General features: G+C 39.2%; 1 protein-coding gene across 2 annotated transcripts; it reads left to right on the top strand.

Annotated features, from left to right (window-relative positions):
• The first annotated feature begins 1676 nt into the window (after nt 1-1676).
• On the top strand, nt 1677-36450 carry GABRA4 (gamma-aminobutyric acid type A receptor alpha4 subunit). Of its 2 annotated transcripts, none has more exons than XM_030449825.1 (9): nt 1677-1705; nt 1859-1977; nt 11036-11103; nt 13398-13618; nt 13721-13803; nt 15547-15690; nt 17091-17243; nt 19275-19534; nt 35917-36450. In XM_030449825.1, exons 1-9 carry the CDS (start codon nt 1677-1679, stop codon nt 36448-36450), a joined length of 1611 nt encoding a protein of 536 aa, XP_030305685.1. The 2 variants fall into 2 exon arrangements, with proteins under 2 accessions (XP_030305685.1, XP_030305684.1); XM_030449824.1 differs by having other exon boundaries at nt 1685-1767.
• The last annotated feature ends 20777 nt before the right edge of the window (nt 36451-57227 follow it).

The raw sequence follows: 57227 nt of genomic DNA, 5'->3' as shown, positions 1-57227 counted from the left end.
AGGCTCTTGCTGCCATGCTGGTTTTCACCTGTGTGTGGAGTTAAACAGGCTGCTCCCAGAGCCTCATCGCAGGACATGATGTGACCTTGGTGTGACATCCTGCTGTCCAGGTTGTAAATACTGCATGGAATGCTGTGCCCTCCATAGGCAGGCTGCCTGCTCTGAGACGTTTTGGCATAGCATTCATTGTTCAAATAAGGCTGTCAGATCAGGATCCTGTAAGGCAGTCAGGAGATGAGGATCCTGTCAAAAATCTCAGGAAGCAGACTGGTAATCTGTAGAGGCCTAAATAGGGCTTTTAAAATTGGAAGCAGAACTGACTGCCTAGACAGAGTTTTTTGAAGATAAACAGCATCAGCAAGCTAAATGGATTTCAAGCACAGCTTTAATTGTTTTTCAAAGGCATCAGCAAAGGGCACCCTAGCTGGAACAAGCTCTGAAGTACAATCCGGAAGATTTCAAGTGTACAGTAGTTTTGAAGATAATCAAGCATTTCACTGCTGGGAGATACGGTAGCAAATAATGAATAAAGCCTTTTTTATGTCAGCTGTGACAGTACTGTAGTCTTGGAGTCAACTACAATACCTGCTGTAAGCATTTCTTCACGATGAACATCACCATCCTCATTAAAATTGACATACACACTGGTTTCCAAACCTAACCGATTGTCCCCACAGCACACTTGATCAGAAGAACAAGTTGTTTATTGGCTGTATCTATTGTGTTTGGCACCACCTCCCTTCTCTTCCTTTCCCCTTGTCTTCCCCCCTTCACCCAATGATCCCAACAGTCTGTGACAGACCAGCAACAGAGTGGATTTTACTGGAACTGCTGCAGAATCCCTTAGTCCTTGTATAATGGAAATTATTTGGGTCATCAAATCTTGCTTCCTAATTATAGGAATGAAAGGAGAGAAAAAAAAAAATCCAAAGTGAGACCATTCCCTTATTCTGGCATTTTTTCTTTTAGAAACTCTGGATAACCCACTCGCTCCCATCCGTCTTGAGTGCGCTGTTTTAACCTTGAAGTCTCTACGAGTTCCCTTTCTTCTCCTCTTCCCCCAGCTCCTCTTGCAACGGAGCAGAGGGAGTCAATCTCCTGCTCCCAAACCCTCCTAGCTGGGAATTCAATCGCTTCCCCCACAAAGCCCCCGCTTTTGTCACCCCACCCCTCCCACCACCCACCCCCACCGCCTGGGAGCCGAGATGACTGGGACGAATGAAGACTTCGCCGCCGCGGTCACCACCACCACCACGACGTCCTCAGCCACCCTTCCCTCACAGCCACCCCACTTCGCTGCACCCTCACCGGCAGTCACCGGGCGGGCAAGCGGCAGCCCCCGCCGCCCCTCCGGCTGCCCTCAGTGTGTTGGTGCCTCCGTCCTCTGCCACGGGGCGGCCGGGAGGGGAGAGCGGGGCGGAGCGCGGGGCCGCGGGCGGGGCGGGGCGGAGGTGGGAGCAAGGGGGGCGGCAGGGACCGGCGCCTGTTGCCCCGAGAGAGTTAACGGTGCGGGGGAACTCGGCTCTCCTCCGCCCGTGCCGGGCTCCTGGCAACCGGGGCGCCGCGCATGTAGGGCCGCCGGGGGCTGCCGCTGCCGCCGCCCCCCCCCGCCGGGCCCCGCGTCCCCCTCCCCGCCCCGGACAAGGCGTTTAACGTGCCCAGGCGTGAAGTATGGCATGCAAAGATGGTTTCTGCCAAGGAGCCAGCCATCGCCATGTCCTCGGGTTTCTCCATCGCCCTCCTGCACTGCCTGTGCCTGGCGACGTGGTGAGTACCGGCGGCGGGGGGCCCGGGGTGGAGAGTCCCGGCGCCGCTGTTCCCGGCGCCTTCGTTCACCCCTTCCCTCTTTGCCTTGTAGTCTCACCGGGCCGCCAGGGCAGAGCAAAAAAGAGGAGAAATTGTGGCCGGAGAATTTCACCAGCATCCTGAACAGCCTCCTGGATGGCTATGACAACCGGCTACGACCGGGATTTGGGGGTAGGGTGGCGGTGCGGTGTCGGCGTCGGGGGTGAAGGGTTGGGGATGATGGGGGGCGGTGGGCGCTGTGCTCGCCGTTACCGACCGGGCATATGTGTGTGTGTGTTTGTGTCCGTGTCCACTCCCGCCCCGCGGTCCGAGCCCTCCGGGAAGGGAAGGGCCGGCTCGGAGGCAGCGCTTGGCCCCGAAAGCTTCGGCGGCGCTGAGCAGCCCTGGCTGGGGGGGAGCTCGCTGGGGCGGTCCTGGGCTCAGCCCCCGCTTCGCTGCTCTGCCCACACCTTGGGCCCGGGATGCGGCTGTTGATGAGGATGGAGGGACCTGTCTGACGTCCAGATTCTTCTGGTTCTTGGCAGTTTTTGATCTCTGAACCCCACGGATCGAGTACTAATAGAAACAAGTGTACTTTTACCAGCGTAAGAGGTCAGATCTTTGGTGAGTTCTGTTCCACTAGTTAGGGAAAACCGAGTTCCTGGGCACACAAGTTTGTTCTTTCCCACAGTTACTCGAATTCCAGCTTTGATGTAGAAGTAGTTGACTTAAGTGCTGTATAGAAATTAGAAGTGGAGGAGTGTCAAATATGCCTTCACCTGTGCTCTGAATGTGGGGGTTTTGTTCCCCTTTTATGCCCTACGCTGTTAAGATCCAGTTCTGTGTTGCTGAACAAGCAGACAGACTTGCATTTGGTTCTGTGTAGGGACTTGGAACCAAAAATCACTAGGATCCAGATGAAATAAAAGTTTATTTTATAATCTAGAATGAAATACTAAAAGCATACATTTGAAAGTAAAAAAAAAAATAATTTAAAAATTGGAAAGTTACAGTCCTCACGATGCACTGAGCTACGAGTGCTTTCTAGGCTGCCTTCTATACAGAATTGAATGAGATCCGTGTGTAGGTTTATGTTGTGAAATTCTTTATCCTCTGAAAATACCTTTTTCATACACAGTATCTATCTGCACTGACATGTATGCCACAAATTCCCCACATGCTATACACAGTGCTCACATGCATGATTGTGATTGTTAAAGACAGCACCTGGGATCAGTGATCACTCCTTTATTATTTTGAGTGCACGGAATAAATGAGGCCTTCTTTAAGTTAACTTACACATTGAGTAGGAAGCTAAATATATTAGCACCCAGAGGAATCATTGGGAACTGGTAGCCTTTTGCAATTTAGCCTCTGTGGAGAGGTTACAGACATTTCTGCACGTGTACAAGAGATGTGCTAAGTTTGGCATCGTTTTAGGTTGAATGCCAACTAATTAGTCATCTAGCAAAGATGCTTTATGAGCATTATCAGATTTCCAAAATTAAACAACTACTAAATATGTAATATGACATACAGTTTATGTTGATTTTTATTTTAACACTGTTACCCTTTGCAGGATATTTTGCAAGAGTAGGTCTTTTTCCCCAATCACTGTAGACTTTCAGCAAAATGCTATCAAGGAGAAAAAGTTCATTGTATCTACTTGAACTTTCATAACAGCAATATTGAAGTAAGTGACAGAGGGAGGAAAAAAAGCCAACCTCAGATTTCAGCCCAGGGAAAACACCTCTGAGTGACTGTTTCATAAAATGGGTATTATATTGCTTTGTGCTTTCTTACAACATCTAAAGCACTCATTTTTGAGTTTTGAACTTCTAAGTAAAATGTGGGGAAGAAAATACTTTATATTTTAAAATGACGCCTACCTCTCTAGGTACTTACAGCAAAAGTTATCTTTACCTGATTTGACAGGAACATAAAAAGAAAAAAAAAACAACAAAAAACCAACAACAAAACCAAGCAAAGAAAGATATTTCTTCAGCTGACTTTTTACATAACTCAGACTAACAGCTATGGATTAAGTATTTAAATATTCACTACCCAAATCAAGTTTTCTCTATATTTTGGCTTCTTTTTGCTGAACAATCTTTATGAGAAACAGGACTTGCACATTAAAAGTGGATCTCTCGCCAGTTTATAGCATTGAAAGCAAGATGTCAGAACATAAAGAGATGGAAAATTATAATGTGTTTTGGTAATGTTAAAGCTACATCACTTTCCGATGAACAGCAGAATATTTATTTTTGTTTTATTCTTGAAGCTGATTCACCATCAAGTTTTCACGTGCCTCCAAATGAAGATTTTATTTTAAGAACAAGAAGCTGCACAGAGGTCTCGCTGATACTGGTTTTAAACTTCAAATCAGTGAAAGCATTTCTAATTCTGGCACAAATTATGTTTAAAATCAGACTCGAGCAGGTAGCCAAATGCTGAATTTTGATGGCATCTTCCAGAGTAACCACAAATAAAAATTCATGAAGATATTTTTGCATTAAGAATGAAGTAGAAAATATTAGATTCTGGAGATTTCCTTAAACTAGATCAAAAGTCTCCATGCCATCACTAACGAGTACAATTTTTCATAGATACAGAGAGAAAGTGAATGTGTCTGAGCATGCTTACAAATGTGGAAATGGTCTCTGGGAGTGTTTTAAACCTAAACAGGATATGTAGAAGCTTGTGTTGGTATTTCTTACGCAGAAGCATGGCATATATTGAGGGTTGATAGAAAAATGAAGTTCTCTGTATCATTTGATTGACATGTTGCATTACAAACTCACTTTATTAAATGAGTTTAAAAATCCTAAGAAGTTTCTGTTTCTTACTAAGCACTGTGAAGTTTGATAGCATAAGAAAACAAAACCAGAAGGGTTTAGGAGAAAGCTTATTAAGGACCTTTAAAGTGGTAGTTCCCATTAAGTTTCGGAGAAGAGGCAATCTAGAGAAGCAAAGAGATTTCACCAAGAAATGTAGTGAAACAAAGCAGAATGGGCAGTTTTGTGTAGGTAAGAATAAAGTCCCCAAGTGCTGTCAGGAACACTTGAAGTACATAAGAGTTTTGAATTTCAGCAGAGGGAAAATAATGAACTAATGAATGAAGTAATAGTGTACAATGTTTGAAGGTAGTGTGGTGGAAATGGAGTCAATTCCATTCCCTGCACTATATGCTCCATTTTTATCATAGGCCTGAAATTCAGAATGCAATTTTCAATGCATGTGGCTTTCCCAGCCAAAAACCGTCCTGTAAGAACAGAGTGTTTACAGTAGCCAGTTGTAGTGTGATTAATTAAAAGTATTGCCTTTTGGAAAACTTCAGAAGTGTTACCGCAATGGTATTTTGATTCAGCTGCAAAATTTTGAAGAAAAAGCATTTTTTAGTTAGACCCTGACTCCAGCTTTTATCTGCTTTTAAAAATTTGCTGTTAGACACAAAGGCTAAACTGCAGAAGGCTGCAAAAACTAGATTTTATCAGAAAATCCTCTTGTTACTTTTCTACTGGCGATTAGTTTCAACCTGACGATAAAGGTCCAAATGGCTTTTTGTAAACAGTGTTATTTGCTTGACGTCAAAGGCCTGAGTTGTATTTACAGTTTTAAACACTTGCATAGTTGCAGACTTTACCTGAATGACTCCTCACCTAATTAAGGATGTGATTCAAACCCAGTATTGGATTATAACTTCAGAAAGTGTAACACTCTTTGGGAAACTTTCATGATAGGGTAGCTCAGCACACTTTGGAAAGTTAAGAAGGAATGGGGTAAGCTGCTGAGGACAGTATCACTGTGTGCTGCCATGTATCTGCTAATTTTCATTATCTTTCCTGTTAAGTGTCCCTTTTGGAGAACATTTCATCTCTAGTGTCTTACTTTTAATGGCCAATTTTATGGCCAAACCAATGCAGGAAGGTGATGTGTGACTTGTCACCTACCCAGGGCTCTTAGGTTGACTGTGAAACCCACTGGCCTGGACTCTGAACAGGCTGACAGTATTACCCACAGCCTGTTACTGGTCTGTTCTAGTGTGGTTGCCCATCAGTTGGTGAACACTGGAGCCATCTCTCCTCTAGGGTTCTCTTATTTGTTTGTGGTAGAGTTTGGCATGAGCTGCAAGTCTCAGTCAGCTGGGGAAGTGGTGATAGCTCTGTGGCTTTCTGTTCAGAAGTTACCACGTACACTGGCTTACAGGTAGAAGGAACAGGACCGTGTTAATTAATTTGCCTTTTTCTTTCCTTCCTCCTCATGTTTTTTCTCATAATCTTGTATCTGTAAAAGTGTAACTGAGTACTTGCTGGAATTAAATATGTTGGGTCATTGTCTCCTCTAAGAAGTGTTGGAGAGGGCTTCTCTGCCCTTTCTAGGCTGTATGGTGTTCAGCTAATAAACAGCATTTCTGGATAGTTTCATGTCCTGTCAATGCAGGAGGAATTACTTCAGTTACAAAATAAACACTGAATAAACTTGAAGAACAAAGACAATTTTCTCTTTTTAGAGAACGGAGAAATACTTACATCATTATCTGCTCTTATTAGGAACACACTTGTCTACAAAGTTCCATTGCTCAGCAAAATAGTTGTAGTAATTTACTTATTTATTTTTTAGTTTGCCAGTGGACTTAAGTGAGCACTGTGAAGTGAAGCTGATCATTTTTTTCAGGCAGTTGTCCAGTCTTCCTCAGCTGGTGAGAATAGATGACTCAAAGGCTTAACAGGATATGGTGTTAGATACCTGTAGTTGACTGATTTGAATTTGGCCAAGTAATGCTTGAAGTCATTGCCATCTGTTCATTGTTCAGTGACCTGTATAAGATTAGTGATATTCTTAGTCCAGTTCCTAGTAGACAGGTGTCCCCATCCTTAAAACTGGCACCAGTATCAAGCTTGTTGGCTGTCTCAGCAGAGTTTATTTTGATGAACAGGCAAAGAAACAGAGTAACTCCTTGGTTTTGGAGGTATGTTTTTCCATTTACAGGATAGGACCTACTGATGGATGAACAAACGTAGAGACAAATGTTACTGTGTGCTGCTGCACTTGTGTTTGTCTTTTGGTAGATAATGTAGCCCACGTTTAAATTCTACATTCATTTTTGAATATTCTGGCTTCCTAATGAAAATATTATATACAGCAGGCATCCTCAGCTGTTCTTTCTGATAGAATGAAACAAGAGAACATGCTTCATAGTTGGATATTTTTTTTCTTCCTTTTATTCACTTAGGAGATACCAGCCTTCTTCAGACAGCTAGAATTTGGAAAGAGAAAGCACCAGATCTTTCACATGTAGCTATATTTTTTTAAAAAAACACTTCTGTAGCAACTACTTTAGTTTTGTTTTGGTTTTTTGGTTTTTTTTTGATGTAGCTGTAGGAACCAATGTAATGTAATTTCATGTACTTTATGTATCCTGGGACTGATCTCATAATGACAGCAATAGCTGCACTTAGCATTTAAATTTTATGTTGAAACCTTTGTGCAGACTTGTTTGCTAATGTTCCTGATTGGCTGCGTGGCTCTTGATGGCAAATTGCAATATACAGAAAGCCTCTGGAGGATTTGACTGTTTACATACAGTGGAGATCTCTGCAGTGACAGTTGCCTATGGAGACGCGGGGATAATGGAGCCCAAAGTCTTTCGCTCGGAGCTGTGCTGCAGTTCAGTCCATATGTTGGCATAAAATGCATGGGAGAGCTGTCTTATGTTCCTCTTCACAGGGTGAGGGTCTGGCATCGCTTCTTCAGCCCACGTGTAACATCTCTACCTAACACTGAACTATTCTGGCTTTTTGCAGGGGTTGCTTTTAATCCTGCCTGAGCTTCTGTATATTATCTTGCAAGCAGTGATTCAGACTGAACTGTTCCCACTGCAGTGTGTAGGACTCTCCCTCCTATTTCATTGACATAAAAATACACACCAGGATGTTATAAATAGTTCTTCAGCATTCCTGCAGATTTATGGTGGATAGATGCTTTCTGGATGTCCATTGATGGATAAGCCCAAATGGTCATATTTAAAGTTAATTGGCCTTCTCACAACTCGCTGTGTTTTATTGCCAGTAATAGAGTGTTAAGGATTTTAATGGGATCTTCTGCTCGCGCAGCCTGAGTTAAGTGGTGCAACATGTTCGTTTTGGAGGGCTGTTAAATCACCAGTAAAAGTAGGTTAGGTGACTACAGATCACCGCCTCGTTGACAGGAATTCCCATGATTAATAATGGTTTAAAAAAAAAGAAGCATGACTCACTATTTGTACCCCCACTATTGTTACCAACTGGAGCTGTGCTTCTAGAACAAGAAGAATAAGGGATAGGTTTTGGTGTCACCAAACATACTCCTGGCTTGGCAATAAGTACTGGGATATGCTAGAAAATATAAGGTCTGGCCGTAGCAGTTGTGAGCTGAGAACGTAGGTGGAAGATGTGGAGCATAAGAGGGCTGAAACTGGAGAGAAGGCATTAGGGAGACAGTAGCTTCACCATCCTTTCCTGCTGTCTTCACTCCTACCAAACATTTTACTGTTTTACCAAAGCTTTGGATGCAAAGCAAGGATGTGCATGCCAGTATTAGCTAGATAACTGTTATGATGCCTAAAATATTTCTAGATCCTCACTCATCTGCCATTTTCTGGTGGCCTTAAAACATTTGTTCTGTCATTGTACCAGCCAAAAGTAAACTTTAATTTCAACCGTATTTTGTGGCTTCATCATGGTCTGAGAGTTCCTGCTTCCTTCTTTCTCCTGGGTCTTACTAATAAATAAAGGTTTGAGAGCAGAATAGCAGTTAACTGAATAGTGAACTCAAGCATAATTTTAATCTTGTGCTCCGGGATTTCTAATAGTATTAAATCATAGGCTTGCTGATTTTGGATACTAGTCTCTTAGAGGTCTTACCTCTTTCTTAGAAACTCCAAAAAGTAAACTTCCAGAAAAACTCTGAATGCTTACTACCCATGAAGCTGTAAGCATTTAATAAAACAAAAGAAATCAATGCCTGAGGAGAAGCAGCTCATGCCTGTGGGAAAAAATCTGTCCCTTTGCTTCATTGGACATGTTTATAAAATTACAGTGTTCTGAGAGCTGAAGAAAAGAAGGTATCTCCAGATGAAAACAGTTTGATGTTTGGTTTGGTTTGGTTTGGGTCAATATTACCATATAGTTTCTTAGAACTAACAAATAAAGCAGTTCCTGAAAGGGATTCAGAAACTGAGTACAATATTCAGTGTTCTCTTATTATCAACTAATAGAGACTGGTTCCTACAATTTCTTTTTAGAGCCATGTGGGAAAATGACATTTTGATTTCATTAGAACTTTTGATTACAGAAACATTTCAAGTTCAGGTGAAATAAATATTTATATATTTGAAACAAGTCTAGGTAAATTAAAGTCTTGTGATTAAGGGAGGCCATCTAAAATAGGATATCTTCTATTTCTATGTGCAAGTATGATTGGGGTTTTCTCCTTATTTCTAAATGCTGCAGATGAATGTCTTTATTTCCAGTATCTTGACAGCTCTAGTGAGAGTTTTTCCATACTCTTGGAGCTCTTCTGCTCTCCAGAAATAATTACATTCAGGAAATATCATTCAACTACAATGTCAGTAAAATGAGCAATATAACCACTCATGGATTTCCCTGACTTAATGAACACTTTGTTATTTGTAGAAAAGAGAACAGCTTCTATCTGACATGTTTAGAGAGCAACCCATTGCAATACAAACAGCATGGTATGAAAGTTTGTTATCTGGAACTTTGGAGTATATTTTTAAAATTTCTTAAAGACAGACATGCCAAAGTATCTCACTTTCCAGCTGAGCTATCAACTGTTGCAAGGTAAATTTTCTGTAGATTTTATCTTGAAAAAATATCCTCTGTGAAACTACTAACTTCCAGCAAAGTTGTTTTTTGATATTTAGCTGAAAAATTCTTAGTTGTTCTTCTCTGTGTAACTTGAAAACTGTGAAATAATTTTGCCTGGTTTTACTTTTAGTTCACTGTTTGACACTTGTTCTAGGTGCAAGAAGTATAGGTTTCATGTTTTCCAGTTGCTTATTCATTTATTTCCTTTTAACATTTGATTCAAAGTGACATGTGTGATGAACAGTGACTTTAAATTTTTTTTCCAAGAGGAACATATTCGTGTACTGCTAACAGCCTGCAGTCTTTCCTCATTTCCTTCTAGACTGCAAATACTATTAGAAAGCCTAAATTAACAGACTCAAGCCATTTACCCTCTTTAGAAGTTTGAGTTGTGGGGATTTAAAAACTGGCTGGGTATTTGTAAGTCATACATTTTTTTTACAAACACATACTGTTTGAAATCAGTAGATTTATTTAGTACTTTTTTAATATGCAATGTGCAGTAATTATCTGAATTAAACCATTTACTCTTGCTTTGATCTCAGAATCATCATAATAATTGATACAGATTAGCAGGTTTCTAGCCTTTTTTTTCCTTGCGAACAGAATCTAAATCCCAGTCAAAGGAGTTAGCATCTGTGTGTTTTGCTTTAAGAGGAACTGTAAAATGTACTGCTGAGTGAATGCCCATCTGAAATTTCAAGCCATTTTGTCCTGTATTTAAAAGGAACTATATGTTAAAATGAATCTGCCTTCTCTGATGGTTTCTCTGCTGCACCCAGCTGAGAGCACTGGTTTGGAGTAGCCTCACTACAGCTTTCAAGACAGACTTTGTAGTAGCGTCTGGACCTCGGTTGAGACCCTCAAAAATCCTTAGATTTCCAATTTTTATTTTGATTTTTCAGCATTAAATCACTGAAGTGCATCTCAGGGGTATGGATGCTGTTCTTGATCCTGTAGTACTAAATTGGCCAGTGCTTGGCATGCTAATATCTGTAGTACAGTCATTACCAGTAGGGCTGAAAGTTAGTACTAAATGCCTTGGGGAGTATGAGTTTCCTGAATGTAGTGCTTCTTGTTAATTAACATGGTGTTTTCAGCATGCCTTTTAATTTTTCGGTCTCTGTTTTTGTATCCATTTGAACAACATTGGTTTCCTGAATGGGGCTTTGCATGGAAATGCTGGTTTTTTATTTATTTATGTGCTAAAGGTAACTGAGCAGTGTGTGTGATTAGGGACTTATCTGAAATGACCTGTATTTGTTTTTGCTTGTCCACAGAACCCTCAAAGTGATAACTGTTCAGGTACCAGGATCATTTATGCAAACTGTTGAGATGCAAAATTCAAATTTTCTTGTCACTTCCTTTTCATACACTAGGTCCTGTTACTGAAGTCAAAACAGATATATATGTGACCAGTTTTGGACCTGTTTCTGATGTAGAAATGGTATGTATTTCTGGGATTAAAATGTCATTTACTGGTACTGGGAAGCCATTAACTGCAGTAAGGAGTGGATGCTTCATCTGTACTGTTCTGTCAGTCATGCAAAGTAGATAAGATTAGTAACAGCTTAATTTACAGGTTATAATTAGATACATCAGGCCTGATTCTGGTCACACTTTAGCTGTTTTTTGACTGGCTTAAGGAATTAACTTCATAGGATTTAAAACAGAGTATCATGGTGTAGAAGCAGAATCAGGTCTTGCAGGGAGCATCTAAGCCTGTCTGCTCAAGACAAAATGTGTAATATCTTTGAAATTGCCTTTCTTTCTGAAACTTGTGTTATTCTCAGGTGAATAATAATGACATCGTTTCACAAATACTTGTTGACGTTTTCATTTCAGATGAATGCTCTTTGCTCATATTTGTGCCCCTTTTAGAATAACTTTCAGCAAATGTTTGATAAGAGTTTTCTTAAGTGTCTGCAGAAATTGAACATCGAAGTGACATGCATGCAATACTCAGAGAAGAGAAACCTTACATTTGCACGTACTGTTATTTGTGCCCGAATGGCATCTGCATTCATTTAAGGTCAAATCCTGCGTAACTCTCATAAACTTATATAGTCCAATGGAATACCCTTAAGTAGTCCAGTAGTTTTTTTTTAATAAAATATCCAAGAAATCATATGGAAGTAAAACAGATGTATGTAGTGAAACTAAACTTCCTGAAGGGAAAGGCAGTTCCAGGGCAGTAAGTCTCCCCATACAGTGCTCTTGTGCACTTTGTGGTGCACCTGGTTTGGTTCTGTCACGTGGAAAGGTATGTGATTGCAAGATACTTTTTCAAGGACTAGATGACTGATAGCAGTTTCATGTTGAAATCCATCTTACTCCCTTCAGTGGTTGTCATGTGCAGTGTGGTGCTGCTCAGTGTGGCAAGTGGTATACAAACCTGGCCCCAAAGAAATTTAGTAATGTCTGCCTAAAATCTAAAATGGGGGCTGGCTGGGATCTCAGGTTTTCACTGAAGCATTTGCAATGGTGCCACATGGGAAATTGTCACATTGGAGAAGACAGGAGTGACAACATGGGCTAAAGGTAGGTAAAGAACTGGGAAAAGGAGACTTTTCAGCAGATGTTTCCCTTCTTCCCATTAGGGATTAGTTGAGAGGCTGTTCAGGGATCACAGAATTGGTTAGAATCATTTTTTGTTAATGTATCCATTAGTGAGTGACCCAGTGTAATCTGATTGTGGCTGCACTCACAAAGCTCACTGAAAGAGGGGAGTGTGATACAGGAATGTTCAGAATGTCTCTTTAGAGCTGGGTTACTTTGGTCCCCAGTGTAATGAAAAGGGTTTCTTTCAATCTTGTATTATAAAATCTGTCATTAGAAGCTAATAATAAAAACTACCATTTACAAGCTATGATGTCAACAGCAAGAAATGGCACTAGAAAAGAGACTTTTCATGTGAATAGATAAGATCATACAATTCAATGATAAAATTATGCAGAAGAGTTTGAAACAAAGTCAGATAACATTGTTTGGATTAACAACAAAATTATAACTGTATGTTAGAAAGGACTCTGTTACCTTTTTCAGTACCTCATGATGCTTTTTTTTGTCAAGTGCTTTAGCTTTCCAAGGTGAGACATGCATTCCTTTGTCCATTCATTCATGATTTCTCATTATGTGCCTGTGTTTGCATTTCTGAAGTTGTTGTTTGCATGTTTTCTTTGGAGTATCTGAATGGCTTTTCTGAGGAAGTTAATGGGATAGTTAAATGTCTGTGTATGCAAGTCTATATATAATTATTATCCACGGTTTTTGGCATGGCAAAGGAAATATTTCCCTGTCCTCAGTTAAAATCTTACTTTCCATGAGTTGAAATTAAATTTTCTTTTCTTACTTTGAAGTGGAAGTAATTGTTTGCCCTGATATTTTTAATTTAGCCAGCGGCAGGAAATCCATGTGTATCCTGTCTTTAAAAATCTGTTGACACTTATTGTAAGAGATAATTTTATTTCCACTTACATGCTTGAATACAAACTCAATTGCCTGTTTCCTGCAAGCTAATTGGATTAATTATTCCTTAACGATTAAACATGTGTAGCAATTTATTGATATGAGTAATGTGGGAAATCAAACTATTAAGAAGTACACAACACACTTTTAATTGGTGGAAATATGTTCGTAGCATTTCTTACCTACTGATTTCTTTCTTTCTGAGTATTTCTTTCTTTGCAGGAAACACTCATGCAAGTGTGATCTTTGGGTTGTTTTTGCAATTTAATACAGGAATACACAATGGATGTCTTCTTCCGGCAGACGTGGGTAGACAAAAGATTAAAGTATGATGGCCCTATTGAAATTTTAAGACTGAACAACTTGATGGTTTCAAAGGTGTGGACTCCTGACACTTTCTTCAGGAATGGGAAAAAGTCTGTTGCACATAATATGACAGCCCCAAATAAACTCTTTAGAATAATGAGAAATGGCACCATCTTGTACACAATGAGGTATTTAGCATGTTTGTTCAGCTTCATAAAATTACTGTATGCAAAAGTTGTACTGCCTAGACAAAATGGCAACCAGAGACTATTTAATTTGTTCCATTATAGGCTTACAATAAGTGCAGAGTGTCCCATGAGATTAGTGGATTTTCCCATGGATGGTCATGCTTGTCCTCTCAAATTTGGGAGTTGTAAGTTGCAATTATGAAATTTCTTGTCACTACAGAATTTAAATAGTAGAAGTAGATTTTGAGCAATTACTAAACTTTCTGCATACTAGTCTTGATATACAATCCTTACGCAGACAAAACTCCTGTTAAGTTCCTTGAGAATTTTATTTAGGGCCCCAAAAATTAAACCCAGGCAGAGAACTGAAAATCAGGCAGTGGTTCAGCCATTATGTTAAGCCCCACTATTCCGGCTCCACAGTTGCTTAAAATATGTAGTTTTATTTTGTTCTTAGGAACTGGGTACTCAGTGATGTGAGAGATTCTCTGGAAAAGGCAGACAGGGTGGGATCCATCTCAGCTTACATCAGCCAGGTGAAAGGTACTTAGGGAAGCAGGTTACTTGGCTTTCTGTACAGTTCGTGGAGGCACGTTGACATCCGAAGATAAATGTTCAGATATTTGATCTCTAGTTGTATTTGGATATTTCCTGATCTATAATGGGAGTCTACGGGGCAAGCTGAGGCTAGGTAAATAATTTTTAGGTTGGTGAGAGGAATCTTAATGTAGGTGACTTGTCTGTTTTACTTTGAAGTCATACATAGCTTTTAGAATAATCTCTAAACTTTGACTAGAGGGAAAGTTTTGGGACAAGTGAGGTAGTTCTGATTCCTTGATTTGAATCCACATCAGAGGCCTCTGGGACAGCTTGGGGTTGGTTAAGTGCACTCTGTTAATGGCTTTGTCACTCTCCTGAGCCTCCTTGGCCACTGACTCCAGAGCTTTACAATCCTGTGTAAGGAGTGGGCATTACTCTGTTTGCCTTGCTCTGGTATTAGAAATGTCTGGAAGCTGCTCATAGCCTTTCCTTAGCATAAATTTAGCTTACAGCTGGGTAGTCAACCAAAAGGGGGATATTAAAGACACTGCTCTGATAAGGTTTTTCGTTCCTCGTGCTGAGAGCCTGGAGATGATGCTGCCAGAATTGGTTTTGGTATCGGCTGTGTGATAGGGGAGCTTCAATAGTGGGGACATCTCCACAAGCATATCTCTGCAGGCACAATCACCAACCAGCAGAAATTACCTTTGACACTAATCTGATATTTTCCTCAGTGAAATTTGAAATAAGATGTAGCCATTTCACATGCAAGACTGATTTAATTTACTTTTAACAGGAGTTTGGGCTGTGTAGGGATTGAATGCTAGTCCTAAGTTATGTCTTTTCTATTAACTGTAAAATGGTTTTTTGGGCATGATTATTTTTTGGCTATTGTGAATTTTCTACTGACCTCTAGTTTCTGGCAAATATTTTAAACACAAGTTTAAAATATTATACTTTTTAGCATTATTTATGTCTTAGTGTAATAATTCTTTTCTGTAAAAAAATGTGCACCCACCCTCCAAAATGTATATTCCTGATACATGTTTTTTATATATTAGTGCAGTCTAATGATAAAATTTTAGATAGAAATTTCTAAAATAATTTAAAGAAACTTTACAAGCCCAATAAGAGCTGATGCAGAAAGAACTTGTGTTCAGACTTCACAATCAAATGTGAAGTGAATTTGTGTGTGACCTTTGACAGATGACATTAGCTGCTATTTATTGTCCTGCAAGGGCAGATTTTGGGGTAACTTAACATGAAGGATATCTTCTAAAGTTGTTAGTGTGAGAGTCTTCCCATTTGATTTTGATAGGTTTGAACTAGGCTCTGTGTAAGGTGTGAGAAGAAGTTTCCTATTTATGCAAATTGATGCTGTGTTGTAGATGCTTATCCAAAGAGTGAAATGATTTATACCTGGACAAAAGGACCTGAGAAATCAGTGGAAGTTCCTGAGGAGTCTTCCAGTTTAGTTCAGTATGACCTGCTTGGGCATACGGTGTCCACTGAAACCATTAAATCTATTACAGGTAGGAATCTCATCAGTAAAAATCAACCTGAGTTAAAGCTAACCCTGTAACATGGCCTGGACTTTTTTCTTTCCTTCCTGTAAGGTATTCTTCTGAATGTCATAAGGTGTATATTCAGGGCTGAGAGCACAAATGTGAATTAGGTTTCTGTCCTTCAGATTTACATTTGCGGATTCATTACGGTAGATTGTGACCGTCTTTCAGCAAGCCAGAATGAGATCATTACTCTGTGGGACAAAATGAGCATTTAATCACTGCTTAAAATGCAGTTTGAAGAGTCGAGAGGATGCCTGGGTGAGGAAGTAATTTCTCAACACTGTATCCACATTATGTGCAAAAGACTTCCTTTGTTTGGCTGTGCAAACAGCTTAGGATAGAAGTACAGCATATAAAATGGGTTATTAAAGCCATAAAAACCCTCTAGTCAGATAAGGAGAGGCACAAATGCATTAGTCACAATAGATACTTCTGCTGATTTGTGCTGTAAGAAATAAGGCAAATGGCAACTACAGGCATCCGAAATGAGTGAAGTATCACTGATGAGCAGTGTGGTGATAAACAAGCATATTCCTAAAATATTTTTAAAATGTGGAGTCATTTTCTACGCATCAGCAAATTTGGGTGTTGTGAGATTGTCCAAATGAAACAGATAAAGTAAACATATTTGATGTATTGCTCTGTGAATATTTTTTCTCAAAGATAAAACAGAATTTTGCAGTATACTAGAAATTTACTTTTCAGCATATTGATTATTATGAGTTAACAGCAGAATTTCCTTATAGCCCCAAAATGCTCATTCTGTAGGGCTGTAGTTAGACAGTCTATTCAGTTCATTTAAAGACTGCAAATTTGTTTAATATGAATGATAATATTAGAGATTAAATTAGAGTATTTAAAATCTTGTCAATGTTTCATTATCACAGAAGTGCTGATGTATAAATATAGTAAAAAGCTGATATGCTTCCATGTAATTTAATGTGCATCGTTGTTATTGTTCTATTTGGCAGGTAGGTACCACAATATTCTGGATATTATGGTAGGTAAATAGCTTTTGTCTTTAGAGTCTTTTCTTCAACAGATGCCATGAGAATTTTTAAAATCATGCTTATGCTGTAAAAGGTGATCCAGTAGTAGCTGTACATTTATAGTATTTATAGTATTTTTCATAGCATCTTCTGAATGGCACTGCCAGGATCTACTACCAGAATTTTTTGTTTAAATCTTTGTTTCATTCTTGTCTCTAAGAAACATACTCTTCTGTATATGTTAAGTGGTATGAATATCACAATCTTAAAACCCCCCAGTTGGTAGCCTGAAACAGTTATTTTGCAACACAGTTTTATGCACATCCAGAAAACTTGTGAGGGTTTTTTTGTTTTTCTGTTGTTTTTTTTTTTCAGGTGAATATATTGTTATGACAGTTTACTTCCACCTCAGACGGAAAATGGGTTATTTTATGATTCAGACCTATATCCCATGCATTATGACCGTGATCCTCTCTCAAGTTTCGTTTTGGATAAATAAGGAGTCGGTTCCAGCTAGAACTGTGTTTGGTAATTATTTCTTTTTTTAATTTTTCTCATAGGTCCTCTTTTAATAAATGTCATGAGAACAGACCTCTTTAGTGCATGAGGTATACTGACTCTGTGCTAGTGCAGAAACAAGGGGATGATGTAAATTCAGAGGAATTTTTTGCTATCAGTGTATGAAAAATATGTTATGTGGATCCTTGCAATCTGAAGAGAGACCTGGAATTTTTAACCAGAAGGGTGATACAGTTGTCTGTGGCACAGTGTTGTACATTTGTGGGTATTCTGTCTACTTGAGGGAGCAAGTTGGGAAGATCTGGCCTTGTATCAAGTCCTTATCCTACATCCAAGGCTGCCTTTGCTGTGGTGTTTCATAAAGGTACTTTAAAACTGAAAGGAAAAGGTAGAATCTGTATTTGCAGACAAAATGTGATAGCTAAAAATATCTGAAGATTTTTTCCTACAGTTATACATTTCTAATCAGAAGCTTGCAAGTACTTAGTGCTGGGTAATTAGAGTTCATGTGTATACATAATATTTTTTTACCTATAATCCCCTACCCTGTAAATCACTTTGACACATATCCAAGGGCAGTTGCCGTGGCAGCTGTGAGTCTCAGAGAAGAATGATAAAAGATTATGATAGTCAACTGTAATACTGTCACAGCCTTCGTTCTCCTCCTTTTTACTGAGGGATAGTTGGTCATTCAAGTCACTTTTCCCTATTCTTACATCTATTAAACAAATATTTTTAAAAGGACAGTTTAGAAACTGTTCGTTTGAAGTGGAGAAAGGTACAATCAGGAAGAATAGGACTAAGCAGGGGTGGGTCTCTACCAGGAAAAAAAAAACAACTTTCCATAATTTTTTTTCTCAGACTTACACATTTTCAGTGGTGTGTTTTTTCAACACCTTCCCACTGAAGATTTGTGAGCTTGCATATGTGTTTTATGCTGCTGAGTTTGCTCTGAGATACACTTTGTGCTTTCATGAGCTGCTTTTAGTCTTTTTTCTTTAAAAAGAAATGTTTGCATTGTGTCCCCTCCTTTATATGGCACTGTCTCAGTGAAGCATTTTCATATCACATTGCCCTGTTGAGAGAGAGCACCATTTATAGAGTAAGGGATGTGAGGATCCTGTTGGAAAACATGCTTTTACTTATCTTGAATTCTTCTCAATGTATGCATTCCATCTTGAATTAAAATGGGTGCTAGGTTATATTCATAAGAGTAAAGACGTCTTCATTTTTAGGAAGACTTCCTTGAGGTTATCATGGTAGGACTTAAGCAGTGCTCACTATATCTTCAGTATTTTGTATTTGCAAGATATAGGGTATTTTGGATCAAAAACCCCAGGCCTAGGTTTTATTCAGCATGCATTTTTATTTGAAGTATTACGGAGTGGTCATAACTTGAGCTCAGTGTTAATGCTTGTACATTGTACAAATGCTAATTAAAAAGTTGTTCTTTCAGAAGAAGAAATTCATTTGTTGACAAGTAGCAGAAGGTTTACAAGATAAGGTGTTGATTTGCTAATTAACAGAGTTGTTAACATAATATTCTAGTTTTCCTTAGCACCAAAATAATTTGCTGTGACTCAGTGGCACCTGGATTACAAGTGGGATCAGAAGAACAGATGCAGAGTAATAGTTGGCATTTTGAACCCATTACAGGAAAAAAATGTTTTTGTTAGGGTCTGAGGGGTGCTCCCCCATTTAACAAATTATGTTGAAATGTTTAGAAAACAACTAGTAAGAAATTCTGTTGAATTGGACATGAAAAAAGTATGAAGCGACAGCTTCCATGTTTTCTTCATGTGAACTGTAGTTGATCTGCTGAAGTCATGGCTTCCCACACCTCCCTTAAAGCTGGTTAACAGGTTCGTGGTCATAGCTGCTCATAGATACCTGCTGGTTGCCATGACTTAAATCTGTTGTGCTATGAACAAGCAGCAGAAAGTCTCCTTTGTGATTTAAAATTATTAATTTAATCCTGCCTGGCTATTCTCATTCTGATTTTCTTGAATTCAGCAGTGTTTCTGCTTTGTTTCTTTGAAGGAATAACCACAGTGTTGACAATGACTACACTGAGCATCAGTGCAAGACATTCACTGCCAAAAGTATCCTATGCTACTGCCATGGACTGGTTCATAGCAGTCTGCTTTGCCTTTGTGTTCTCTGCTCTCATTGAGTTCGCTGCTGTCAACTATTTTACTAATATACAAATGGAAAAAGCCAAAAGGAAGACAGTAAAATCCCTCCTTGAATTTCCAGTTGCTCCAGTACAAAGAGAAAGAAGTACAGAAGAGGCAGTCACGGTACGTTTTCAGCTTAAATACTTTCCACCTTTCTGGTAGTGTTTCTCAGTAAAAGCAGCCCTCTAACTTGCTCCCAGGTTCCCCCTGAGCTAATGATGCAGTGTAACTCAGCATAATGGAAGACTAATGTCACACCATCCATATTCAATGATAAAATCCTGTAAAATTTTATTTTTCTCCTGCATTACTGGGTTAACTCAGGGGATAGGAGGAGGTGGTGTGTCTTTATACCTGCAGTCTTTTCTACATTTATCTGCATTTTGGTGAAGGTTGGCTAGGATGGGTATCTTTAGGAAACGATCACTCTGCCAATTAATTCTGACTGGACTGATTATATAGACCATAATGTTACAGGTATGGAGGCTATGTTATCATATGTAGCTAATGTCTTCAATGAATCTAAATACACCATTAGAAAATTTTCATAGACATAACAATTCTCTTTTCATTGTATGTATTGAGATCTAGAGTTTTATCTCATCTTCAGTTACTACTTCAGGAATTTGTGAAGAAATCTAGATGAACCATTGTGTCCACCATAGATTTAAGTTTTATGAAACTTGTTTATCTTTGCACAGGAAATATCTTCAACTCCTAAGCAGTTTTGAGAGCTCTGTTTAACAATACACTTTCCAGCTTTCAGAGTGCTTCTGATGAAGCATCACTTGTGTGGCAGCTATCATACTTCATGGACTGGTGACTAAAGGCTCAGTGTCTTTTCCAGTTGAGCACCCTGGTGATTCTCCTTTCTTCCCTTCTCACATTCCCATTCACTGACTGCTCCTGAATTGCTGCTCCTATTCATGAGACACCTGGCTAACAAAGCTATTAGAGCATTTACACCAGCCATGGGGTAGGTCAGGACTTCCCAGCTGCAGCTGACTCTTGGGAGCACCACTCCAGCAGTCAGATGCCTACAGCAGCATTGTAATTTACTGTTCCTGTCACACTGACTTTCTAACTTCCTTTGGCTAAGGCGAGATTTAAGAACCACTGTTTTAGGCTAACTCCTGGTAGTTTTGTCTTCTGTGTCTTTTCACATCTCATTTGTATCCTTCTCTTTTTGCCTCTCCACCCTTTCCATCTGATACTTCTGCTCAGCTGCTGTCCACCCACTTCCACTTTTCTTCCTCCTCTTTGCTCTCCTACCATAGATCATTACTGTTTTCAGCCTCCTGGCTGTGTGGTTCTGTTAGCTCCTCTTTGTGCTTAGAAGGATGGATGTGCTCCTGAGGAGTTTGTTACAGTAGAAGCTCCATTGGCTTATACTAAGGAAGAGATAGAAGCAAGGAAAAGTATGTTTACAGTAGCGTTAAGGTTGCCATGTGCATAGAGGTATTGGTGCCATTAGTTTATTCTGAGCTTCTTGATTGTGCAATGTGTAGTTTAGTATCTTGGGCACTCCCTGAGGACTGTTAATAAATACTACTTTTGGTGGTCAGTTTTACTTGGGCCCATAGGAAAACAAATTGCACAAGAATTGTTACATCCTAGGTTTGATTCTAAGTTTTTACTAAAACAAAAGGAAAAAATAGTATTTGTGTTGAGTAACAATGATGTAGACTTAACAGAACTGTTCTGATCCATGGTAAGAATTGCTGTAAGTCAGTCTTATATCATGTTTAACCATTTACACATGTTTTAGAGAAATATCTTCCTCTCTCTCTCTTTTTTTTTTTTTTTTTAATTTTTTAATTTTTTTTTAATTTAATCAACAGAAGACACACAGCATCACACAACTAGAAAGCTAGGTAAATGAGTTGTGAACAGTTTTATTCCACTGCTTCTTTGATAAAAGCGATAGAGTGCTTACAGGTTTGGGCATCTTGGTACTTTTTTGAAGGGTTAAACAGTGTTAATGTTACAAGTATGTAAGTAAGTGAGAATGCTGATTATACCTTGAACTGTTTGGGCTGGATTTTGTTTTTCTTTTGTTTCACTTTGTTGTGAATTTTGTTTGCTTGCTTGAGTTTTTGTTTTGGTTTGTTTGTTTTTGTGGGGTTTTTTTTACCCTTTTTACCTATGCTATGACTTTAGTCTTTGATCTTGCAGCACAGGTGTAGAGATGTTGTTATAAGGGCTTAGCTATTGTGCAGTTTTTTTCCATGATTAGAGAATGACTTGGTCCTGGTTTCCTGCTGTGAAGAACAGAAGCTGATATGGCTGGTTTAATTTGTCAAAGGCTGTTAGGCTCTGCTTCCTAATCTGGCATGTAATATAGTTCTTCTCCTTAAAATTTTTAGTTTTGCTTATAAAATGCTAATCTACAATCTTATGCCTTATTATGAATCCAACTTGTTTTCTGCACATCTAATCAGTGCTGATTTACTAGAGGTAACAGAATTTCAGCATTCCTGTGAGTTTGTAGTGATATTATAATTTTAAATAAGGAATATGTTTTATGGGCTGTTGATTCTGCATTATTCACTTGGTGGTTATGTACTTCTGTTTGGCTTTTTTCTTATTTTTTTCTTCTCCAGTAATGTGGTGGCATTGTCCTAGAGGGACTCTAGGAGGAAGGAAGTTGGGCTATGATACTAGATTCCCCATAAAGGATGGGGATTTTACCACATGATAGTATTAAAAATTAGGCATATTATTAGTAAAGTTTGGTAAAATAAAGCTAAATTGAACATAGTTGGAAGTCTCTTTTTGACATGCATCTGTCCAATTTCTGACCATAGAATTTACGTGGGTTTTCTATATTTAATCAGTTCATTTAATCATGATCATTACTCATACTAATTAGAGTCCTTGGTGCTGTCTTGTTTTTATCTTTTCCATCAAAAAAACTTTGCTAGTTGTCTTGGATAAAAGGCAACTCCTGTAATTATGATCAAATGATTTGCAATGTGTTCATTCCTATCATGTATTTCCTTGCCACAACCAGTACATCTTTACTGTATATTCTATATGCTTTTCTAGATTATCCTCTTTTATGCTTTTTTGATGCTACATGATGGGTGTGACAGATCAATATGTTGATTACACTAAGTGTTGAATGAATTTTGGAGTCTAACTAAGTAATCTGAACTGTGTTAATTAAAAAAAAAAACAAATCAATCCTGGTATCAGGCTAATTTCCTGGGCTAGCGGTGGCAGGAGCAAGCATACAACATGTGCCCCTCAGCCACTTGAATTGGTTTTAGCCATGGTATATATTCAGCCTCCTCTCCCTCCTTGCCCCATTTCAACTCTTTCTTCTTGTCTCCTGTAACTTCCTGGTACAAACTTAATGTATTTCCATAAGGAGAAGTGCTGCAGCAGGCACCACATGAGTAGGACCCCAGCTTGTCTAAAATCTGCCTTGGACAGCCTCACATATCTCTCTGTCAAGCACACTGAAATAATACTAGAATCTTTCCAAGACAACAGATATGACTTACAGTTTGGTCTTCTGTGATGTACTTGACTTAGGAGCAAGTTAAAATCCTGTCAGGTTAAAAGGAATGAACCTGTCCCTAAACGGCCTGAACTTCTTTGCTTAGTGAAAGGAAAAGTGTTATTGCAAGACAGTCTGTGATGGAAATGAATGATTTATAGTTTGTTATTGGGCTCCTGAGTTTATTTTTATACTTCTGAACTATTTCCTTTTCACTGTATTCCTATGAAGTTTATTTTTAAAGATCTACCCAGTTTTGGAGATGATACTGAAAAAAAAGTCTTGAGCATGAGCTTCAACCTCAGCTGTTTGTTAAAGAGTGTGAAACTTGAAGAAACAGGTCAAACTCAACACAAAGCTTTTGAATGGAATTTCTTCAAACACAGTCACAAGTAGATGGTACCTCTTGAACTTTCTTCCTCTTTTCTGAAGCCCATTATATGTCTTGAGTAAGCCCTGTAGCATCTAGATGCACCTGTAAATGCACACTCCTTACCAGGAGGATGCATACTGGGGTGATAGGTGACTGTCACATTTACAAGAAATATTGTAAAGTGGGCAACCTGCATACATGCTTTCACATGGTGAAGATGTATTTTCTATGATGCCTTTTAGCCATAGGATAGACACAGCACGTTACATACTGGAAGTGGGAGGAAAACAGAGATCCTTTGATGGCATTTGGTGAACATCTGTAGCAATTAATGTGTTGGGCTTGTGCCCAACATTGTGCCCTCTGTCATGAATTTGACAGCAAGGACTGGGCCAGCAAATTGTTCTGATGGGCTGGATACAACCCAGAGGCCATAGGCTGGATACTTCTCTTTAGTTGTTTTGTTGTTGTGTTTTTGTTAGTTGGTTGGATTATGGTTGGTTTGGTTTTTTTTTTCATGTATGTCTGTATCTTGTGTCTAAAGCCTAGACTGTAAGTGAAAGCAGAAATTTAATCTTTGCACTTAAACTTTTGAATATGTAGACATTCTCTAATGACGATCGTTGCATAAAATCTGCTGCCTTTAGAGAGTACTCAAAGGTACTGGGAAATGCATTTACCACTTAATTTCTTTGCTTCTTCCTTGAACTAATAGAAAAATAGCTTCTGCTGTCACAGTAAATATAGAAGTGGAGTTCAGCCCATTTTTCACAGATGTGAAGGGAGTTACCTGATGATCAGACGTATCTTGATGGCACTTGACCACATCTGTTTACTAAACTCCGTATGTGGATGCACAGCCTGTCTCCTCTGTGACTTGAATACTCCTGCAAATGGAACTGCATTTCAGTTTTTAAACATAACTTTTTGCTGCTTCACTGCTTCTATACTGCCTAGGGTGTTATGATTCAGGTTGTTTTTAGGGCAATGGCATTTAACTCAGATCTTAAAGAAGTACTTCAAGCTCAGGAAATGCATAGAGGTTATGCAGATATAAGGCCAGGACCATACAAAAGGAGGTTGCTGTGTCATGTGAGTAATTTCTGTGACACATCAAAAATTTTCTGTCACTCTAGTTAAATTTGTCAACATTTTTACTGTCAAGGATTTACAGTCTTAATAGTCTAGCATCGTGTTTAAGTAGGATTAGAGTAGATGCAGTTCACAAAACAACTGGCACATTCATAGTGAATGCACTTTGAAAGATAGGAGAGAATGAGCACCTGGGGTAAGGCTGCAGGGACTTACTGGGAACTGTGAATGTTTGGATACCTGAGACAGAATAGTTCCAAAGTGGTTGTTGATATTTTTTATTAGCTGTGATAGTTAGGTACAATATTTTGTGGGTTTTCCCCTTTTTAAAAATTATTTTTTATTTTAATTGCTTGTTTGTTTTTGTGCTTGGTTTGTTTTTGTTTGTGAGGTTTTTAAAAATTGATTTGTTAGACTTAGGTGGTCCTACCCAGCACCTGGCTCTGATTGAAATATATAAAGCTAAATATGTGCTTAAATATATGGTTGGGTCATAAATGTGGTTTGAACCACTAAATGTGGGATGAACAATTTAAAATGGCTTTCTTAATATTTCACACAGTACATCTTTATAAATAGCGTAAATTATAGTGCTACATTAAAAAATAAGGCTTCTTTCCAAAAACCTAATGTTGCTCTGCCTTTAACATGGTTGAGTTGTGAGGTAAATTTACACTGGAAGTAGAAACATTTATCTACTTCAAAGAGAGCAGAGAAATTATTGAAGCATACTGCCTAGTATTAGGTTTGAGTCTAGATTCCGACTGAATTTCTACTTTAATGTGAACACTGTATTCCAGAATTCAGTTACAATGAAGCTGAAAATTGGCTGATATTTGCTAAAATGAATGGAAGTGCTTAAGTTCAAAATGAGTTTTTTCTTATTGATGGTGGGAAGGGTTTTTTTAATTATTTGTTTGGTTTTGTTTTTTGTTTGTGATGTCTTTTTTATATATGAACAAAAGAAGCAGGAGTTCTTATTTCAACATTTGATTCACAACTAAAAAATAAATCCTGCTGGAGTGCCATCTCCTCCAGCCCTTAGAAGCAAATGTGGTAATAGCTCACTCTTCAGTTTTCTCTAAGTATTATAATGAACTACCTCAATAATAGGCAAGGGAATATAACAGAGATGCTTGGCTGTTATTCATCTAATGCTCAATACCTGACAGTGTTCATTGTAGTTACCAGAAGACTTAATTTAAATGACATGAGGATAAGGCTTTTATTTTAGAAACCAAAGCATAGCTCAGTAATGTCAATCTTTCAGTGGTTAATTTAGAAAATACTACACCCCTTAATTTTTAATTTTTAAATATGCTTAAATGGTTTTCTCTGTCATGCTGATCTACTGAAAAGAGACACGCCTTATGGTTTCCTTGTTTGAATAAGCAACACAATCCTGTTCAGCCCCAAAATAACATTTGTTACTAATGTCAATTGCAGGCATTAAGTGAAGTCTTGATCTAATTGCGATTTCCTTTTTTTGTTTGTTTCTTTTTTTTTTCTTTGTAGTATAAATACTCAAAAAATCTATGGTAGCAATTCAGAATAAACTGATCTGGTGTCAGGGGTAAGATTTTCAAAATGCTCAGCATCCCTTAAAATGCAAATTGTCAGTGAGTTTATAGTTTTCCCTGTCATAATTAGTATGGAATGGTGCCTTTGAACAGAAGGCTCTTCATATTTTTGCTTAAACCTTTTTCTGTATTTACAATCAAATTTCAGTTTTGTTTCCCCTCTGCAAAGAGTTTTCAATACTGGTGAGCCCAATGACACCAAATTGCAGTTGCATTTTGCAGCTGTGTGAGATTTCTAGCTGACTTCATTTTTTGCACTGGCAAAATTGGAGTCAGAAAAAATAAGTGTTGAGAGGCTTGGGAAAATCAATGAGGCAAGGAGTGTGTCAGGCATTTTCAGCAAACTACTGAAGCAAATTTAACTACAGGTTTAAGGTGACCAAAAATGGAAAGATAAACAATGAAGGTATTTGGTCCCTAGTCAGGTGTTCTTCTTTTCATAGGTGTCTCACAGTTGTTTGGGGCACAACCTAGGCTAGTAGATTTATATCCTTCTCTCTAGTAGTGTTTTGTGTTGGTTCTTTATGCCATCATATAAATACAGTCTCCAAGAACTGTCAAACACCAGTGCTTAAGAAACTTAGGCATGCATACTTATGTACACATACATCTGTACATGCATGCATGTAATTAGTTTTTAAGCACCATTTAGGTTGATAAGTTTATTTGGCATAAATTTGACATCCATTTTTTGAAAAAAGACTCTGCTAACTTATGTCTCTTTAATAACCTGGAATTGACTTTTCTTCTACAACTTGCAGTTCGAGACGTGTAATGGTGGATTATAAAATGGAGTGCTCTTTTTATCTCTCATCTCCTCCCTTCATCCAATTCAGATCAGAAAATGAGTAGCATTGTAGCTTAGACTGGCTCTTGTAGCTTATCTCCCCCTCACTTTTTCCTCCCGAAGTAATCCCTTTGCTCTTTGTACCTCTAAAGCTGTGGACTAGAATACATCATATTCTGTGGCAGGTGGAGCTTTTACTTGGTCATATTCCAGGACTCTTTAAGGCAAAACAAAATCTCTAGTTCTATTCCAGCAAAATTTTGATTGACTGGCTCTAAAACATAATAGTAAAATATGGGAGATTTCTCCTCCAAGTTGTGCATTTGCTAACAGCGAGGCAATATGGTGACTCAGTGGGATTTGGTACAAGCAGCATTATTTACACTGATGACAAGATGCTACTTCCCTGGGAAATGTCAAATGGTGTGTATCTGGCAGGCTATATAATGTCCTCCCAGAGGAACAGACTGTTTTGTTAGGAAGGGATGGTAAGGATAAAAAACTCCATGATAGATTTTAATAGGAAAATATTACTTAATTATTTCACAAACAGTTTTCATGTTGCAGCTAAACAGTAAGTAATGCCAGACTTCTGGTTGCTTCAGGCCTTCCAGGTTTTGCATGAGGTTTTTGTTGGAATTAATCAAGATCTCCCAATTTAGGAAAGCTGTGCTTTCATGCAGTACATAACTGACCTTCGTATAGATTAATTTAGCTGCATCTTGTTGAAGGTTTAGTAGTGCTGTCATGGAAAGCTCTAATCTTAGTCTTGCAAAATTTACAGCAAGGCATAAAGATGCTTATTTACTATTCACTTGAAATTTTTTTAGTCACAACTCTTTGTTATATGCTTGGTTATTCTAATAAACAGCTTGTCTCGAGTTTCAAAGATGCTTTGATTGTGATATCCTTTTCAGGGTGCATTTTTTGGGTTGGTTTTTTGTGGCTGTTTTGGTTTTTTTTTTTCCTTGTTTTTTTTTAGCTTAGATTAAGTATCAGAAATGGTGATTAAGCAACTGAAAGGCTTGATTGTTAAATTTCCCTGGGGTAGGAATTTATGGAACTGATTTGCTGCTTCTGAAGTGTTTGTCGTTCATTTTAGGTGGAAAAACACCTACTCTGTTTCATCAGAATGGCCAGCATGCCTGTTACATACAGCCTCCCAAAAACACCACATGGGAGTCTGAGCAGGCTTGAGTCCTGCCCTTTCTGTCTTGGAGAAATGTGCTAATAACCAGACTGCCAGCCAGGTTGTCTGCAGGATGTTAAGTTCCTGTTGAAGCTGCCCTCGTTAAATAATTTGTATGGGGCCAGGGATAAAAGAGAGGAATTAATTCTGGAGCCAGCTTGTCTGGGCTACACTGCAAGCTGAGCCTGAGGTCGAAGTGTACAGAATGCAACATCTGTAAGAAGGAATGACAACTATTTGTCCCAGAATATCTGTAGCAGCCTGGTGGGAAGCACTTGAGATGTGGGAAGCCTGTGACATTATCTCCCAGACAGGACAGATTTGAGGTCTCCTGTCACCTCACCTTCGTTCCCCTCCTGGTGGCTGGGTCCCTTCAGAGGAGGGCAGTCTTTCTGTGCCTTTACAATGCGATTTACCTATCTAGCTTCAGGAAGGAGCTCAGAGCTGGAAGTGCTGGGTACGGTTGGATGGCTGCTGCTGCAAAGGCATGTGTGTAATTGAGGCTGTGATCCTACCCAGGGCATTTCTCTCCAGCTTTGACAGCTGCTTGCTGGATGGTGAAGCATTAGCTCTTTCCCGCTAGGACTGGTACCAGATGGTGGTGTTGTGACTTGTACGTTCTGCTGTGAATTTATCCCTGAGAAAGTAGAAGCTACTGCTTTGAATGTTAACTGCCTCTGTCCCAGAGGGACACACCACCTCAGTGAAATCTGGTGAAAGATCTGCTAGGGATCTGGAAAACATGTTGGCCTGCTGCTGTTTCAGTGAACAGTCGGTGCAAAAGCAGCCCTGAGAACTTGTACAAGCATTGCTGTGAAGGTTTGTTGGAGGATGAGACTGACATAGGTCTTCTCAAGTGTCTATATATTGAACTCCAGGACAGCTGAGTAATTTTCCAAAAAGTGCTGAGGCAGATGAGAAGAGGAGCTCTGAGTTATACTGCAAATCTATGGCCTTATTTTTTATGTGTAGGATGGTTCCCACTTAGCTCAAACAATACAAACTGCTTACTTTGGATTTAAATCCCAACAGAATGTATCCATCATACAAACCGTGACGGAATTCAAAACTGCAGAGACAGAGCACTAACAGGCTATAGGCAGATGCTTTGGGGATGTATGAAAGCTTTGCACCAGCACCAGAATTTCGCGCAGGTTGTGTATTATATTTGTAAGTAGAGTCCTATGGATGAAGTTGCCTAATGCCCTGGAAATCACTTTCAGCATTGCTGCATTCTCCCCAGGACTCTGCTTGTGACTTTTAAATAATGTTCTTGTTTGTTTTACAGATTCTAGGTTGGTTTTGTCATAGGGATTATGCACTGTGGATGTTACCATCTCTGTTCTGTAACAAGATGACTGAGTTTGTCAGGTCAGTTACTGAATACTGTTGTGCTGATGATCCCCTGCCCATAGATCTCAGCTCAGCTGGTGCACGCTTCTTCAGTTCATGCCAGATTTGCAGTCTTGACTTCACTGAAGTGCAAATTTGGCTCGCTTGTCAAAAACTGGTTTTACAAAATATTCTAGTTCTTTTTTTTTTTTTTTTTTTTTGCTCGAGTGAGGCATTATGTAAGCTTAGGGAAAGTTTCAGAATTTTCACATTTATATGAGCAGCTGTTTATAGTGTGCAAAAATTGTTATATTGAAGACTTTAGATTGACTCATAATTGTGCATCATTTTAGTGCAGTAGTGAACAACACTTTTAAATTGGGCTCAAATAGAAAAGCAAACAATGGGCAAATCAATTTTTTGTTGTAGTGTGGGTTATTTTCTATACATTCTGCCACAGAAGCTGACCACCAAACTTTCTTCACAAATCTGCCATAGTATTTAACAATAAGTAGTATAGATTTAATGGTGAAGGGTGCTACAGTGTTGTTCATTGTATTATTCATGGTCAATGGCATATGAATCCACTTGTCAAGGGAAGAATATAGCATTCATTACTGTATTTTACAGATGCCTGCAAGGAGGTTAGTTCAGTAATCCTATCTTCATGTCAAATAAAATGATCTTTCTGCTCTGGAATTAGTAAAAGGCATCTTACGTCAGGACTTTTTACATAGGAAACATTTGTATTGAGTGTATCTCCCCTACTTAAGTTCTTTTAAAGACAAAAACCACACAAAATAGCATCTCTTGGTTGTAAACTGCAGTGAGGTTTTTGCTTTTTTCTTTAGTTTTAGTACACAAAAGAGTTGCCTGAGGACCTTGGATGTTGTAGCACATGACCCACAGACCTGGTAGGATTTCAGTCTTGTGTGTGTGTCTGGGCCTGAGGAGATGTAGGTTCCTAATGAAGTGGTGCAGAAACCTCAAATCCATCATGCTGAATCCCAGAGAGATGGAACATTATGGGAGAAGGCTTGGGATGTGTAAGCTTGGCCATCAGGAGCTACTGTTTACAACCAGCATGCTCCAGCTGCTTTCAGTATATGGGCTGGCAGAGGAGTGTCCCGTGCTTAAGCACTGAACAGTGCTGCAGGAGATATGAGCAGATTCAATTATTTCCCTCTCTGACAGAATTTGAACCTCTTGTCCATCCTGTGCCCCTCACTTTTTCATAAAGTATGCTAATGCACAGGATTGAACTCTCTAAATCTCTTGTATAGAGCCTTCCCCCACCATTTTTTTTTAATTTTTGTGGACTAATGAAATACTTATTTGGGCACAAAGAAGGAGTGATTACCAGTTTGCATTTCCTTGTCTTTGGTCAATGCCTTGGCTTTGTTAGTGTGATCACCTGTCTGCCTCTGGTATGCTCTACCTTTTTGTGTCCTTAAAGCAAGGTTTCAGTGATAAATGTTTTAAGTCCCATGCGGGGTGAAATTTAGGTTTCTGTTAAAAATGAAATCAGTGCTGTTGATTCTTAGCATTAGCATATCTCAGGCAACCACAGAGCTTTGTCCAATGAAGATATGTTTAATTATAGCAAAATATATATTCTTAGATGATTATTGGAGATGTTGAGTACTGTGTCTATGCATGGACAGGAATTGTGTTCTGATATTGCCTGGGATTTTGAGGCTCTCATCCATACTATTTCTGCTAGTTAAGATTAAGATGCTTAATTCTTCTGGTAGGATCAACAGCACAAATGTTTCCTCTTGAAGGAGGATACGGCAGAGCACTTTCAACTACTGGTTTGGTGGTGGTTCTGAAGGGTGAAGTGGTTTTGGACCAAGTCAGTATGATTGGCTATTTCAAAGAAAGAGTGAGGCATCATTTATATAAGCAGCAAGATACTGTAGCTAGAGAAAGGTAATATTTATTAAATGTATTAATGCTGGCATTGCATGCTGTAATGCAATGCATTTTATGGTAGCTTCCAGACTCCCATTTTGCATTCCTGAGCTACACCATTTTAAAAGTCTCCCAAAAATCTCACTGAAACATCTCCAGAAAATAAAATCCTTTCTGAATCTAGAGGGAGAATGTGAAAAATGTGGACTCAGTATTTCCTGTGGAGGCCCATCTGGACTACACAGCAGCTCTCTGTTGGCTTGGGTTAATTGAACAGTTTCCTAACTTGCCCTCAGACAGGAATCTTCACTTGGATAATGCCTTCATTTCTTGGATTACATTTTAATTTGGCTTCCATTTGATTTTCATGTTTTATTTCTTGCCACTGGTATTCATGCCACTACCAATAGGCAGTAGGTTTGTGCTTCTTGCTGTTGTTTTTAAAAAGACAAAGAAAAATAAATTTTAGAGGTAGGAAGTGCGTTATCCCTGCGTATCACTTTGTTGCTCATGTTGTCATTATCACAATATCAATTTACTAGGGGTGTGCATCGTAACTGAAATGTCTGTGGAAGGTTTTGCTTAGTACATAACAAACCTTGATTTTTACCATATTTTTTAATGTAGTGGTTAATTTGACTTCTGCTGATGTCAGCAGAATTTGGTTCATTAAGGCTTGGCTATGGGATCAGCCTTGTGTTCTTAGTGACCTTGGCACAAGGTAATAGCAGGCTGATGAAATCTTCAGATGACAGAGTTGTGAGGTAGCATCAGAGCAGAGGAGGGAGAAATTAATTCTGTTTGTAACATTAAATGGAGTAAACAGGGTTTTATGCGTACAGCCAATAGCAAGAATTTTTGCTTGATTTTTTGGGTATTTTTTCAGCTGAAGAAACTAAAAAGGAGAGACATCTGAGTGCTCTGAAGGAGGAGAAAGAGATACTGTCGTGATATAGTCTTCAGTGGGGCAAGTGCAAGAAGAAGCTGTATGAAGGGGTGGTGTGAGCAGTGTGCTGGGAATGTGTGTGCATTCTGCTCATCCTTCCCAGGGCATGGAGCTGGGTGCTTGCCTAGGGGTACATCTGTTAAAGATGTTAAAAAAAGAGGCAGGCTGCCCACCTCTAGTTTTGCTGGTGCACACTGATTTTGCAAAACTTACTGGGGACAGATGTTGAACCATGTTCACCCGAGGGCTTCTGAGGTGCATAGTGACCTGGAGCACTGACCTAGGAGGTTTTCTGTCTCTGTTTAAGTTACTCCCAGCACTGTTGGAGTATTAATGTCTGAGAGGCTGCCCTAGCAGTGGCTGCAGCCACTGCCTTTCTGTGTGTCCTACAACAGCTCTCTCGATGAAACAGGCTTGTTTCAGTAGGGTTCAAGGACAATGTTCAATTTAGGAACACAAATCCAAAGTATCACAATTACATTATTCAAGAACAACCAGTTTTCAGTGATATGTTCTCTGTGGGGCAAGTTAGAAATCCCATTTTTAATTTGTATGAGTGCTTTTAAGGTGGTTTCCAGAGAATTAACAGTAACTATATCCAAGTATTTGGGGCTTGTTATGCACTTCTGCTTTGTGCTATCTTAAGATGTTACCTCTTTTGGTTTTATGTGTACGTTGTGATACTTAAAAGGAAACTGTGTTTCTCTCTGATCTAAAGGCTGCTGAAATACAGGAATTTTTCTGTATCAGTGACGAGAATGCCCAGTTGACTTTTAAAGTTACAGAAATAGTATAGATAATCTTATTCCATAACAAACACTGTAATGGGACATGAGCAGTGGATTAAATAAAAATAGTTTTTACTTGGTCACTTAGATGACAGCCAAAGTGGGTGGAAGAGGAGATATTATGCACATGTATTGATGGAAGAAAGTTCCCACAGAAGAAGTGGAGATGACTGGAATGTGAGAAGGAACCTGTCTGCTTGTTTTATGATTGTAGTTGGAGTGGTTGAAGATGTGGTACTTCTGTTCTCCAGCAGCATCACCTCTGATCTACTGCTCTGATGAAGGCAGAGAGCAGGAGGGAAGCAAGACATGTTAGATCCAGTGCAGATCTACTTTGCAACCCCTGTCCCAGCCTGTGGGTTTTTGTTCCCTGGCCACTACTTGAAAGTTTTATGATGGAAGAATCTCCCTTGAGCAACGCCAGGTTGTCCAGGCATGTGCATGTAAAATGTAAACTCCCCTTCTCTGAATGACTCTAGTGCCAGTTTCTTCATAGCACAGAGTTGTTGTTTTGGACAGTGATGAACATCTTGCATCTGCTTACCTTTGCAAGCCTTCCAAGTGGCATGCAGTACTCTGTCAGGTATTGCCAAGTCTCTAGTAAATGTGCTCCTGACCTGAGTATATTTTCTAATATCAATTTAGCAGTCTTGAAAGCGGCTTTACTATTCCAGGGTCATGGACAACCCCTGTGTGAAAGTGTCCCAGTTGTATCTCTGTGTGTACTTCGGCCCTCTGCAAAGTGTGATTCAGGCTTCTCTTTCAAAAAGTGCAATCAGTGTTTCTTTCAGGAAATACCAGTTTGTTCCAGTACTCTTTTTCTTGGATTGCAGATGCAGAAAAATAAATAAAATAGACTGACATGCTTCTATGCAAGAAGGAAAACTGTGAAACCTAAGAAACTTAAGAGGGATTCTTTGATATATCAACCATGAGCTGGCAAATATTTTGGCCATGAACTGGCATTATCTGTGGCAGCTACAGATGAATTTAAGCCAGCAGTATTGCCATTGATTGATTGATACTGCACTTAACAGCATTTGGGACCAGCATTCTGACCGTGCTGGGGGTACTGACGATGCCAAGTGATTTGATTTTTTTGTTTTGTAACTGCTTTTTCAGATTTTTTTTTCCAGCTCTATTTCTCTGTTTCCTTGGGCAAAACATCTAAGCACAACTGATGCAGCAGGCAGATCTGGTTGTCACTCTTCTCACTCCCCAGGGTACCTTGAATAACACCCGAACTGGTATTCCGTTACTGCTGTGGCATGTAGGTGGAGAGCACTGCTGTTGGAGGAAGTCAGTCAGACAGATTACTGCCCACTTTCTCTCCTTTTTCCTTGTCCTGTGAGCTTTGGCAGGATTTTCTGGTAGGGGGAAGGAGAGGGGAGACAGCAGGTGTTCTGCAGGTCAGTGCTTGGGAATGGTATCAGAGAAGTTCAAGTCGTGGGATTCTTTGATGAATAAGTGATTGGTCCTGCTTGCATTTTAGGCCTGTATTGCTGCTGTTGAGTATGTGGACCTTCTTTGCTGTTGCATTTTTGTCTTTTGGAATGCAGTCAGTCTACATGGAGTGAGAATACAACAGAGGGCTGTGAGGATGATTAAGGGACTGGAACACCTTCTTTATGAAGAAAAGTGAGAGACCTGGGACTTTTTAGTCTGGAGAGGAGAAGACTGAGAGGGGGTCTAATTAATACATTTAAATATATGAGGGATGGGCATCAAAAAGCTCATATGTGCCCTGCGATAGGATGAGGAGCAGTGGATTCAAGATAGAGCACAGGAAGTTCCGCCTCAATATGAGGAAGAATTTCTTTACTGTAAGGGTTACAGAGTCTTGGAACAGGCTCCCCAGAGAGGTTGTGGAGTCTCCTTCTCTGGGGACTTTCAAGACCCATCTGGATGTATTTCTGAGTGACCTGCCCTAGTTTTGGTCCTGCTTTGGCAGGGGCGTTGGACTTGATGATCTTCATGGGTCCCTTCCAACCCCTGACATTCTGTGATTCTGTGATTCATGCAAAAGACACTCACATATTATATCTAAAATGTAGTAGGTTTCATATTATATTTTAGGTGCAGAGCTAAAGGATCATAAGTCTGTTCTACAGGTACCTTTCCAGAAGGTTCAAGACCTGTTAGGCTTCCTCTTAAGAAGAAAGGTAGAGCCTGAATCTTACTCCTGGAAGTCAGCAAAATAATGAACTGTGCTGGATTTCCTTCTTTGTATTTCAGTTTCTCATCCAGCCTAAAAAGCACAATTTGACTTAAGTGTATCTTTTGGAGTGACATCCAGACTTGCCTGAAAACATCAGGTGATGGAGAATTCATCACTTTTCTTAGTTAATTAATGGAAAGGAGTAGTTGATGAAAGACTGATTTATTCACTGGTTCAGTTGCAGCTGGAGAATTTACTGCCTGTGGTTGATGTGAAAAAGCATTGGCTTTATTTCTGAAGGAGGAACAATGTAATATCTTGGTTTGATCAATATTTGCATATTAATAGCATCTACCATAGAAGACAAACTAGAGTTCCCATATATGGTAGTTACTTTTCTGGAGATATAAAGCAGAATTAAACCATCATGGCTGGTAAGTTGTGTCTAAAATGTTTTTATATCATCAGAGAAATAGTTAAACAATGAAGAATTTTGTTCTGAGTATGAGCCTGGGAAAAAAACCCATCTCTAACTCAAGAATCCTTAGCCTTTTGATATTAAGTTTTACATAGGTGCCATATCACATGGAGTTCGATCCGTCAGATGTTTTCACCTGGCATTCCAGCCACAGGTAAAAGGAATTCTTGCTTATAACTTTATATGATGTTAAATCTATTTTCATGACTATGCAGAATCTTTGAGTTTCTGGATTCAAGCTGGTTATATTTGTGAGTATTATTCTGATTGTGCTTCAATATAAAGTTCCATTACTTCCGCTTAAGTGAATATTTTAAGAATGACTAGATGACTTTGTTTGGTTTTTTTTTTTAAATTTTGCAGAGTACAGATGCCAATTCAAATGTGAGAAAAAGAACGAATGCCACGGTACAATCTGACGCTGATGGTGGGAGCCGAATTGACACGAGACACAGCTCCATCCAGCCTCCCTCTGTAGCTCAGGGGTCTTCTGACATTACATCCCGCTCCCTTTCTGCATCAAGTCCCAACCCTTTCACACGCATCAATGCATCAGAGACATTATCTTCTGCAAGAGCTACCCCTCCAGCTCCTCCTTCTACCCCAATTCTAACTGGATTTGTATCCCAGCATGCCACAGCTGGATCCTCTTCCATTCAGCACTTGCTTGGATCTAGACTGGAGCAGATTCAGACCACCACACCTAATACATTAGGAGCATCTGTAAAGCCATCTGCTGTTACACCACCTGCTCCCCCTGCCTCCCATTCTGGCACGAGTAAGATAGACAAATATGCACGCATTTTATTTCCTGTTACCTTTGGAGCTTTTAACATGGTCTACTGGGTGGTGTATCTATCCAAGGATACCATGGAAAAATCAGAAAGTCTAATGTAGTTTTGCTGCTATGTAGTAGTTCCTAAATTATATTCACATTTGATGCAGAGTTTCTTCTTTTGAAACTATTTAAAAAGATCAATAATTCTTATTTATAAAAGCTGTGTGCTACTTTCCCGTTGTAAAGGCTGGAGTTATTTGGGATAGTTGACTCGTACCAGAGTAATGGGTAACAGATTTGTCTTCCTCCCTTCAGCTAGCAGAAAACAGTCACGCTTTTCAGACAGACTGCTCTGGTCACACAAAACTTGCCTTTGTGAGGAGCATGCACCCCAAACAAATCAAAGGCAGAGGTGCACAGGTGGGCAGTGGAACACATCTTGACTGCTAGGAGTATGCGTGTCGATTATTACAGGTCCCTGAGGCACCCAGCACTGCTGTCTGGACACAGCATTGCATTCCCTGAGTGCAAGGTCCATGTCCTGAATATTTTGACAGTGCTTGCTAAAAAAGGACTTTCCCTGCTAGATTAAAATTGTCAGAATTGGGGGAAGAAAATGAACAGTAGAAAAAGAAAAGAGAGTCCAGCCTGGGAGAGTGCAACTCCAGAAAAGTTATGCAAAGGAGTTGTAGGGCTCCGTATATTTTTACTAAGCATTATTTTGTGTTGCAACCTGGGAAATTCTCACTCCAAAATAAGAACCATGTAAAATCTGAAATCCGATGTAATTCTCAAAATTGGAGTTTTTTGTTTGGTAAGGTGATCTTTAGTGTGCGGTTCTTCTTTGATCTTGCTGACCAGCTTGAGTGGATTTATTTCTAATTTACATGTGTTGCAGTAGAGGAGGACCAGGTCCACAATGTTCAATTTAATATTTTTTTGTTGTTGTTCTTTCATTTGTATGCTTTTGATTTGTTTGTGTTTTGTTTTCCCCCTTTGCTGCCCAACCCATATTTTTCAGTCACAATCCCCTGATTTCCTTTGAGCAATTATTCCCTCCTCCCCTTTTTACAGAATGTTTGAGTCAAGTGAAATTTTCAACACAATTTTAGAAGTGTCTTCAAAATTAAGCAAAACAGATTTTCTTGTGATTTGATGAGTGTGGCTATGGCACATCTTTGAGTAAATGAGACACACCCTGTGGTTAAGGAATGCTGTGACAAAAATAAGAAAGTTCCTTGCTGTATCCTGGGGAGAACACAGGTTTATTTGTGGTCTACTTGTTTCTTTTACACTTTGACACAGGTGCTTTTCTTAGTGGTTAAAATTGCAATATGCAAGCAGGCAACTTCACTAAAGACTTAAACAGTTTAAACATGATAGAAGTCTGCATCAAAAGTGTTTTCACCAGAATGGGTGGAAGATATGCTGGCAATAAGTCAAAAAATGTTTGCACAGATCCATCTGGCTAGGCAAATGGGCATTTCTGTGCGGGTGACACACAGTAAAAATCTGAGGCCAGATTCTCAGCTGTGATCTGGCTGCATCTTTAATGGGTTTTGTAGTAGTCGAATCTCCTTTCAATGGACTCATTTTTAGATTCAATTGATTGGAATAGCAGCTTGGTAGCCCATGGTCAATTTTTTGTGCTGAGGGGCAGGTCAGGTTGGTGTTGAGTGGTCTGTGTCTGAGTAATAATGAAGTGACTGATGGAAACCATAAGCAGGAAGGGGTAATTGAGGGCATACATGAGACTGCCCTGGACTGTATTGGGACAAGAATCAGAATAAAAAGACCCTAGAATAGTGAAAATATTACTGTATCTCTGTATCTCCTTCTGTCTCTCTCCAAAACTTCTAGACAGTTTATGGCTGAGAATCTAACCTTTTAACTTGGAGGACCTGGGAGACTGCAGGGGGTGTGTGCTGCATTGTGTAGTCTGACCTCAAGCTGCTATTTCCTGGGTAGCTTTGCTGTGCTGGTGATAGAATGCACAGCACATGGGGATGTCTGGCAGAACTTTAGTGTGATGTAGATATGATACCAACCATAACCTTAGTCTTTTCTTATTTGAGTGATACTCTCTCAAGACGCCAAGTATGGTCGTTTTGTTTTTGCCTTTGCATCTAGAAGAAGCCTGGTATTACAACAGGCCTTTGGAAAACCATTACATGTGCCCTAGCACAGAACTGGGAATGAAGCATCCATGCAAGATGGCTGAGTGCAGTAGTCTGCAGCTTTGGATGTATCTCAAGTTGCTGTAGCTGTTCCTTCCCTAATTTGGTCACATTATTGCACAATGTCAGAATAGGAGCTAGTCTGCAAGAGATTTATTTTGTAAAGCCAGAAGAAACAAAGCTAATACCTTAGAAATTATTGATCATAATTGCACAATTGATAAAATATTTCTAGTATGAAGAACTGTGTGTTTGCACCAGAGGTTACTGAAATTATTCTTTGCTTTCCTCTATGATGAGAACCATGGATGTTATCTCCCAGGCAGAGCTTTAAGTGAATCACTAGGAACAGCTGTTTCTTCCTTCCATCCATCCCTGTATACTGATTGTATAATCAGCTTTTTCAGTGCATTGTTCAGCAGGATCAACACTGGTTCAGGATATTTGACCAAGATCAGTGTAAATGTGCTACTTAGAATAATTTGTAGTTCCGTTTTATTTTGAAAACTTACAAGAAGGAAAAGGATCACAAAAATTAATAGATTCCAGTTGTTTATTTATATATGTCCATTTTGGAGGAAATTTTTAATGATACCACAGAACAAAAATCTATTTGTAGTCTGTCAGTGTATTTCTGAAGTAACTTCCAACACTTGCATGCCTATGTTCAAAATGAGATGCATTAAAAAAAATCTCACTATGCATCTAGGACTAACTTATTGTACTGTGCTACATTTTCAGTATTACAGCATATGAAGAAGTTACCATAACTAGCTTTCTAAAGTACCTGTGGACAATGTAAATAGGAATTTATTGTAAACAGTGGTTCTTCATGATATATAATCTCCTTGTAGAGTGATCAGAAACAGTAAAGAGTCTGCATTATACTCAGAAATACTGGCATGGTCTGACTACTGTGAAATTCAGAACCACAAACAAAAGCAAGAATGTGCTAAATATAGTGATCTACATGTTCTACACTGCAAACTAAAGTTCTAAGGGAAAATGTGGCAGGTGTCATTCCAGTCAGCAAATGTCTTTTTAGGGATGAGTTTTAGTCAGATGAACTCTGCACGAACTATATTTTTTTTTTCTATTGGCTTTCTGAACGGTCTTTTTTTAACAGTACCATAGTGATTTAAAACTAACCAAACACTTCAGAGAGTCATCTCCATGAACAGGAAAGGGAACTGGATGGAAAAACAAAAAATTGAGCAATTTAAACATGTTCTGAGTAAATTACACTCTTACATTAAGTTTTTGCCACATCCCAAACAGCAGAGTAGTGTGAAGTACAGAGCACTCCAAAAAGATCTCTCTTTGCTAATGTTGTGTACTGGAGGCAATGGAAAATTCAATTATAGTAAAATTGGTAGAATTTTTTAAACATACTTTGTTTCCATATGAATTAGGCAACATGGTAGGTGTTCTTTTCAGAACTGATCAGCTTTACCCTATTGTCTCTTAATTTAGTACATCTACAGATATATCTTAGATTTTTTTATTCTTTTCCACCTGAAAGGACTTCACAGCAAACCAGTTACCATCCACTGAGGTTCATTACATTTTTGGGTCATAATTCTATTTTCATTTTCTCGTGCAAGAGAAACTAAGAGCATGATGGCTTCTTTAAAATAAAAATAACAGCAGCAAAAATAAAAAGCCTTGGAGATTCCCTTTTTAGAAAATCATCCAAACTCCCATCCATTACTGAATGCTCTCTTTAAATAATAGCAGAGTTTCAGCATTTAAAAATACTAATGTGTTTGCAGCCTGGATGCATACACACACACACATATATATACGTACATTTATATATATAGCTATTGAAATGTGAATTCCCTGATTCACTTACAAGCAGTCTGCACTTTTCTGGATGGAAAGCACTGTTTGAGGTAGATATTATTTATTATTAAAAATTTTATTCATATTTATTAATAATTTTATTATAAATTACTATCATTATGAATAATTTTTTTCAGGAAAAATGTTCCAAGGCGAAATACTGTACTGGATTAACCCTCAAATTTCACAGATAGAGGAGATAAAGGTTATTTACTGCTAGTGGAATTACTGTTGTTGATCTACTTCAGCATTTGCTGTGTTTTTATGAATGTTGTATCCATGTTGCTGTTTGCCAACCTAGCACTCTGTAGACAGTCTCATGTTGTAAAGAAGAATTTAAAGAAATAATAATTATTTCTGATTATGTTCTTATCCTTGGAAAAGGGGGATTTGTAGAAGCAGCAAGTGATGGTATAAAGCACTCAGCTGGACATTGCAAAATTAAATCCAGTAGTTCATTGTCTTGTCTTATCTTGTGCTAGTGACCCATCTCCATAGTAGGTAAAGATGCACAAGGATCAAGGTCTCAGAAGTCAAGAGCATGTACAAGTATTTATTTTCAGTGCTTTTAAAGTATGAGGTAGTTGTACCTTATTACTGCTAGAGCTTACCAGGTCATTGAATAATAACATAATTTTCATAAATGGGTTTTTCTCTATGCACAGACATATAATTTTCTATTAATTTGTGGCAATATTCTCTGGCAATAAACCAGTGGTGGAGATTTGAGGAGTTTCAGGTAACCAGAGTTGTTACAGGATGACATGAAAGTACCATTTTGTTTTACAGATGCATCCCTTTGCAGAACAATACTGTCAGCATGTTCATGGTGGGAATGAATTCACTTGTGTAAAATCCTAGCCTTGAATATTTAACCCATGTTTGAAGGGCTTCTGGGCAGGCTAGGGCTCAGGGCATGTTTGCACTAAGAAACTTCTAGACTGAAGCTGGCTTACATCCTGCCAGCTTCTGAAGCAGTCTGCACCAGGCAGAATTACATCAATGACAAATAATGAAGAAAAAGTATAAGCAGGCCAGAATTTAAGACCCCAAATCAATAAAGTTATTTGAAGAGAGAGAAAAGGAAGAGAAGGGAAAACATGAGTAAGGATGAAAAAATTAATTTCTCGCTACCAAGCAGTTATTTTAAGTTATGTCCTATTAGAGGTACTAGAACAGCATCTGGCAGGAAGCAGCCTAGAAATAATTATTTCTTCATTATAAATATAATGAGAAAGTAATAAAGAAAATAAATTGCTAATGTCCTCTTAGAAACACTTCTGTGCCATTGAAGTTGTTTTCATCAAGAAAGGATATTTTCATCATCGGTCAGGATGAATTGTGAAACAGAATGGTAAGGGAAAAAGACTGAGTTTTATTAAGTATAGCTGTTTCTCTCTGTTTTAGTGCATACTTAACCAAAATTGTAAACAGTGAGAGGTGGGTGTTTTTATTTTTCTGGGACTCCATATATTTAATTTTCTGTTATGAAACACTTTGGAACTTGTAGTATTAACTTGCTGTATGTTTAAGAGACTGAGTGCAGAGATTGCTGCCTCTAACTTAATTTAGTTATAGAAGGAGAGAGGAAAAATAATAATAAAAAAGCATTCATTGCAGTAGCAGGCAGCTTTTGGAATTATCATGCCTTCCTACTAAATCAGAAGACTTCTTTCCTAAATCTGAATTTGTGGAAGCTTTTTAGTGCCAAGCATGTCTGAATAACCATGTAATCATAGAACAGCTTAAGCTGTAGGTTGGAAGGGACCTTAGAGATCCTCTATTCTGACCTCATTGCCATGGGTAGGGACACTTTTCAGCTTAGATAAAATTGCTCAAAGCCTCATCCCACCTGGTCTTGAACACCTCCAGGGAGGAGGCATCCACAGCTTCTCTGGGCAAGCTATTCCAGAATCTTACCATACTTGTACTGAAGAACTTCTTCCCAAGACCCAGTCTAAACCTATTCTTCAGTTCCATTCCCCCTTGTCCTGTTGCTGTATACTCTTATGAAATAAAAAACCCTCTCCAGTCTTCCCGTAGATTACATTCAGGTATTAGAAGGCAATTATAATCTGGTCAGGACTAGAGCTGTGTCGCTGATGTAGGAGAAGGTAGGAAATGGTGGTCAGAAGTAAAGGGGAGGATGGAGAGTGCGAGTGCCTCTGAGAAACAGTGCAGGTGCAGATCTTATACTGGATTAAGCCACTTACACAAATGGCCCCTAAACTCCTTTCCAAGTCAACAGTTTAGGCACCAGCTGAAGGCAAGGTGCAGCACCAACAATTAATCTAAGGTTCTTCTTCCTTCAGCCCAACACTGTTGGTACTGTAACAGCACTGAGCATCCCAAAAGAGCATCAGGGTTTGCTGCAGTCACCGTGCACATCAGCCAAATGTTCTGATACGGAGCTTGGTGGGGGCAACAAGTGCATGTATGGCAGTCAGAGCCTGGTGCTGCTGCCTGGTAAGCACCCACTGTCTCAATTGTGATTGTTGTTGCTCTGCAGTTGTAAAATGTGTTCAGCCATGCAGATTCTGCTCCTGAAGCACATGCCAGCAGTTCGTGGGCTTTCCCAGAAGCAGAACTGCATCTCTGATTTTTGTCAGTATAGTTGCTCTGGCCCTACCACGTCTTGAACTTGAAAAAGGGGGTTGTCCTTGAGTTTTATTGCTTCATTTTGTTGTCTATTTGTGAAGAAAAAAAACCAAGCTGAATTTTTAAATAGTTTTATATAGCTTATTTTTTTAAAAAGATTATTTTTTTCACCTGCACGCATGGAAATCGTAAGCTCTGCTGCGGATTATGGGGAGGTAGAAAACACACCTAACTTCAGGAGGATCTCTGTAGTTAATAAAAAGACTGCTGTTTTCAAGTAAAATCTCTCTTTGGAGAGTGTTTTGTTACAGCTGTTAAACTGAGCAGTAGTTTAAAATATTTTCAGTCTACTAAAAGTACAAATTTTATTGGTATCACTTTCACTTAGAAATGTAAGACACAATGAATGTACGTGGGTTTTTTTCTGCTAGGTCAGTTAATTATCCCATGGTTCATAAATACATGGATTGTATTTTTTTCTTTGGAGAGTGTGAAGATTGTATGTCACAAGAGGCTGGGAGAATACCTGTGATCAGCACACAATCCATTGGTCTTACTCAATAAATGAGTTAACAGCTTTCCCATACATACTCAGTGTAGAAAGCAATGTTTTTTTCCAACAAGGCTTAGGAATTTTTAGCTTCAGTTCATCATTCCAATCAGGAGGACACTCAGTGCTGAGAAAGGAGCCTGGTCTCAGGTCTAAATTTAGTCCTGTTGGAGCAATGTGTGCATCAGGAGAAAGTATCCCAGTCCTGGGTAGAGGCAGCTGAGGCTGGAGGCCAGTAGGCATTTGGCTGAGGTGAGACATTAGAGTTGTATTGGGCTTCAGAGCTGCTTGTTAGCTATTTAAACCCCACTAAGTGTACAGTCTAAAACCATATGGGCTGTACTGAGAGCCCAGTTGTGCTGTGTGCTGCTGTGACAAGAACTATTCAACTGGAAAGTAGGTGTGGAGTGTTGCATCACTGGCAGATCTAGAGAGCAGCAAGAGCATGTTAAGAACCTGGCTGCAGACACAACTCTTACTTGCTGGTAATAAGCAAATAATCCGTCTAATAGTTGCCTCGAGCTCCTGTATTTCTTCTCACCTTTTCCTACCACCCTTGTGCTCTGCTGAGAAGTCCCTGCCCTGATACTCCGAATTGCTGAGGCACTTGTGTGAGCTGCTGAAATCAGTCCAGGTAACAAATGATGTGGAGCATCCTGTGTCTCGTTCAACTCAAAGTGGTTGGAGGGGCAGGCTGAGAGATACTGACTTCTGTGCTCATGGAAAACCTAAGAGCTGTTCCACCTGAGGACCAAAAGAAGAGGTGAATTATTAGATAATATGCAGCATCTGTGATAGCAGGGTGCCATTTTCAAGCTGAAAAAAGTAAGAAAGATGGTACTTACATTTTAATTAACGGTAAGTTTTTCCTTTCCTGTGAAGCCCTGTCCATTGCAACCAAAACATTTGGGTTTAAGCTTAGACATAAGAAATACTCCCAGTGAAAAATATGAAATTTTTTTGAGGTATTTTCATCTTTGTTTTTTGTAAAAGCATGCAGGAAATAAACACAAAAGCAGCATAGTAGAAATGCTTCTTCAACAGTCTCTTAGGAAAAGGTCCTAAATCCCCTTACTTCTCTTTCAATAATTGACACTTCTGCAATATGTCACTGCATGTTGCAAGAGTTTCTGTGCCATGCCAGATACTGATGTTTGTCCCTTTGTATGGACCCATACATGGATGAAAAGCTGAAATGAAATCAAAGCAGAGGAAGCCTTGGAGTTGAATTCTTTTACACTATTCTTCGTGCACATTTTTGTTGCATGGAACACTGTGGCTGGGAAGATTGGAAGAATCAGAGGTTAACTAAAATGTTTTAATGCATATATTCAATGCTGGTCACCTGACTATACTAACAAACTTAAAAGGTGGTTTGATAGCTGTCAATTTGTTCTGCTATTGTTCAGCTTAACTGTTACCTTCCTGTATTATGAACATCTATGTATTTGGAAAAAATATCCATCTTGCAAGAAAGATTGTGCAAAAAATTGTTCCTATTATACTCCAGTGTATATTGCTAATGTCAAATAAAATACAATTGTGAGAGTTCTTAAACAGTTGTCTTTTTAATTGTGGTCTACAGAAAGAAGACTAAGAAATACTTTGATAAAATTCTTTGATATGGATCCTCCTGCAGTTATTGCTGGAACGTTGATGTTTGGTAAATGATTCAGTCAACCTCATGCTTTATATATGAACAGATAAAGGGTATGGTCAGCAATGTGATGAATGATAATCTGTTGGATAATTCATTAAGATGGTAAGGCAGCCTACTGATGCATAATTATCATATATGCATTATTGCATGTGTCTCACTATGTTAACAAGCTAAAAGCTAAATAAACTACCTTCCCTCTCTCACAGAAACCTAAACAAACAATACACATATTGGCAGTGCCCACTGTATTATCCTTATTTTTAAGTTCTCATGCTATAATATAACAGTCCTTACGCCTGCCAACAGCTACTTTGCCTCATTACATGACCTAAGTGATTTTCTGATATTCTGTGTGTTGGCCTGATGAAGTTTCCATGGATTAAAAAGCATAGACTTGCAAAAACTTGTTTCAGTATGTAAATACCTAGCAATAAATACATGTAGACTGAGATGTATAGAGAAATCATTTCAGTACGTGGGGTGACCTGTGCAGTGCATAGAGCAGAGCACCTGCGTTTCTTCTGCCAAATGTGGCCAGGACCATCAAATCTTTTTTCAGGGTGAGATGAGAGCTGTCAGAATAGCTATAAGCACTGCAAAGTGCTGTAATTGCTGCTTGCTTCAGGCACAGATGTTGACACCGGGAAATCTGCTGTGCTTAACCACCCCAGCCAGTTTGTAGGTATGGGAGAGGACATCCCTTTCTCCTGGCTTTGTGGGTGGGCTTTTTAAGCTTGATGCACAAATTAGTCATATGTGCTGCTGTTACCACTTCAAGCTGTAAGGCATGAGGCTCCCCCTCGTCTCACACTTGATTAATGGCCCCTATATTGATGAGGCAGGGAACAGGGCTTGTTTGAGGAAAGCTGCCATTGACTTCAGCAGGTGCTGGCATCAGGTTTTATGCAAGTCAGCTGGTGGTGTGAGAGGAATTCAGTCTGCAAGCAGAAAGCAATGAAGGACTTCGCTCTGGGCTGGTGCAATGTATTTCCAAATTCATTATTCTTATCTCTTCATGTGCAGAGCTTGAATGTGAGTAATGTTTCCTGAGAGCACTAGTAGTTCATAGCATGAGACTGATGTTTCAGATTTATCTTCAGTCTGAGTGAAAGAAGAGAACTGAGCATGGGTTTGCTATGTGAGTGGTCTCACCTTGTGCATGTGAGAATGAGCTGGAATAGGTGCTATCAATTCCCATTAAAATGTTCTAATTTTCTATGTAGACTTTGTGCTTCTCCTAACAGATTAACCTCAACAGAGGAGGACTCATTTGGAAAAGTCAGGCTCTGGCTCCTTGCCTCCCAGGCCCTCTGCCCTTTTCTTCCTTCCTTTCATGCAGGTCTCACAGTGTGTTCTGGGATCCTCTGTTGGAATGATCTCAGAGAAGCAACAGGTAAGGAGGTTGTTATTTGAATAAAAAGTCTTGGTCTCTAATTTCAAGTATCACTATTCAACTACTGAGCAGGCTCTGACTTGGAACGTCTCAAAGGTAAAACCAGCACAGGCTGTTATGTGGTCTGAGATGATAAGGCTCAAACTCCTTAAGAAACCAACCAGGTGGCAGTTAAAAGTGAAGGAACACCTGGGAATAGGCTGGGCATAACCCCTGTGACTTTTTTATAGCTTATGCTGGCAGGATTCATATCAGGGTGACAGCCAGACCAGGTTGTGTTGAGTTCATGTGGGAAAGAGCACAGCTGAGTAAGGCTGGAGGAGAAATCCAAGGGACTGGTTGAAGGGCAGTCCCAGTGTGTGAGGGAAGAAATGGTCCCAATCTTTTATTAGGTGAGGGAAGCCAAAGGCAGGAGATGATACGATTAAGCCAGCAAGATTTTAAAGTTACTTGATATGACAAAGACTTGGTTTTTAACTTTGTTGAAAATGATGCTAAAAGGTAGTCTTTAAGGGGAGTAGAAGACTTCTGTGTTGCTGAGCTGGTTTTAATGCTAATGAGAGCCTTTGCATGGGAGTTGTGTTGCTGCCCCAGAGGGATAGTGTGGAAAGAAGCTTGCTGGAGAGCTAGCTGTAAGGCGTTCAAGGATGGGAAATGTGTCCAAGTGTACTCACTGGTATTTGTTGCAGTTTTGGCTATGTTTCCTGCATGACTTTTACTGCCTGCTCCATAGAGATTTTTATTTTCTGAGCTGAGAAAATTTCATTTCAAGCTACAGAAACTTCATAAAAAATGTATTAAGTATTTTCTTTTTCAGATGACGAGAAGCTGAATAACAAGCTACTCTGAAGCACTGTGCACAGCATTAACAGAGCATGCCAAAACAACACCAACAACTCTGCACTCCCTGCTGCTGTAGCAACTGTTTATTTTTTTCTAAAACCAGTTAAAGACAGAGGTACTTCTTATGTCCTTTTCTTTCTTAGGCTAACAGAGCACTTGCCCATAAAAGAACTTCAAAGATTCCTGCCCATTTTACAGTTGTATATAGGTGCAAGTTCCCAGATGACATAAAGTAACTGTAATATAAAGTACCCATAACCAGTGGGCCATCATAGCAAAGGAGAGGCCTCACAGGGTCCCTTGAAGGGTACTAGAAAGTATTTTGCTTCAGAAGTTTGGCCAGGATCTGGAGTGGGCAATGATGCATGATTCAGTTGTTGGTTCAAGCAATAATTTCAGACATAATTTTCACAGTATTTCTGGATCCCTTGTTTGAGGAACCTATATGCCCAGGAAACCATAGCACCAGGTCACATTGTATGTGGAGTGCCTACAGATGTTGCTGGATTTAGCCCTGAATACTGCTGAGACAGCAGCTGATAAAGAAGGTTTTAGATTTGCAGATTTGGACTCAGGAACTGGACTCAGCTGAGAAAGCCTAAGTGTTCCATGGGTTGTATGGACACAGATCCAGCTATAGGAGGACTGTTTTTCCCCAGGGATGCAACCATTCCATGAGCTTCACCTGAGCTTCGTGGCTAAATGCAATAGAGGTTTTGATACTTAGCTCAGACGGAGGCTTTGTAAGGGTGGAAGTAGCTAGTCATAAATTAATCAGCCTGATTGTCTATATCTGTCTGATGCACCTGTGGACAAAGCCTAATAGTTAGATACATCAAAACTGAGATTCAAAAACTTCTGCTCATTTTCTGTATGTGCCTTTTAAGGACTTAGCCAGTGGGTGCTCACTGTGGTCACTGAAGCTCTTGCTTGAAATGCAAAAGCAGTGGATATAAGTGCTACCAGTAGGGAATAAAAATGCTGTAATCAGAGGCAAAAATACAGAAACTGTGCTGGAAACATGGCACCTGTACAGTTTGCTAGGAAAAAAATGCACTCAGCAGTAACTTGCCCAGAGTTTTTAGCCTGGAGGTAACAAGGGATAGAGATGTCCCACCATAAACCCAAATGAAGCTGAAAGCAGAGCTTGAGGAAAGATTAAGGTATGCTGTTTTATCAGTGCTTCCCTTTGAGCCACCTCAGGATAGTCCCTCGCTAGCATCCTGGTGTCTGAAATCCCTTTCTGAGACCCTCTAGCTCTCTGATAAACCTAGGATAAGGAGCCAAAGATCCCACAGGAGCAGAACCAAGACCCTTTCTTGTGATGCTCTGGAGTGCAAACCCGTGGCCAGCAGGTGCTCTTTCATGCTGATACCATTGCAAAGGCTTTTTTTCTTCCTGCTTTTTTGTAAGAGCAGGGAAGAGGAGAGAAGGGCAGCTGACAGGGAAGGAAATTTGGCCAGTGGATGGGAGGAAAAAGGAAATATTTTCTCAGATAATCTTGACACAATTTGAATAATAAAACAATGTTTTTTCCCAAGGTCCTTTAAGGTCTTGGCATCACTCGTTTTGTCTTGTTCTCAAAAGTTGTAGAATACAAGTCTTGGTAAAATGTTTAAATGTGGTTATGTAGAGACATGTAATGAACTGCAAAATCCCTGGTTAGATGGCCAGCCTCTGGCTCAGGACATGCTGTGTTCTGCTTGTTCAATCAGATGCAAAAAAATGATGTGTAACAGCGACAGGTTACAGCTGCTCACAGCCAGAACTGAGGGAATGAGCCTGAGCATTCTCTTTTTTTTGTTTTGATGTGGTTGGGTTTTTTTTTTGTTGTTATTGTTTTTGTTTTGTTTTTTGTTCAACTTGATTTATAGTTACCTTGTTCACATGAAAGTCAAATCCACTCAGTAAATTGTCTTTTATGGTGTGAGCATCTCTAACTTCCATTATTATAGGATCAGAGTGTGCTAAATTGAACAAATCAACCAAATCATTACTTAATCGTGTGCTTAATTCATTGTCATGGATTTTCCCCCTGAGTATTGGTTATGTCCTTGCAAAAGTATTGCTGTTGCATTTCCCTGTAGCCATTATTTCATGCTTTTCACGATTCAGTTAATACGTATTGCTTTGCCTTTCAGCTAAGGTGACCTCACGAATAGTTAATTCAGGTTACAAATAGCTTTGTGTTGTACCATCAACTTGTTTGTTTAAAGGGTTTTCTAGGGAATTTTATGTAGAATAAAGCATTTTGCAATGAAGAAATGAGTGAAGTACAGAAGATTTTTCTATTACGTTTGTACAGAATCTATTGAAGAATGAGGAACAGATCCCTATAATAGCAACAGAGGTCCAAGGCCAGAAGATTTAATCTCAAATCCTGCTGGTTTGTTTCAGGTTTTTTTTTGTTTTGTTTTCTTCTGGTTTGTTTTTGTTGGGGTTTTTTTGTTGTTGTTGTTAGTCTTTGTCCCATATACTGTTTCTGTTTCCCTCCTTCTCTGCTTTTCAGTTCCTGCTTTTCTTTGTCCAGTTTTCCTCCCTGATCTCTTTTCCTAACTAATTCCCTCAACTAACCTAATAATTTACTTCAGTGGCAATTGAGGACATGCTCAAGTGCTCTCCTGAAGAAGGATGCTCTAGTTAATCAGGACTGAAATTGTCTGTGAAGTAAATAAAATTTATGAAGAGTTTTCTGAGTTATGCAGAAAGGCAAGAACAATTTGTTCATGTTCATTTTGTCACAAATTACTGTATTCATAAATTGTTCAGGCAGCTAGATAAACTTCTCTCAGATACCTGCTGTGGAAAGAAGAGCTAAAAATCCACTTACTTATTCATTCAGGAGCTTCTATTAACATCCTCCAGTACAGTAGCTCTACTCTGCAGTCCAGTGTTTTGGCAGTGAAACAGAAATAGGTTTTTCTTTCTTGTATTTTTTTTTTCTTCCTGACTATCTCTGTACTAGAAGTTAAACACCCAAACTGGTCTCTGGAGTGGTTTTGGCTTGCATCAGCTGGCTGGACACAGTCTGGGAGTTTCTGATGTGAGATTTCTCAGTGCATAGTTGCCCACTTGAAGACAAGATAAGTAAATGGCATTACTCAGTTTTGTACCAGCTGGCCTCAGCAGCAGGTATAAGGTCCTGGGCGTGTTTAATATAGATGCACCAGGCTGAAGTGGGGTAGAGAAGAGTCCTTGTGTTCCTTAAGGTAAAATAATTGTAATTTTACCTGGTCATTAAAAAGAAATTGCAAATGAGCTTCTTTGAGTTGAATTGTGAATGTATGGGGGGAGGTAGCAAACTGTGTTTGGTGAAAGAAGAATTCTAAAAAAACAGTTGCACAGGAATACCCCACAGGGAGATAGTAATCTTGGCTGAAGGTCAAGCTTAACTCCCATTAGTGGTATATTGTATGCTATTAATACCTGCACGTCAAAATGGAATGATGTATTTCTGCAAATTGGTCCTTTGCACATGCTTTTTGTTGTCCTAACACATTTGTGTCCTAACACATTCCCTAAATCTGAGATAAAGCCATTTTGTGTTTCAGACACCAGAAGGAAACGATGCTGCTGGTGCCATCACATGTAAACTTCACAGCCTGTGACCACATCCAAGCAGTGGCATTCAGATAAATCATAGAATCATAGAATCATAGAATTAGCTGGGTTGGAAGGGACCTCAGAGATCATCTAGTCCAACCCTTGACCCACCGGAGCAGTTGCTAGACCATGGCACTGAGTGCCACATCCAGTCTTTTTTTAAATGTCTCCAGGGACGGAGAATCTACCACCTCACCGGGCAGTCCATTCCATAGCCTAATCACCCTCTCCGTGAAGAAATTCTTTCTAATATCTAACCTAAACCTCCCCTGGCACAACTTAAGACTGTGTCCTCTTGTCTTGTTGAAGGTCGTCTGTCGTCTGTGAAGAGACATATCACAACTTATTACACTGGGACTAAGATAGAGTGGTGGCCCCTTGAATCATCAGCTACATGGCTGAAGTGCACATTTCCTAGGTAAACTCTGCACTCCTTCTAGCCTTTCATGTCTGGCAGTACACAGGCAATCCTTCTTGCCATTGTGTGCAGGTAGGTGATTTCACTGCCCTCTTGTAGGTCTTCTTGCAGATCTCTTGAGTCCATGTAATTGTCTTTATATATAAGGGAGATTGTTTGGAGCTGAAATGTTTCACAGAGCTTCCTTTGTCTAAGAAAGAGATCACAGAAAAATAAATGACCACAGATTTTTATTTTCAATAGTAATGTGTAGGTTTCTTCTGTGTTAAAAAAGCTGAGCTGGAAAAACAAAGACAATGGCTGAAATATAATCTCTACAATGTCTAAGTAAGCTTACATGTCTACAATGGCAAAATTTTGAATTTTTTCTTGTTCTTGTAGAAAGAGACAGATTAATAAAATAGCGACTGGGTGGGGATGCAAGTGCCCTCTTTTAATAAATTTAAATAACTTGATCTAATGAAAGAAATACAAGTGAGGGGTTGCATCACTTTCCAGACTTAGCTTCAGGACTGGTGACTGCGAAGTATAGGATTAAAAATGTGAGAAGGGGAAGATTACTGAATGAAGGACAAATGTTGTTTTACTCTACTGATCATCTGCACAGGTCTGTGACCCGAGACAATAATGCTCCACACCCTTGCCTTGAAGTGTAAAGAGAGGACAGGAGAGTTCAGGCAAATAAGAATGTTTCTTGCTCTACATATTTCTAGATCAATTGGCTGACTTTTCAACTGCCTGAAAATATTCAATGTAGTGACACTGGTATTTCCAGCAACCCCTTAATTAAAGACTGATTTCACAGAAGTATAAGGCACGAACCTCCCTGGTGTTTTAGGAGGAATTTGGTGGGTTTTGGATCTGGCCTTATAGAGGAATCCAAGACACAGGTTACTGCAGACAGCAATACCTGTTTATAATAATAGAATATAAGTTTGGAGAGGGTAAGAACACATAAATGTAGAATGGTATTATGGCTAAAGAACTGATTTCTCAGATGAGACTAGAGAAAAGATTTAATCTGCTTTTATAGCAAAGAAATTAGCAATGGAGAAATAGAGTACCTTGGTAAGTCAAATTTTAAGAGAATTTTTTTATATACAAGACAAAACTAAGAGCCATGGAACTTAAAAAAATCATAACATATCAAGAAGTGTGATATGGTTTGAAAAAGTGTGACCAAAAAGCTAGCCCAGCTGGAGCAAATGTTTCCTAGTTTGAACAGAATAGCAAGCATATCTATAACATACTACTGCAGCACACTGAAAAATATGTAGTTGCCATCTGGAAAGTTGCAGTGGTTGCACTTTTTAAAAATTTCCTTCTAACAAGAAGCAATTTTGCAATCTCAGCTGTGGCAGAAATTATCAAGATGAAATGCTTCTTTACCTTTACTTAAATGATACATTATGCAAATTGGAAGCAGCAATTTAAGGAAACAATTACATAAAGAGAACAGATTTTCTGATCCTCCAACAGGAAATGTTAAAGGATAAAAAAAGAAAACCCTAAATGCTCTTGACTTCAGGCTATTCCAGGAAAAAGCTTGATACCTTTCTTTGTTTCAGGACTTCCTCTCTCAACTATTGCCAGTAAAGACAATCCTTGTATAGCATCTCTGATACGAGACCTTTTAAAAGCTGAGAACAAGAAAGTAAATTTAGATATGCCAATGTGTTTACATCATGTTGACTTTATACTTTCTTTATCATCTGTATGCAGAAGATTACCTTTTGGTCTTCTAAATTTTACTGGCAACTCAAGCTCATGAGTTGACAATGGCACAGCAAGAGAGTCCTTTGACATTGGGAAAAACATGCTGGCTGCTACTGTATTCCAGCATATGACTGTCTAGGGACTTTTCAGAGTCTTTGTCATTGCCTTTTTTTCTTAAAAATTCTGTCTCAGAAATGCTGCTGCTCTTGCCTTGGATATGAGTCTGGGTTAGCTGATCATTTAAGGTCTGTTCTTGAGGTAAAAGAAGGTGAATTTCCTTCTAAAATATTGTTTTGTTTCATATTTTTTTGAATACAGCTCCTTCTGTTTCTAAAGAGTGTACATCTTTATCATGAGGACTCTTGCTGCTGTGTCTTTATCACAGTGTGACTTGGTGACAGGCAGTTTTTGTGCCCAGTGTTCTGCTAATTCTATTCAGACTCTACCTGTTTGTCAGTTTTGGTGAAAATACAGATATTATATCACTTGTACATAAATATATTGGCTTTTATAAAAAATAGTTTTTACAAAAGCTTTTCCTAGATTATGATGTTCTCAACATTATTTTTAAACTGTGTTGCTGCTCGTCTTGTTGAAGTAGTATGTGTGAGGTAGTGGAGAGTGGTGTGATCACACCAGTTTGTCACCTTGGCAATTCAAATTATGTCCTTTCTTCTTTTCAAAAGGCATGGCTAAAAGTTCCTGCTCTTCTCCTTTTTCCAACCTTCCACCTGCACACTTTTCTAATAAATATTTCAGCGACAGTGATGGAGGGGGCTGTGATGCATGGCAGATGTGATGTCAAACCAGTACAAGTTGCTAATGGATTCACATAATCATAGAATGATTTGGATTGGAAGGGGCCATAAAGATCATCAAGTTCCAGCCCCCCTGCTTCCTAATATTACCATTCACTGTGTCCCTATTTGGACATAAATTTGTGCAGAGGTAGTGTGGTAAGTACCGAAAAGGTGATAAAAGATCTGGAAATAGAAAACATCCTTATATTGAATTGATTGATGTTAGTTCTCTTTAAATCCTGTCAGAACAAAAGTAGGTCCATACTTAAGATGTTCAATTTGCAGACTAATCTATGAGATACAGAGAGTGAAGAAAAATGAGCAAGACAAACTGAACCAAAAAGCTCAGAAAGTGCTATGAAGATGATGCCTAGGATTTCCTTAGGAAAGGAAAGATCAGGAAGACTGGGATTCAAAATACTGAAGAAAAGATCCCCATGTATTTTTAAGTAAACAAACCTCTTGGAAAGTATTTTGAAAAGTATTTGGAATATATTCACGTAGCTGAAGTAAGGCTGCAGATATAAATAAAATGCCTTGGAGTTCAGAAAATGAGTGGATACAGAATATTACAAGCAGTCAAACTGAGTTATACACTGAAAGGGAATTAAAACAAATAGAGGGCTTTATGTTTTCTAAGTAAGGATGAGATAATGACACGTTGCATATTGTATTAAAACAGTATGAAGACCAAGAAATAATAAAGGGAAATAATAGACCCATACTAATAGATTTGTACTGAAATAATATACAAGTGTAGGAGAGAACAAATGAGAACAAATCTACCTGTTATCAAAGACTGAAATATTATGTTGATTAGGTGACCTTTGATTTTGGAGAGTCAAAACTTGAGGGTGATGATAACAGAGGAAGCATGGTGAAGGATTCTGTGACATCTTTGTGAAACAAGGAACAAGTCCTTCATGATGGATTGCAAAACCAGAGGACAACTTAAGGCATAGGTAAAAAAATAGAGGAGACATTTGCAAGACTATTAAAAGCACTATTAAAAACCATCATAGGAAAGATAAAAGTAACAATGAACTGGTTTTGCTGAAACCAGTCAGATGTTAAAAGGATTTACTAACTGGACAAGGGTAAGGAGGAAAAGAAATGAGAAAAGTAGGTCCATTAATTTTAAAGAAGCCAATGGGTCAGAGAAAATAGCTGAGAATTTAGAATCTCTAGAAAAGAAAATAAAGATTTTGAGCTCTGTAAAATAGCTCTTGCTTAAAACCAACTTTTCTCATTTCTGTGTTTTCAAGAGAAAAATCAAATCAGGTGTAAAATAAATAAATCAACATATGAGAACATTGATATTTTGTGGTTTTAAAGTAGCTTAGATGCTGTACCTGATAAAACGTTTGAGACATACCTACTTAGAACTGCATAGGCAGGTATTGTTTCATGTGTGTTCACCACCTTGAGAAGCTTGTGTAATTGCACTGAGATCATGTTGCATATGAGCTAAAAGTTCTGCTGGGACATGAGCTGCATGTTGAAAAGGTGATCTGTGCCTGCAAAGCTTGCCCCTGGCATGAGCCTTCACATTGTATATGATCCAGAGTGAATGATGAGCATTAGGAAACCCGTTTGAAACAGGCTCTTTTCAAGACTTTGCTAACTTTGGCATCCCCTTGAGACTTGGGTGGGAGCTCGATGCTGAGCTATGCAGGCTGAAGCAGACATGCAGAAGAGTAGAAGGCAGCCAGTGAGGATTTTGGGTGGTGTCAAAGGGATTTGAGCACTTCCAGGTTTTGAAGGTTGCTGAATGTGAATATGGTGGGAAAAACTGGGCTGCCTAAATCCTTCTGTGGGGTCTGCCTGCTTGTTCATTAGTACATCTAAGCTTTAGCTCAGATTTCACTAATTTCCAGCACCTCAGGAACTGTTAAACTGAATTTGTAGAGTTCACTTAAAAATGTACGAGTTCACAACATCTTGCTTCATTGTCATTTCTTTCAGCAGACTTAATTTCACTAGGGGATGTCTGGTAAGAGAACCCATAGACTCCAGGGCCAGGAATGACCTTAACACTGGTTCATTTCATGTAGCTGTAACCCCTGGGACCTTATTTTGGTCCCTTGATTTTGGTACCTTACCTTGGTTTGGTAATGTACAAATGAAAAGGTAGACTTTGGCCCAGAGACCTTGCAGGCTTTTTTAAGATATTTTTTCATGTAGTTTAGTTTTTCTACATTTATCACAGAATCACACAAAAGCATGCAATGTTAGGGGCTCTAAGGGACATCTGGAGATCATTCCTTATTCCCTATAAGCTATCCTTTTTTTCCCCTTCTATAAGCTATTCCTCTGCAGTGCCAGTCTTGCCTTTTTCGGTGTCTCTGCTTTCTATCTTCCCCTTCTCTGTGCTGTGACACCCCCCCTCCTCCCTCCCCCCTCCCCACAGTCAAGTCAGATGTAAGCTGATCATAGAAATTGTTATGTTCCTTTGTTGGAGCACCTCAGCACAGTTCTTGTTCTTTCTGCCTGACACTTCTGTTCAGGGCTTTGTCATCCCAGTCAGTGGGAGTGCAAGAACTAGCAGCATCCTGGCATCTTTTTTGAAGGCAGGCACTGGATAGCTGTAGCTGAATGCTGTTCTGCCACAATGTTCAAAGCAAACATCTACTGCAATGCAGCTGTTTGAGCCCTGCCTGCACTTATTACTATTTTTGTTTGCAGTTCAATACATTTTCTTAAACCCTTTTTTGTAAACTCAGATACATGCTGCAAGCTGATAGCTGCTCAGGGAAAAGCATAATCCCTGGGAGCTGTCTGCCTTGGCAAACATGCATATGCTTGTCAGTGTGTCAACAGACACTTGTTCAAATGGTGTTAGTTTCCTCTTCTGTGTTCACCTGGCCTAGCTTTTTCACTTGCCTTCATTTAAGGAGGTTGAATTAATGTCCAAAATGGTGTATTTGACAACTGTGTGTCCGTGCAGCCTCAGTTGACATGGTAGTTATTCAACCTTTTATGCTCTATTAGAATACTAATATTTCCAGGACCAGGATCATGCAATTGAGATTACTCAATGAGCAGTCCTGTAGTCTCTGAAATGAGGTGCTGACATCCCAGAGACAGTCTTTTCCTTATCTTCATTAGCTCTTCTTTCTCTGCCACAAACACATTCCTGTGAGAGTTTACTTCTTCATCCCCTGCAGAAAAACTACTGCTCTGCTGTTTTTCCCAATCCAGGTCTTTTCAAGTTATAGGATCTTGCTGTATGCACACCCAGGGTCTCATCTATAATCATTCTTGAAATCTGCAGTTTATTCAGCAATTAACTT

Source organism: Calypte anna, chromosome 4A (assembly GCF_003957555.1).
Source record: "Calypte anna isolate BGI_N300 chromosome 4A, bCalAnn1_v1.p, whole genome shotgun sequence".
NCBI lineage: Eukaryota > Metazoa > Chordata > Aves > Apodiformes > Trochilidae > Calypte > Calypte anna.
This window is presented reverse-complemented; position numbering and strand designations above follow the sequence as displayed.

Coding starts and splice junctions, on each gene's coding strand:
- GABRA4 (XM_030449824.1), top strand. CDS start 1,685: ATGGTTTCTGCCAAGGAGCCAGCCATCGCCATGTCCTCGGGTTTCTCC. Junction 1,768..1,858: donor TGCCTGTGCCTGGCGACGTG/GTGAGTACCGGC, acceptor TTTGCCTTGTAG/TCTCACCGGGCCGCCAGGGC. Junction 13,804..15,546: donor TCCTCTCAAATTTGGGAGTT/GTAAGTTGCAAT, acceptor GCTGTGTTGTAG/ATGCTTATCCAAAGAGTGAA.